The sequence below is a fragment of the Mangifera indica genome, unplaced genomic scaffold (assembly GCF_011075055.1).
Source record: "Mangifera indica cultivar Alphonso unplaced genomic scaffold, CATAS_Mindica_2.1 Un_0007, whole genome shotgun sequence".
Lineage (NCBI taxonomy): Eukaryota > Viridiplantae > Streptophyta > Magnoliopsida > Sapindales > Anacardiaceae > Mangifera > Mangifera indica.
The window spans coordinates 446,856-518,944 of NW_025401099.1; the positions used below are offsets into that span (position 1 = coordinate 446,856).

A 72,089-nucleotide genomic window follows, 5' to 3' on the forward strand; every position below is an offset into this window, starting at 1 on the left:
TCAAGAACAATACCTTGAACATTTTATTTATATTTTTTTATTTGTGGCGAAGAAATATTGTGGTTACATGATAAAAAATATTATAAGTTTATAATATAATATAAATTAATTAATTTACATATTGTATAAATTACAAACATAAATTAAATATATATACTATCTCATTTATCTACTCATTTTTAACATCCAAATCTTTGAATTTTTTTGACATTGGATCCATTTATAATATTTTGTAATAATAAAATTGAAATGAAAATGAAATTATAAACATAAAGAATTATTTTTTGTAAATTCAAATTATTTTCAAAAAAAAGTTGCTGAGAGAAAATGAGATTGAAAATATAATGAAAGAATTGAGATTGAGAGAAATTGATATCAATGAAGAGTTGGATTGGTTTATATGGAGAAAAACAAATAAATTAAAAAATTAATAAAAAAAAAGAGTTAAAGGCTTCTACCACAAAGGCAGAAGTCTTGGCTACTGCTTTGGCAGAAAAGGTTCTACCTTTCTGCCATTTGATTTTTTTTTAATTTTTAATTTTTAAAATAATAATAGGCCAAGTCAGGCTAGCCCATGGACTTAATATTAAAACTTATGACCCGGTTTGAAAGGCCCATAGACTAAGCCTAACACGTTATAATATCAGGTCAAGCCTTATTAGGCTAGGCTTTAAATTCGTGCCTCAAATCGAGCCTCTATTCGGCCTAACCCAATTGACGTGTCTACCAATGAGTCCATCGCTTGTACATTGTTCCATTATTGATTCATCATCTCACCATCGTTACCTACAAAATGAAAAGGAATGAAATGAGTATAACATACTCAGTAAGCAAAATCAACAAATGGTAAAGCTCACAAGATGTATGTAATTCAATAATCCATCAATTGCAAAACTGGGGCAATAATTCACAAGATGAATGTAATTCAACAATCAAAAAATTAAATCAAAATAGCAAAGCTCAATAACTTAACAATCTAATATACGTTCTAGGCTTCAAACAAATATACACCAATATATTTTACCAACCATTATACAAATCAAATCAATTTGATCTCAAAATCATAACAATTCATTCGAATATAAGAATTTTGTGAACCATTGGCTCAAGGGTGGCTTTGATACAACTGTTAGGTTTTACAACTTCTAAAACAGTAAAATTGATATTTAAATTTTTAAAAATACAAACAACACTATAAAACCTCCCTAGGATCCCACTCATAGTCTTATTGATTTACAAACAAACAAAAACATCCATTGAGTGTTTATAGAGATTAAACATGCATTTAAAGGCTCATTCTTCTTTCATGATAGCTAAAATGTGTCAAAGAGCGCTCTCAATTCAAGGATAAGACTATAATAAATGTCTAAAAAGCACTCTCAATTCAAGGATAGGACTGCACCTTTGTATTTACACTAAAGCATGAATGGAAGGAGGTTGGAATCACACATTACAATTTGCTAAACCATGTACACCTATGCATGGTCCACACACAATCATACATAGGCCAAAAGTAATCCACTCAAGTCTACCCTTATCCAATTAGATAATGTCAAACCTCCACAATTTCTAATACATACAAACACTTCAGGATTAGTGTACTTTGGTCTGTAAATGCATTAAATTACACTTCAAGCCAAAAGAACTCCAAAGACTTGAAATCTTTCATCCAGGTTCCAAACTAGATTCAACTTGGATAATCCTATGCCTTCAGAGTTTGATTAACTTATTATATGTGTGACTCATATGCTCTTTGTTAGGTTGATAGTGGATGAATTCATGTGAGCTCTCGACTTGATAACAATCTAAACACAAACCAAGTTTAGCCTTTAACAAGGCATCATGGCTACTTGACTAATGAAATGTCAGTGATTGACTTTTTAACCTATCAATAATTCAGTTACTAGTACATTCGATCATGTTTTTATGCGAAATCTCTTCGAAGCTAAAATATAGATTAAGTGCCTCCCTTAAAGAACCCTTGATACACATGGATTGACTTCTATCAATAATTGAATGATACTAGATCAAACACCAATTCTATAGATATTTTGTGGCCTTGGGCAGTGAAATAATAATTTAAAAGTTTTATTAGACAGTACAAACCCACCTCGAAACCCATTCTAGACTGCTCTTATAGCAATATTAATTCACATTATACATGACAAACATACGTAGAGTGTTTATTCAGTATACTTGCATAGGCGGTTCCTTCGTCTTTCTTTGATGGCGAGAAGTCATGCTTTCAGAACCAAGTGTAGATCTACTCTTTGGTATCCACATAAAATAGCAACAACGGAGGCTTGACTGTGCTTAAGGCTTGCTAGAACCCAAAGATAGTTTGTTTGTGTGTGAGAGGGATGGAAAATGTTTCTCACAACGGCTAGGTATATGTATATTACTATGTATAAACAAAACGAGAAGGCATACATATATACACAAAAGAGAGGCCCACTCAGGCTTTGTGCATGGCCTAGGTGGATTTCACCATGTACACTCGGGTCACACAAGTGGCCTAAGTGTACATTCTATAAGTGAGATAATTTTTACCCATACATGTAATCATGTACACCCTTACATATAACCTTGTACGTCTGTACATATAACCATGTACACCCATACATCACCTAATCAATTCCCCTTAATTTTTAGTAGTCAACCTAAAGTCATGGGATAATGACAATAATTAAGATAGGATAAAATCCTATATTGCAATTTCTTACTTGCACCCTAACTTCTCAAGATAATTACCTAAGGTCTCAAAGAATAAGAAAGTATACTTTTAAGTCCATAGACCTTTTTAAGGCTCTAAATCCTCTATCTAAAGTTTGAACCAAATCCAACTCAGACAATCTTACGCCTTCAGAGTTCATTAACTGTTTTTGTGTGTGCCCTATAAGTTTTTTACTAAGTCAATAATGTTTGGATTCATGTCAAACTTTTGACCCGGTAACCCTTGAACACAAATCAAGATTGGCCTCTAGCAAGGTATAATGACCATTTGATTAATAGAGCGTAAGCATATGACTTTTTAACTTGTTAGTGATATAGTTACTTGTACAATTTGATTCTTTTGTCATACGATATCTCTTCGAGATTGACGTATAGGTAAAATGTCTCCTTAAGGTTCATTGAATTACATAAATTGACTTCTATCAATGATTGAATAATATAAAATTGAAAATCAACTCAATCCTATTGTGATCATAGATTTAATTAGTCATTAGCATCCATTAATTGGCTTTGACTGAGATATTTGCTCTCATACTTAGAAGTGACAAATCATTTATTAATATACCATAGCTTTCATACAAATCACAATATAGTAAATCATTACATTTCTAGAAATCAATTAACTAGACTACGTTGGGTTAATGTCAAACCATACTGATCTATGTACAATACAGTCTAATGACGTTAAGTATAAAGATCACATGTATCTTCGTTCACTAAGAGGATATTTTTCATAGACACTAGAACAATCATCCATATAGAATCCTCTTGGCAGATTAGTTTAGTGAACATGTCTACAACGTATATTGATATGTTATACCAAATTGTTGACAAAAAACTTGGAAACATAAGAACTGTCATCATTTCAATGTGGTTGTTTAATACTATAATAACTCTATCACTATTATCCATGCCATTTAGTCATGGTAATATCAAAGTTACAGAAGGTTTTAATAATAGCTATCTAATGTGAATATAAGGTTCTCACGATTGGGTGTTAAATACTAAAACCCTTGTCACAGTTCAAGTACCCTTTAGGACCATTATCTATTTTGAATAAAATATTGATAATATAAATGTCATATTTATCAATTGAAGCTCAAAGATTACATAAATTAGTTGTGACGATTGGTTTTAAGGCATAACCCTAACAAACTTAATCCCACTATACTCATAAATTTAAGTGGTTGTTGTCATTAGTTAATGGGTCTATATGAGATATCAACTCTAGTGCTCAACATGGACAAATCTTTTATTGATCTATCATAGTCTTCATACATTTCTAGATATAGTCAATCACTACTTTTCTAGTAACCTTTTACAAGGATTATGTTAGCTATTGTCAAACCATGCCAATATTGTACAAGACAGTTCGATGACCTTAAGTTTAAGGATCATATATACCTTCGTTCATTAAAAGAATATATTTCATAAAAACTGGAGCAATCATTTATATAGAATCCTCTCAGTAGGATTATCTGATGGATAGGTCTATAACACACACCCATATCTTACACCAAATTATTAATAAACAGTTTTGACACATAAAATATGTTATTTTCAGTGGGATCATTCAACACTATGATAGCTTTATCATTATTACTCATGCCCTTAGTCATGTTAATATTAGAACTACAAACACTTTAAGAACAACCACTTAACGTGAACATAAAACCCTCATGATCAGTTGTCATGCACTGAGCCCCTTATCACGGTTTAACCATTCTAAGGACAATTATCTAATTGCATAAATAATAAAATATAATGAAATGTCATAGATTATTAATTATATATAATGATTACAAATTACATAAAAGTATATCGATGATGATTAGCTTTAAAGTATTACCCTAATAATGTGAGAGACTTAAGCCAATCACTCTCATTTTATTGTCAAATTAGAGGCAAAACAAAGACTAATCATAATCATTCAACACAATTCCTTGCATATTTCGACCAATGAGTGATGCAAACATGGCACATCCAACTAAGTTCCATAGAAAAGTAGAATGACATAACCAATGTACAATGTGAAGTATACAAAACAAAGATTTTGCCAACTAAGAAGTTCTTATCACAAAGATCTTGCAATCTTCGTATGGCACTCATCCAAACCAATAGCCAAAATTTTCAAAAGTTCTTCTCTTTGAAAACTAAGGGACAATTGTTATATGATAGATTCAAGTCTTAAAAGTATCTTTGTATTCAAGTAAGCCTAAGCAATCATGACTACAACAACAACAACCAAGCATACCTCTTGTTCATAATCATCCAAGAGTATAGATAGATAATCCACTCTATTGTAACGAGAAGAGCTCTACAAAACAGTAAATCTCATTAGCTTCTATAAGATGATTTCCTATTCTTTCCCTCTATCCCAGTAGGGGAAAACTATCACTATCTTTCTAATTATAATATTGTTGTTATTATAAATATTCTATATTAGTTTGATTAGAATAAGAATAAATCATCAAAATCATATTTAAATTATAAATATTCATATATTACTATTTAAATGTAACTTCTCCTCTCAATCCTATAAATATAAAGGAAGTAAGGAACCATATTGGGGATAGGGAAGGAAGATATAGAAGAAGACAAACAAACTGATGCAAAAACACTATACTATCTTGATATTCACATCATTTTCATAATATTTTATATCATAACATCAATTAATAACATACTGTAGACAGATTTTTTGACTAATGAGTTGAACAATTTTAAAAATTCATTGTGCCTTTATTTTCCCAATAAAACTACGTGTACCCATTTTGGGTACATAAATATATACATATTTATATATGTCATCATATGATTGGATGATTTTGAATTAAGAATAAAACAATAACCAATCATATGATGACACATATGAGTGTGTATATATTTGTGTACCCAAAGTGGATACACATAGTATTGTTCTTATTTTCCATTAACCTTACTCTTCTTATATCATTGTGGATATTAGGATTCATAATCAGATCCTCAACGACACAATCATAACTAGCTTTCAGCAATTTTATGAATAGTATACACTAGTTAGTGGCAATAAATCTCATCAATAGTATTTCCAATCAAAGTATAAGGATTTGAATTTCTTACCTTTTAAGTATTAATAAATGCCATAATACCACTTGACCTAAAAGCTTGAACTAATAGATATAGACTTTAACATTGGTATTTAATCCAGTAACCCTTCTCAACTCCATCAAAGAATCCATAATAGGTTAGGAAAGTCTTTTTGTACCCGTGTTAATAAGTCGATTACAATATTCACTGAATCAAAAGTTGCCATTAAAGGCTTGAAAGCATAGGAAAGATGATTTTTTATTTTACAACTTAATTATAAGATTATGGGTAAGTGAATTAGTTTGACATCTATAAAAAGAGTATTTAACAAATTCAAAGCATGGCAACAGACCAGACAACTACAGAAATGGAATTTAGCTAATTTGGTCTAATTTTAAGTTGGGAGATAGTGATTTTAGTTTAAACCCCTGTCTCCCCTCAAAAATAAATTATTTAGGTTAATTTAATTACAATAATATTATATGAAAACTGCTTAATTATAACATACTTTGTCAACTTAGCTAGCTCACAAGATTGGATACAAAACGATTTCTCTTTAGTAATAGTTTTCATGCTGAACGTTTAGCATGAAAACTCAACAGAGAGCACGCTAAAATTGGTGGGTAGGAAACTAAATTGAATTAATTTGAGGAAAGAATTACAGTATTAGTTAGTTTACATGTAGGCAATAAAAGTTAGAAATTATTGACCCGTTAAAGCAGTCAGCTGCTTCTTAAGATTGAGAACTTCAATTCCTTTGGAAGCCAATAGCTCCTTCAGCTTTGCCGAAGCCTCCTCAAATTGCTTGTTCATATTATCAGATTCCACCACTGCTTGCCTGTATCTTCGCCGCAAGGCATCTAAATGCACTTGTGTCCATCTCAGCCTCATTCTGAGCTTTGCCCATTCAATGTTATCCTGTAAGGCATTCAGATGCACTTGTATTGTAGTAACACTAGACAACTTCATAAAATTTGGGTTTGTAATGTTTAATCAGCACATGGAATGTCATTGATTGGAGTTACTCCAAGGAAGAAACACATTCAAATGCATCATTTGATTAGCCCATGAATGTAACATCCAAACTAAATCCAGCGACAAAATTAATTAACAACTTCTAAGAGGATTGTCCCATAAACACAAAGCACAGACTTACATTGTGTCCCTTATTTACTTTCTCCTGAGCCTGCTGAAAATCCGAAGTGAGCTTCTCCAACTTTGACTTCAACATCTGAAGAGGAAATGAAAATAACAATACATGACATCTATTTTGAAATTTTGCTGAGCTACTAAATTTAAGAATACTTAAATCCCAATATAACATACTTCGTCAACTTGGTTACTCTTGTGTTCCACTGATTCTAGGTCATTTCTCAGTTTATCTATCTCTAAAGATTTCTGCAAACTGTGATAGAAGACAATTTACATTAGAGTAGATTGTGAATATAACATCCAAACTAAAATTCCAAATTAAATCCAGCAACAAAAAAAAAGATTGTGATTTTTTTGATAAGGTGCTGAGCACAAATATGAATGTGCATAACTACTAAAGTTTTCTTACTTCATCAGGGCTAGGGCTTGGGCTTGGGTAATGAATAGTAAACAAACCTGCATTTCTTCTCCAATTTTATATCTTGCTCTAAACACATCAATCTTTCCCTGAGGACCTCACATTCTTCTCTAGAAGATTGTAGTTCATTTTCCACCTGAAATTTCAATATAATTTACCATCAAATTATTAGTCAATAATTGGAAGATTTTCAACACTTTAAACCCTTCACTGTGAAAATGTAGAGAGAGAAAAAGTGTATTCAAACTGTTTAGAACCTGACCTACACAAGTTAAAAGACATAGTTTAACCTTAAAGTCAAACCTAACATTTTTTTTTTTGAAAACTAAAAAATTATAACTATTAGAGAAAATCAAAATCAACCATCATCAATAGCACCTTAAATATTCTTCCATTATTCTCAAACAAAACAACCGAAAACACAGAATAAGTAACCAAAGCTTTGTTATCCCAACCAAAAGCAAGATGATCCTCAATCAATGATTAAAAGCAAGTTCCTAAAATAATCAAGCAAATTCTTGCTAATTTGAATGGTTTAAATTACAAACTCAAAGCCACAGGACAACTAAAAAACAGACATCAATTAGGGGGCATAGAGCCTTTGGCAAATTGTGTTTGTGTTTGTACAATATCATGATTACTAATCCTCACAGGAGCTGAAAATCAATAAAGAATTTGAGCCTTGAATGGAAGTTTCATCTCACAATCACTAAAGCTTGAGAAGAAAGAAAATGGAAAATTATCAGTATACCAATTGAAAAAAAAAAAAAAAAACCTTAAGGAACTAGAAAAATCAAAGCCTTCAAACTGTAATCAATCTTTAGAATGCAAAAATTCACAAGCAATACAAGCAGAGAAGACAAAACTCCAATCGTTCAAAGATTCAAAGTCCTACAATATTAATATTTAACCCAATAACATAATTGTCAAAGGCAAAAAGTGTCAAAAGGCAATAAGTGGTCCTATTGCCTAGGGGAAAAAGGTTAAATGAAGGCGTTACTTTTTTACCTAAGACGATTAAAAAATTCAATTAAAAAAATTTTCATTTCAATTAAATATATATTTTTTTTTTTACTACACCGACAACTAAAAATTGATCAACAACTTCATTAGCAATCTCAAATCAGACCAACAATTAGTTATCATGTCTAAACCTTTCTAACAGCTATATAAGGGATTTATAACAAATAGTCTATCCAATGACTTTAAATCTCTCCCGCAACTTATTCAACAACATTAGAACTCGTTGACAACCTCTTTCGTGACCTTGAACTGATTGTTGATGTTGATCTTTTGACAACCTTATAACTCATTGGCAAACTCTCCGACGACTTCAAACCTCAATGGAGACCTCATAAATTGCTAATAACCCTCATATCTGATTAAAAATTGCTCAAAACTAATCGAAAAGCCTAATACTTTGCCAAAAATTGTCGTTAGCCCCCAAATCTAGTTGAAGATACCCTAGGTGATAATAAAGCGTGCTTTTTTAATGCCTAAATCTTTTCCAAAGACGTCAAAAAAGTGCATGCTTGAGGTGCACCTTTGATAACTATGAATAGAAGATGAAAAATGTACTTTACATTTCATAAAAGTGCAATGAGAGGCTTATAAGTGTGAGGAAATAACTTATAAGTAGTGTTTTTTCATAAAAGAAAACTTTTCCAATTATGTAGTGTCTCACAATTGTGGACAACACCAATTTCCAAATCCTATATATACGAACAGAGAGGATTGTCCTACAAACAACATTGTTGACACTAAGATTGCTGACATCATCAACAATGACTAGAATGACATTCAAATGCCTAATTACGTAATGTCTAGTAGTTGCATCACATGCTCAATTATGTAAATGAGGGCTAGTTTCTAGGATATCAAAAGCTTGTTTATACAGCTTACAGTTGAATCATGTGCAGATAATGGACAAAAATGTAGACAGTGGTACCTAACAAAATGGAACTTCTAGTTCACTAATGTCGCTTTTGAAAAAGTACATCAAATTTATACACAATGATGGCACAAACCTAAGCAAAATTACAGAAAAATATTTCAAAAAATTTGATGGAAATATTTCTAAGAAAAAATGAAGCCTATTAGAAGCATAAGCAATATTCTATCCCTTAAAGCCCTATCGTTTTCATCTCGGTTCATGCCCAAAGTACAGTTATTTCTTTCTTACCATACAACCCAAAGATGAGCTACAACAAAATGTCCAAAGAGATTTACCTATCATTCCTTCACAAAAAGCAAAAGCATTCTCCATAGATGAGAAATAGTGAGAACTTGGAAAGGTCCATGATATCTTAGATTCTTTACAAACTCTAGTCCATAAGTTTGAAGTCATAGAGCAATATTAGGAAGAGCTATTCACAGTCTACCCCATTTTTACCCATGACACAAGAAGATGGAGGACACTTCGAAGAATACTTTTAGTTAAATTAATTTTTTACTGAAAATAGGACTTTGGCTTAGTGTTCTATATCATCTTGACATAATGAAAGTCATCAATGGGAACCCTTTGAAGAATTTATAATAACAAGTGTCAAAAGCTTCCAAATTCCATCATCTTTTATCCAAATATAAAGGGCCAATAACATGAAATGAATTAAAGTTAGTCTCCTACCTTATGGAAGAAATCCTTTTATCCACCCCACTAATCTTCCTTTAATTTGTTTCTTTACCGAATTCGTAAAGCAAGAAGATCAAGCATTATCTCGCAAAGAAAGGCCTAAGTATTTAATGGCTAATGGCACAAGGATTTTAGTCCAAGGTTAAACGATAGAAACAATGACCTTTAGAAGATTATAAATCTTTTGTTAGATTGTCATTGGATTTCTAGAAACAGTCAAATAAACTTAATTAACCTTGACTCCAAGTGGTAGCTTGAATGGTAATGGAGGGGATTAACATAAGAAAGCAAGGGTTTAAATCTCCTTTGATGATATTTTAAGATTAAACTCTTGACTTATTTGATATATTAATTGTGAGGCCGGTCATTGCATTCAGAGTTTCACCTGCTTGTGGTGTGGCCAGGTCTACTCAAGTAAGGTTTCCTTGTTACCAAAAAAAAAAAAAAAAAACACCTTACAAGAAAATACATTAACTAAGCTTTACTCATATTTATTATTTAATTGTGAATTTGAACCAACTCTCTCCCCAGACGATGTCATCTAGCAACGATCAAGAAGGGTGCAAAAACACACTATTTCATTATGTTGAGTTGTATATGAGTTGTATCTCTACATTAGGAAGAAAATAATTAGGATGATTGTATCTTTGTAAACTAGGAAAGTACATATACTCTTTCCTTAAGTAGGATTTAGAAATTCATATAAATATTGATGTAAATTCACTCTTTTGACATAGAATATTTTTCTCAAGGTTTTTCACATGGTATCAGAGCCGATATTAGGGTTCTAAAATTTGCCTTTGATTGCACATGTCTTGATAAACTATTCCTCCACGTGCCCTTTATACACTATTCCTCCACGTGTCTTTGGTTGCACATGTTTTGTACATAACCTTTCCCCAGGTCTTGATAAATTATCTGGTCAGTCTATCAAATGTATATTTCTTGGTTACTCTCGTCTCTAGAAAGGTTACAAATGCTACTCTCCTACGACACGTTGTTACTTTATATCCACTAATGTTACTTTCTTCGAGTCCTCTCCTTCTCTTCATCTAAAACGCAATCTCCTGTCACTGAGTCTTCTATTACCTACTTTTATTCCTACTTTCGATGTACGTCCTACAGTCGTCCCACAATCCACACTCACACAAGATTTAGAACCTATTTCCCCAATTGTTGACTTTCTTACAGGTACTGATATCACTTCTATTGCTCCAACAATTCCTGTTGACTCACTTCCTGTTGCTGCATCTAGCCCGGCTGAGGTCCTACATCCTGATGACCAATTTCCTATTGCCATCCGTAAAGCTATAAGATCCTCGCCTAATCCTAATCCTATTTATACCTTTCTTAGTTATCACCGTTTATCCTCACCATATTATGCTTTTGTGTCCTCTTTATCCTCCATTTCATTTCCTAAATCTGTTAGTGAGGCTCTTTCTAATCCAGGTTGGAGGCAAGCAATGGTGGATGAAATGACTGCGTTACATCATAATGGGACTTGGGAATTGGTTAAATTACCTCCGGGTCATCCCACTATCGACTGTCGTTGGATTTACACAATCAAGACTGGTCCTAATGGTACTGTTGATCGTCTCAAGGCCCGGTTGGTTGCTAAAGGTTATACTCAGGTCTATGGTTTGGATTATGGTGACACATTCTCTCCAGTGGCCAAGATGTCCTCCGTTCGGTTATTCTTATCTATGGCTGCCATTCGTCATTGGCCCTTATTTCAGTTAGACATCAAAAATGCATTTCTTCATGGTGAGCTTCAGGAAGAGATATATATGGAGCAACCGCCTGGTTTTGTTGCTCAAGGGGAGTCTGATTTGATTTGTAAACTTCGACGCTCACTATATGGTCTAAAACAATCTCCACGTGCCTGGTTTGAACGCTTCAGTACAGTTATTCAAGAATTTGGTATGACTCGATGTGAGTCGGATCATTCTGTATTTTACAGACACACGTCACAAGGAAAGTGCATTTATCTAGTTGTTTATGTCGACGATATTGTTATCACTAGTGATGATTATGAGGGTATCGATCAATTAAAACAACATCTATTTAATCATTTCCAGACTAAGGACTTGGGAACACTTAAATACTTCCTTGGGATAGAAGTTGCTCAGTCTAAGACAGGTATTATTATCTCTCAGAGAAAGTATGCCTTGGATATTTTGGAGGAGACAGGGATATTGGATTGTAAACCTATTAATTCTCCTATGGACCCTAATACTAGACTTGTGTCAGGACAGGGGGAGCCACTTGCAGACCTTGGGAAATATCGGAGGTTAGTAGGTAAACTCAACTATTTGACTATCACAAGATCAGATATCTCTTTTTCAGTTAGTGTTGTCAATCAATTTCTCCAATCTCCGTGCGATTCTCATTGAGATGCAGTTATTCGGATCCTGAGGTATATTAAGAGAGCACCAGAATATCGGGATGCAGCTATTCGGATCTTGTTAGTGGTAACTTGGTTTCATGGAAAAGTAAAAAGCAAAATGTTGTGGCTAGATCAAGTGCAGAGGCAGAATATCGTGCTATGACATTGACTACCTGTGAGCTTGTATGGTTGAAACAATTGGTTCAAGAGTTAAAATTTGCAGATATATCACAGATGAAGCTACTTTGTGATAACCAGACAGAACTTCATATTGATTCTAATCCAGTATTCCATGAAAGAACGAAACATATAGAAATGAACTGTCATTTCATTCGAGAAAAGATTTTATCAGAGTGTATAACTACCAACCATGTCAGCTCCAATGATCAACTTGCAGATATCCTTACTAAGTCTCTTAGGAGTCCTCGTATTGAATTCATTTGTAACAAGCTTGATGCATATGATTTGTATGCACCAGCTTGAGGGGGAGTGTTGAGTTGTATATGAGTTGTATCTCTAAATTAAGAAGAAAATAATTAGGGTAATTGTATCTTTGTAAACTAGAAAAGTACATATACTCTTTCCTAAAGTAGGATTTAGAAATTCATATAAATATCGATGTAAATTCACTCTTTTGATATAGAATATTTTTCTCAAGGTTTTTCACACATTAAAGCATGAAATGACATAGGTAAGGCAAAGCGCTTTCTTTTAAGAAAGCATTGTTGACGTTTTATCTTCATTTTTATTTTACATTTTGATTTCAATTGTAATTTGGTAATGTTGTCATTTTGGACAATATTTTGCCGTTTTAGAATTTGAGATTAAGAGTTGATGTGACGTTAGTTATGCCAAGTCAACAAGAATCGATTTAAAATGAGTTGACGTTGCAACGAAATTATGCATGAGAATTTATTGTTTTTCTTCTACCTCTCTACGTTTCTATGTTTCTTCCCTTCACCATTTGCATATTTGTTCTCTGTTTGTGTGATTTTAATTCAAGGGCTTAACAATTAGTATCAGAGCCTTCAATCTTAACCATGGAAAAAGGCACCAGAGATCAAGAACTCAAATGAAAATTGATTCAAATGATCTAGCAATTCAAGCTCTGTTAAAAGAAAATGTTCAATGAATTCATAGAGGTGATTAAAAGCTTGACCGGTCGGTTAAGCGTGCAACAGTCTGAAATTCTTACTAAGCAAAAAATGGTGGACTTGATAGAAGACGAGAATGCTTTAGGATTGATCTAGAGATTTTCGTAGGGAAGGTCGACCAAATCAAAATTTCCACGGTTCAATGGCAACAACTTGGACAATTGGGTACTTAAGGTTAAATATTATTTTGAGCTAGATGGAACAACACCAAAGAATTAGGTGAAAGTAATTGCTCTGCACTTGGATTAAAAGGCCATACAATGGCATCCGAGGTTACTTAAGGTGTAAGGGAATTAAACAATAGCATGGAAGGAGTGTGTACCTACTAAACTCTCGTTTTGGATCCCAGTTGTATGGATGATCCCCTAACTGACCTCTATAACTTATGCCAAGTTGGTTCCCTTCAACAATAGCTCAATGCTTTTGATGATTTGTACTCGAGAGTAGGAATTAGGGAGGACTAGACTCTTGATTTCTTTTTGTCCAAACTAGTTGATGTCTTGCAAATGCTAACCCACATGTTTAAACCAAAAAGCCTCGTTGAGGCATACTTCCTTGCCAAATTACAAGAGATCATCGTCGTTGTGATGCGCAATCAACCCAAACCTGTAACCAAGGCACCCTAATAGACCTCAACCTCAGCTTATAGGAACCTTGTTAATCCCAAATGCCCAAATGTTACACCAAATTCTATTGCCAATACAAAAACCAACCCACAAACAAGTTTACTACCCACACCAACCATAACCAGATTACCAAATACTTTAACTACCCAAAACACCAAAACTCTAACTAGTAAGGAGTTGAATGAAAAAGGTCAAAGGCTTCAAACAACCAGAAAATGGAAGGCTCTAGATTCCTTGAACTGTCCAATTTATGTATGTAATCCTTCCTAAAAATGAAATAGTTTTTATTTTCTATTTTATTTTGTGTTATGTTGAATAAAGAGTTGGATTCTTAACAAATGGTATTAAGAGCAATAGATCTAGCTAGAGAGATTGATCAAAGTCCAATGGATCGTCGGTAGTAGGTTGTCGGAAAGTTGAAAAGTTATGGTTGGAGATGGATTAGTGCAATCAAAGGTAAGACCATGACTGAAAATGAGAATGGAAGAGAAAACGACAACTAGAGAAAAGCCACTAGAGTAGACATTGGAAAAGTGGCCAAAAAAAAAAAAAGAAAGAAGAAAAACAGGGTGACGGAAAAGAAAAGAGAGCCACAGAAAAAGTCAAAATTTGAACAAGATCGGTGACGTGACAACAGATTCTTGATAAAAGTCCAACCGATCGGGGTAGAAAGTTCAACAAAAACATGAAGGAAGAAAAAAAAATGAGAAAAGACAAAGAGAAGGCAACAAGAGAGAAAAAAAATTAAAAAAGGGGACAATTGTGGGGAAGACGAAAAAAAGAAAGTAGAAGGGAGAAAATAAAATTAGAAGAAAAATGAGACAACCGATAAAAGGTGGGAAAAAGTGGTGCAAGAAAGTTGAAAAAAAAGTGTAATAGGTGGACAAGTGATGGAGACAACTAGGAAATTGGAAAAAAAAAAAAAGGCAATATGTGTTGGGAAATGAGAAGAAAAGTGGAGGAAGTTGAAAAGAAAATGGGTAGCAGAGGTGTGAAAAAAAAGTAAGTTGGAAAATGTGTTGGAAGAGTGAAAAGAAAAAAGCGGGTAACGTAAGAAGAAAAAAGCTATGTATGAAAAAAAAAACAAAAAAAAGAAATTAAAAAAATCCAAAAAATATATGTACGAAAAAAATACTTACCTTAAGGATATGATGGTCTTTCAAGGAGAGAGAAATGTTAGGATATGGGGGACAATTGTCCTTCAATTATAGGTTAGTGTTTATTATATAAAAATGGTTTAGGTTTCAAATGGAGGAGGGAGAAAATTATTAGAGTTTCTATTATTTGGGCAGTTACCTTTGACTAATTGTGAGAGATCTTCAACGCCTCAAACGGTTAAAAAATGAGAGGCCTCGGACTCCTCAAACTATCCGATTTATATATGTAATCTTTCCTATCAATAAAATAGTTTTTATTTCATCTTATTTTCTGTTTTATTTTGTATTGTGTTAAATAAATAGTTGGATTTCTAACAAAGGATTACTAAAATCTCAAGGCAAGACAATTATATCGGTGGTGGTGGATTGGTTGACAAAAAATGGTCATTTTACTCAGCATAATCACAAGCGACAAAGGATCCACTTTTATCAGTCATTTTTTGCAGGAGTTATTCTGGCTTTAAGGAGTGGGAATACAATTGCCCATCACCTACAATCCGCAAACCAATGGTCAGACGGAGGTTGTTTACAGAAGGTTGGGTTGCAATGTTATCTATGTTGCATAGCAAGAGACTTACCACACACATGGATTCATTGGCTAGAATTGGCTAAGTTATGCTCTCACCAATCCAACATCCATATGACTCCATCTAAGGCATTGTATGACACCCCACCACCAATACATGTTCCTTATTTTCCACATGATTCAAAGGTAAAGGTTGTAAACACTTTCCTGCACACTAGGGAAGATACAATTCATATACTAAAGCACCATGTGGAGAGAACACAATAGAAGATGAAGTTATTGGCTGATAGGCAACACTACACTCAGACAAAAAATTTCTAATTAGAGATTGAGTCTACCTCAAGCTTCAACCATATAAACAACAATCAATGCACCAAGGAATCAAAAACTTCAAGTCTGATACTTTGGTCCTTTTCAGGTATAGACATGGTCGGCGAGCTTGCTTATCTCCTTTGATTGCCTACAGATGTTAATATCCACAACATATTTCATGTTTCCCAATTGAAACCCATATTTGCTCCAATACAAGCATCCTTTGCTCTACCACGTTTAGGTCCTCTTTCCAACCAAACCCCAAAAGTTATTTTTGATCAGAGAACGGTTAAATGTCACAATGCTCTGGCTACTCAAGTGTTGGTTCAATAGGAAGGAATGTCGTTAGTTGCCACCAGCTTGGAATATATAGATGGCATGAGGAGGCATTTTCCTTGATTTTCCCTTGAGTTCAAGGAAGTATACTTTGGTCCTTTTCAAGTATAGACATGGTCGGCGAGCTTGCTTATCTCCTATGATTGCCTACAGATATTAATATCCACAACATATTTCATGTTTCCCAATTGAAACCCATATTTGCTCCAATACAAGCATCCTTTGCTCTACCGCGTTTAGGTCCTCTTTCCAACCAAACCCCAAAAGTCATTTTTGATCAGAGAACAGTTAAATGTCACAATGCTCTGGCTACTCAAGTGTTGGTTCAATAGGAAGGAATGTCGTTAGTTGCCACCAGCCTGGAATATGCAAATGGCATGAGGAGGCATTTTCCTTGATTTTCCCTTGAGGTCAAGGAAGTCGAAGAGGGAGGCATTGTTATGAATTTGAACAGCCAACTCTCCTTAGGCTATGTCATCTAGCAATGGTCAACAAGGGTGCGAAAATGTATTATTTCATTAAAGCACGAAATGACATAGGAAATTGGTGTTTTCCCTTCCTTTTCATTTCACATTTTGATTTCAATAGTAATCTAGTAGTGTTTCCGTTTTGGAAAATATTGTCATTTTAAAATATTAGATTAAGAGCTAATGTGGTGTTAGCTATGCCAAGTCAACAGGAATCGATTTAAAATAAGGAGTTGACGTTGTAATGAAATTATGCATGAGAATTTATTATTCTTCTACTACCTCTTTCTCTGTGTTTCTCTCCTTCACCATTTGAATATTCATTTTGTGTTTGTATGATTTCAGTTCAAGAGCTTAACAGAATTCTAATATCATCTTCACCAATTTTGTCATTTATTACATTTTGCATAAATGAATATAGGAGATTAATGTGCAACATAAAATTTACAATATTCACATGTTGGATTGGGTCAAAGGTTGGATCAAAATGGAAAGTTTGAAATGCAAATATATAATTATATTGGATTAGATTTAACAAAAGTTGATGATTTGGACTGACCAGTATCCTCATCTTGGAAAGTCCTGTTAACAATGTCACTTTCATTCTTGTTCTTAACACAGATTTAATGCAAGGAATACTAATCTATGATTGTACATCATGAAGTAGTGGACATTGTTGGGATTTACTCATTTATTCACTTAGATATAATTATATTTCTTCATTAATAGGCTAAATTTAGTATATCAGATAATTGGTCTTTGCTTCCTGACAAGTTCCTTTTACAGCTAAAGTTGACTACTATTTAGAGTAGTTTCCATGTAATTAGTCTATGACTGATTTGTAATTAATATTTTTCCCAGATTAGATTAGTAGCTGCATATATGTACAGACATTTTCATCTCAATATCAATAGAAAAAACTGATTCTTTCTCACCAAGCCACATCATTGATGATACATTTTATTAACTACATATATAGACAAAGTTGGATAATTTGCGTGTTTGAGTTACTAATTGGCTGTTGAAAGTGTTGGATTAAGAGCTAATGGAAATCTCTAACAGTGAGACATCCCTTAGTAGCAAAAGAAGAATGACATAAATAATATTATTTGCATTTCTCTTTGGTTCATAGTACTTTTAAACTCAAATTAAGGAAAAGATATAATCTAACAAGTCTTAGCAAATGTCAACTTTTGGAGGAACACTATACTGAAAAACACAGTGGCTCAACAAAGAAAAGATATAATCTAAGAAGTCTTAGCAAATTTGAATCATTCCAACATATGCATATAGAAGCAGAAGATCTTTTAAGAACAGAAGTTTTGATCTTACCTCTAACATTCTTTTGGATAATGACTTGGTCTCTGTGTGGTATAATTTTACTTTTTCATCTATGGTTTCAATAGAAGCTTTCTCCTTAGCAGACCATATTGCCTTTTCCTCCTCCATTTCCAAAAGGGAATTCATCAGTTGCTACAAAATCCAAAGTAAAATCAAATAAACAATGCTACACCATTAAATTACAGAAGAGGAAAAAAAATAAATAATAAATACTAAATACTAAAAGATGTAGAAAGAAATGCAAATAGACTACCACAGCCAATTCTTCCTTTTCCTTAAGCAACATTTGAACAGAGCTTTGCATTTTCTGCTCGTTGGACTTAGATTCCTCTAAGCTAAGCTTCTGGATATAGAGAAAGATAAGCCATGATAAGAATTTAGAAGGGAAAATAAGGGATCAGAGTAAGACAGCAACCAAATTTAGTAAGACCACTGCAACAAAAGAAGAGAACGAACGGAAAAGCTTACAAGGCCTGAAACCTCTTCTTGCAACATATTCAGTTCAATATGTGATCTTTTGAACTTATCAGACAAGATTTCCAGTTCCAAAGCCAATGTTTCATTTCTCAATATAGCCTCCTCTCCTTCCCTACACTTACCTGCTAATTCTGCCTCTAGAGAAGCAATAGTTGTCTCCATTTCAAATGCAAGCACTTCCAAGTTTTTGTAATCTTCCTGAAAAACAAAACAAGACAATCTCAAAGTAATTAAAATATCAGAATTGAAAATACCCTACACCTAAACATTGCTGTCCAATGCATACCAAAACAATTATCAAAATACAAAAACAAAACATTTTGAGTTTGATTTTGCCATAGTGATAAACTGTAACAATCATTTTCTCAATCTTGACGTAATAATTAACTAAAATTTGCAACAATATGTTACATTCAAACTGATATATGAAACTATAAATCCCATAAACATCACCTGCATTTGTTCATAGGGCACACTAAAACTCTTTCCCCTTTTTATATCAGATACCTTTGAGCTTCGGTCAACAATTGAATCACGCTTCTTACTAGCAAGGGAGTCACGTTTGCTTATATCACGCTCAAGAAGAGTCTTCTGACCATGCAGTCGTTTAATTTCTCGTTCAGCAATTGCTTTCTCACCCTTGAATAAGTGACATTCAACCATCAATAATTGTTTTAATTAAACTAATGTAAATTCAACAAACATATTAAAAGCAAGGGTTAAACCTCTAATTTGGTTTTCTCCTGAATCACATTCTTAAGTTTGAACTCAGTCTCTTTCAATTTTGTTTTCATTTTCTCAAGATCTTTTCTCAAACTTTCCTTTTCCTTGACCAATGAAGAAGATGACAGACACAATAGTTCCTTTTCAAGAGTTTGAATATGAGAAAGAAATTTAGATTTTTCCAAATTTTGTTGCTCCAACAGTGCCTGCAACAATACTATGCGTATATGTAAGAGTATTTTACCAATAAATATAATTTTGACACAAGATAATAAATTAAAATTCTTATCATCAAGGGCACTTCAGACTTTGTGCATTTACTCTTACTTCATGCATCTGCCTCTGCAAATCAACAGATTGGTTATCCAGAAGAACCTGAAAACGATAGTATATGCGTAAGCTTTTTTAAGTATAGAAAAATGATCAAAAATTTAAAAATCACCAGATTTTCTTTCCCATGGAAATGTGTAACTTGGTGTAATTTCTCATGCTCAAACCTTCTCACTCTCTAATTCAGAAATGTTGTGTCTCATGCAAAAGTGTAACTTCTCATGGCCACTAATAACTGAATTTTGCTGAACAGTAATCAGGTGCATCAATGCCTTCAATTCCTGCAATGCATTGCATAAAAACTAAATATTGAGGTGCTCTTAGCAATTTTCATAAAATAGATCAACATATATTTTACAAGAAAATTAATGCCTTTAGCATTTCAAGCAATTGAATTCAAGAGAACGTACACTGTACTCCTTGTATATGGCAGACAAACTCTGGAAAACATCATCGACAACAGATGAGACAGCATCCACCACTTCTTTCATGTTTTGAAGTTCACACATTATTTCTTGGATCTCCATCGAGAACTTTATCACAGAAAAGATTCCCCCCCAAAAATGAAGAGAGGCCCAAAATCAGTTTTATAGGCTAGGACGGAGGAAATATTTATACAGAATATATATACGGGTTATAAAATCATTGTATGCAATTAAATCAAAAGGCAAACAACATGACACATTAGAGAATAAACACAAACATCAATACAAAGGAGTTACATAAGTCAGCTTTTTCCCCTGGAACACTTGAAGCAAGCTGTACATGAGCCAACCTTGCCTCTTCCTGCCCATTAAGAAGCTGCTGATGAAGCTATAATAATTACATAATGGCGTTTAAAAAATCATTAATGGGATGAGACAGATAGTATGATGAGGGGCAAAGGCTTCCAACTCGTAGAAGAAAAGTAAGATTAAGACATGTAAATAAACGAGGTCAAAAAAAGATCTGAGGTAAGAGAACGGTTGGGTGAAAAGGCGAATGAAGAAAAGAATAATAGAGAATCATGTAAAGAGGGTGGTACGATGGAAAAACATAAAAAACATTGAAGAAATGATCCAAAGGAAGGAGAATGACATGGTACATGATGTGGTAACCAAGGATGACATGACAGCTTATTTGGCCACATGACATGATCATATGGGCGTGCATGATGATGTGGAGTCATGCAGGATGCCTTACACATGCTGAATAAAAATTCATAGTCGAGCAGGATTTGATTTAAATCAAGTTTCTTGTAGAATTTGATTTAAAACAAATTTTCTAGTCCAATTTAGTCTTTTATTAATTGAAAACACTAAAATTAAGGGTTTATTTTCCTTGATTAATTTACTGTTACAGAGATATATTTATATACACATTAGGTAATCTGTATTAGGAAAATGAATATTTGATTTCTATATTTGATTCCTATAATCAAGCTCTATATTCCAATAATTAAGCCATATTTACTAATTTACAGATTCTGCAACATTAATAATAGTTTTAAGAGTCCTATTTTAAAAAAAGAGCTTTTAGGAGTCTATATTTTAGGAAAATTTTATTTAATATTATTTACTTAAAGTCTAAAGTTTCCTAGAATTTGAAATTCTAGTCAAGCTAGCGTTCTAATTTGATAAGATTTCTATTTTAATTAGCAGAGTCACTAATCTATATAAAAAGCTTAAGTATTTATAATCAATTCAATCAATCAATTTAATTTATCAATAAAATTCATATTTGAATTTCTTTTTTAAGAATTGTTTTGCAAACATTGCATTGAATTCTTGTTTATCTTTTCGTCAGTTGAACGATATCAACTTTTAATAGTCTTTATGAACGATATCCCAATCCCATTCACATTTGTTCTGCATCAGGTGGTATTAGAGCATAAGCGCACTACATTTGTCATACATCATAGTATGTTTTAATCTATAGCATAAATAAATAGAAAAGATTTTATTTTCATGAAAGAGAAGAGTGATCACACCTACTAAGAAGAGTTAAGAAGAAGAAACATAGAAAGGGGAGGAAATTAAAACAAATTTAAGGGAGTTATTACTTAAATACGGAAATCACTAGGATATAAAACTGTGAGGATTAGATAATAATAATATTAATAATAATAATAAAGAAAATTTAAGATTTGAATAAAATATTTGATATAATGATCAAATATTTGAAATTAAAATAAAATATATGATTATAGAATAAGATAATTTATTCTAATGAAATATATTTTTAATCAATTAATAATATTATAATTATTATTATTAATGTTAATATTTGTAAACAACTATGCAATTTTTTTTATTCATCGATTATTTGAATCAGTTCCTGACATCTTTATAAATTCCATTAAAAATTTGTCAACATCCATTCAGCAGTCTCTATTGCATTAATTATTTAAATTGGTAAAAATAGTAGTAAAAGCCTAATTCATCCCCCTTCTTAGGTCATTTGATCCTTCACTTATAAAGTGTCAGAACAAATCGGTAAGATCACCTATAAATTGGCTTTACCTACAAAGGCCCAAATCCATCATATTGTTCATGTTTCACAGTTAAAAAAAGGTTGTTGAACGTAGATTTTGCAATCAGACCCCACCTAAGTGTTTATCGGAAGACTTGGAATTGAAACTACAACTAACAACTGTAAAAGATGTGTGTCAATTGGATGACGATACAGTCCAAGTATTAATGACATGGCAAGGACTACCTGATACAAAAGACTTGGAATTGAAACTCATTGTGGAAGGTATTGATAAACCCTTCAAAGCATATATGTGCAAAAAAGAAAAGGGAAGAAAGGGGCAACCTCACATGACAATATCGCAATGATGGAGTCTCTAACAGTTTTGGGAGAGAATCATGGGAGAATTAAGAATGACTCTTGGCAACAGAAGATTGAATGAGAAGACAACGAATTAGAGAGAGGAAGTTTAAAAAGAGAAGGGAATTAAAAAAAAAAATGTGGGAGAAAAGTTTGCAAAAGGAAAAAGGGGAGGTTCTAACATGTCGAATGATTGGTTTTTTTGTATTGGCGGGTTAAGTGTTTTTCTGATAATCCTAAGATAATAGTGTAATAGTAGACTATTATTTGATTAACATAGAGTAAAGGACAATTTCCCACCCAAGTTTTAACTTAATTTCAAAAGGATACCTACGACAGTTCATACATTAACTACTATTAAAATTTTATGTTAAAGACAAAGGTAAAATCGTCATTTTACTATTAAACCCTAAAAAATTATGCATTTTACCCCTATAATTTGAAGAACTAACTTTTTCCCCTTAGAATAAAGTTCTAAAACTTCTATTTATCCCCCTAAGGTTTGAAAATTTTTCCCAACCAACAAATCCGGTGAGTCGTCGGTGAATGCAAGAAGAACAGCGTCAGGACGACAAAGCGTTGTCCGTCATCTTGACATCAAAAGACAATGCTTCGTGGTCCAAACGAAGCGTCATCCCTAGATCAATGACACTTAGATGGAAGAAGCATTGTTCATATCGACAACACTTCTCAACAAGGCATTGTCCAAATCAACGACGCTTTGTCACCCAAAAGCGTCATCGATCTGGTGACAACGCTTCGTCTAAACGACAAAGCGTTGTCCTTTGGTGTCTGGATGACGAACGATGCTTCGCCATCCAAACGTCGTCCTCCTGGCGTTTCAACCACCGATGACTCGCAAGATTTGTTGGTTGGAAAAAATTTTCAAACCTTAGGAAGTAAATGTAAGTTTTTAAAACTTAATTCTAAGAGAGAAAGTTAGTTTTTCAAATTATAAAGGTAAAATGATATAATTTTTTAGGGTTTAATAGTAAAATGACGATTTTAACCTTGTCTTTAACAGAAGTTAGTCCATGAGTGGGTATTTAGGTTTTTGAATTATCGTAGGTATCCTTTTAAGATTGAGCTAGGACTTAGGTGAGAAATAATCCTTTACCCCTTAACCATAAATAAAATCAATTTATCTTACTTTAATTCATTGACCATTGGAAGTTTTCTATTGTGTTGGTGAGTGAGTTTTCTAAAGGTGAGTCGGCTAAGGAAAAATCGATGAAGTGTTAAGGGTGTGCAGTTTTGTTGAGGGCAAATCGAATTTCATCTACTAAAACGTACGTATTAGATATCAACAAATTGGTTTTAATTATACGATGTTTTTTATATCAGATATCAACAAATTGGTGTTAATCATACAATTTTTTTAAACATGTTAATGATCGAGTTATAATAGTAATCACTTATGTGGATGATATAGTAGTGAAAAGAAATCACTTTGATCTCCAAACTAAAATCCTACCTAGTCAAGGAATTAAAAATTAAGGATTTAGGGAAGCTAAGATACTTTCTTAGAATCGAAGTCGCACAATCAGATATGGGAATTTTCATCTCTCAAAGGAAGTACATGTTAGATGTACTTAAAGAAATTGGAATGCTAACGTGCAGACCAGCTAAAATGCCTATGGAAGCTTATCACCAGCTTAAAGAGATGATGGGGAAGAAATTGATGTGGGAAGACATTAGAGGCTTGTGGGAAAAATGATCCACATCTCTCACAGTCAACCAGACATTGCCTATGCAATTGTGATAGTAAGTTGCTACATGCAAAAGCAAAGATCAACACACCTAGAAGCAATTCATCGAATTTTAAGGCATTTGAAATCATCTCCTGGTAAAGGACTACTTTTAAAAAGAACAGTCACATTAGAATAAAAGGTTATTCAAATGTAATTAGGCAAGTTCACAAGCCAATATAAGATCAACCTATGGGAATTATAGGTTTGTTGGTGGAAATCTAGTCACTCAGTGAAGTAAGAAGCAATCAGTGGTTTTAAAGTCAAGTGCAAAGATTGAATACAGAGCTTTGGTCTTAGGTTCATGATTTGGCTTGAATGGTTTATGAAGGAACTAAAAATTATAAAACAGTTAGTCTATGTCCTTATATTGTGACAACAAGGCAGCTATAAGTATGGCTCATAATCCATCCAACACAACATGACAAGAAAGCATATTGAGGTTGATCCAAATTTCACCAAAGAGAAATTATGAAGCATGCCAATGTGCATTCCCTTTGTCAATAAGGGACTTGGCCAAAAAGGGATTTATTTTATTGTATGCAAGATAAGCATGGAAATATACATGCTCCATCTTGAGATGGAGTGTTGGTGTTGGCATGATCTTGGGTTAAAAATTAGAGATAGATATCTCTTGTAAATCATTGACCCAAACTAAGTAAATTAGAATCATTGACCCTAACTAAGGAAATCAAAATCATTGACCATAATAATTAATGAATCTATTCCTAAGATCAAGGGATCGGTTCCTATGTTTGTAAATTTTGTTGTACATAATACAATAGGGAATAGCAAGCAACTAATCTAGATTCAATCCATTCTCTTATATCTTCTACCTATCTTTTCCTTCACAAGATTTTCCCTTAACAATAAAACAGGGATAATAGCTCGTTAGAGTTTCTATCGTTAGCCGGTAGATAAAGTAAAAATGTTTTATTGCTTCATGGACTGTTAGATCATCTCATCAATAAACTTTGTGTTTCATATGAAATTGGAAGGAAACTCTCTTCGTCGGCTTAGACAGCATAAAAAGGTACAAGATTGTATTCAGTTATGAGTACCTCATTAAACTTCTCCCTAGCGCAAACATTCTGCTCCATGGCTGGTTCCGCAAGATTGTCCAGATTTTGCTGGCTTGAGGACTTCTCCATTTCCAGCAACTTAATCTATGTCATAAAGACACATACAGATGAAAGTTAACACCAAAAAAAAAGAGACATTGAAATTACTCCTACATTATCATCTATGGATAACACAAATTGAGGAGAAAAGAACTAAAGAACCCAGAGAAATAAGAAATTGAAAGAATGATAAAGACCTTCTCTTGAAGTTGCTTAACAACAAGAATAGCCTCCGACTCCTTTGTATTCACACTTTCGTCCCCAGAAGGGGTACTTTTATCAACACTATATATGGAACAGTCATTAAATTTCATGTTGTAGGATAAATCAGCCTCACCCAGATTTCTTGTTAGGCAGTCAATTTGTATCTCGCTCATAGTTCTCTGAACAAAGAAAGTGTCAGCATACAGATGGAGACTCCACAATGTATCATCCTCTAATCAAACCAAAAGCAAAAATAAAATAACAACCTGAGACTCAAATTTCAAAAGCAAATCTTCATACTCTGCTTGCAGTTCCTCTAGTTCACTGTCCTGAAAGTTTAACAATGTTAGGCCAGAAAATTTCAATAGAACAGCATCCAAGAACAGGTATTGTACAAACCAGAGTGCTTTGCTTCCTCAGTGGTACTTTTCTTCTGTTTGTTACATGCAATAAAGTATGTGGACCTGGAAGATTACAATTTTGTGATGAATCGTCATTGCAATCTTCATCTTGTTTGCTTGACTCGTCAACCACTTCAGTCTCATTCAACAACTGTTCAAAAGGAAGAACTGGTCCCAGATCACACTCAGTTCTCATCGATTTTACATCAGGTACCTGCACTTCGACATTTGCATACACCTAACAGCAGCTCCAGAATAATGTTAGCTTAAATTTAAAGAAGATTAAATCATCATATATTCTGAATAAAATTAGAATTCTTATGGCACACATGATGAGAATAATCTTGATCATTTAAGTAACAAAACTAAGCAAGTTCACATTAAGAAATTCTTAAAGTGATACACAAAACAATAGTGTGGATGTTACTCTCTGAATTATCTACATAATTCTTTTGTGTACATCATATGTACTTATTTATTATTTATTTGTAAAGAGGATGGCCTCAGATGTTATGTTGTGCATCATTTAGATGTATGGGCACTTTAATGTTTCAATACTAATACCCAATTGCCCAACGACAACCCCACCCAAGATCCTTTAATGATTTACTATCTCCCCAATCACTGTTTCCAAATCAACTAGCTCAGTTGATTTTCATGGATCAACTCATATAAAGGAAGGAATATACTCAGTCTTCATTTTACTTACTTTTAGTAATCAACAAGTAAAATCCTTTCATGGTTAATATCTTGATGAATTGGATAATTGTTACTATGGGTTCAAGTATATTCTTGATATAGAATCCATGAGCTCTCATTAGAGAATGTTATATTATGTTGGCTATTTCATTTTAGTTGGATCATTGCAACTAAATGCTTAGTATTTGGGATTTTTTTCTTTTTTTTCTTTTGTATTTTGGTAAGAAATAAAGATTGGCTCTAAAAAGGTATACTAGTATACAAGAATGGACAAGTTATCCACACAAAAAGGACAAGCTGTCCCTAAAACTGAAAGGGTTTACAGAACCAAAAATAAAAAACCTTCCTAGGCCAAATTCTTCAACACTAGAATTAAAAATCCCTAATCATATGTGCACAAATTTTTTCTAGCTAAGTAATTGAAGCTTCCAAAATCTATTGAATAAAGAAAAAAAAAACATTTTTGGAATTTTGAAGTAATAGGCGCAGAGAGAAGCCCAAAATTTAAACTTTATACCGCATAGACCAAATCTTTCCCCTAACTATTTCTATCTAACCAACTAACCCAAAAAACTGCCATAAGTGCAAAAGTTCACAACACAAAAGCTTTTCTTCTGCCTCCCAAGGCAACATTTCTCTCTATAAGGCCAAAGAACAAGAACATGGAACTGCCCAAATCAAATTAAACTCATTAAGCAGTTTATTCCACAATAATCTGGAAAAAGTGTGAATTTGGAATGAAAATTGCACAAATAAAAATAATTTTATTGTTCATATTCTTATCAAGAAAACAATTAGTTAATTAAATATTAGCAATGCTATGCATACCCAGTTTTGAATACCAAATTGGGTACTCAAATGATGTATCATTATGTGATTGGGTATTACTTTATCCTAAATTCAAAATCACTAATTACGTGATGACATGTTATCTAAAAACCCACTTGGGTACACAAAACTAGGTGCATATAGTTTTATTGATTAAATATACACCAACCTCTTAGGACAAAATACAACATATTCAACCACATGATCTTCTGACCATGTCTCCATATCTAGATTATTGGGGCTTAGTTATTAACTTTTTCTTAATTGATAGAACTTTTGTAGAGGCAAAACATAACACTATCCAGTCCACTGATTATAAATGAATGGTAGTGCAACTTATAATTCATTATAACCTATTCAAGCTACTGCCAAATAATTTAAAGTTAGTTTTTTCAGCTTCATGCACTTAACATCTACAATATAATGATCACTTATAATGCATGTGAAAACATAAATGGGTACAATGTAATCTCAATTCATTTTGAATACACATTAACTAAAATAATTAGCATCCCTTGAAGCACAAAAGAGAAAGGATACCTCTCGAAAAGTCCCCCGTGAAAGATTACTAGGGCACCAAGTATCTCGTCTCTTCTCCTATAAATACAAACAAAAACTTAATCAACAATGAGGAAGATGATTTAATGAGTCCAACCCCAAAAAAAGGGTAATAGCAGAAATGTAAAGAAGCCTAGTTAATGTGGTTACTCCAAGTTTAATCGCTTCCTTAAATAAAAATAAGTATGCTTCCATGAAAGGAAATAAAAAAAGCTACAACCATTGGCAGTGTACAATGTTTGCAATCTTGTGGTGACGGGGCAAGTAAGAAACAACCAGGTATTAAAGGCAAAAGAGATAAAGAAGTCAATGATTTGTGGAACAGGATTTAATTTTTACCTTCTCTATGGACCTCATTCTTTCATGACATAATTTCTGTACAAATTCTTTTTAATTAAGCTAGATCATCAGGTGATTTTGTTAGCATAGGGGCTCATCTCAGGAGGGTTTATCTCATTTTCTGTCCATAATATACAATTTCTACTGGATCCTTTAGATAAGCTTTCTGCCCCTATTCTCAGCCAGTGGCTGTTAAACTAGGAGACACACTAGTCCAGTTTGTGACCTCTATTTTCTCTAATATTGATACACTTATCAGTTCCCACCAAAATTTAAAAAAAAAAATCATACAGTATATAAACAGCATCCATTAGATGCACATTAGGATGAGATGGACTTTAATTTTCAGATATATGGCAATCCCCTGAAATAAACTCACACCACTGAAAATATCATCAAAAAAAGTATAATTTTAGCACCTAGTGTAAATTAAATTACTTCCAAATTGTAATTGCAAATTCAGAAGCAACAAGAAAAATAAACAAAATAAAAATCAATGGACAAGGCAGTGATACTTAAAAGTAAATTCATCAGGCAAGAATTTTTTTTAGTAACTGTTATTGTCAAATTCATGTTTGTAATTTATGTTTGCTCTATGGCTATTCCACAAACAATATAATATTGTTTCAAAATTTTATAACCTTTGCAAGTCTAAAGTTGTCCACCTAAACTCTAACAGCATTACCTTTTCCATATGTTGTGTGTTGAAACTATTGAAACCTTATCCTAGAAAAAAAAAATCAAAACTAAACTTTAAATCCATCCTTATAAAGTAAAAAGAAGCGTAATATGTTAGCTAACACATGATTGAGCGAGCTGATGAGCAAATAGATTTTTACAACACAAGCAAACAAATAGTAAAAGAATTGAATTTATTGTATGATAAAGATAAAAAAGGACATACATCTACAATGATACAAACCTTTTTCAAATGATCACGGTTCTCGTCCCTATTTGAATACAACACCATTGAGCTCAAGTTTTTTATTTTCTTAGCTTGCTCTTGCAACACTCTCTCACGCTCTGCTTGGACTTTTTTTTCCTCCTCCAACTCCAATGCTATACGTTCCCTCTCCAATTCAGACTGCAAAATAAGTTTTGCAACTTCCAATCAACCATCACATTCTTTAAAAGGCAATTATCTAAAGACTAAAGATTTTCGTACCTGTAATAAAGTATTTCTTAAATTAAGGATCTCTTCCTCCAAGTGTTCTGAATGAGATGCCTAAAACACATAAAAAATGGTTAACAAAGATATACCTCTAAGAAAAAAGAATAACCATAAAATTACGTTAAGTAAAAAAAAACTAAATTCACAATAGTTGTCCCTACCTGCAATTTGGCTCGAAGCTCCTCAATTTCCTTCTTTTGACGCTTTAACAAAGCAGCATCTGTCAGTATCTGGAAGGATGACCAAGCATGTTAATGTTTCAAGTAATTGAAACAAAAATGAAATAACATCACTCCAAGACACAATCTATTAGGAATTCAACTCTTATTCAACAAAAACAAAGGATAAAAACACAAAATACACAATAAAATAAAACTATTTCATCAATAAAAATGTTACAAGAATTAATCGAACAATTCGAGGAGTTCGAAGCCTCCCATTCGGGATAGCTTGAGGAGTCCAGGATCTCCCATTTTCCGGTCATTTGAGGAGCTGAAGAACTCCCTGAATCAACCAAGGTTGGCTGCCCAAATAACAAAACCCTAGAATATTTTTCTCTCCCTCTTTTGAAACCTAAACACCTCTTTTATAATAAAACTATCTTAAACTACCTATGGATTGAGGATAAGTGTCCCAATCCTAACATAATCAAATGCTAGATATAGATGGGTAAGAAACATCTAATCCAGAATCATTAGAATTGCCCATGAAAGAAGCACAAGAAAACATATGGAAAAGGTATGAATGAGAAATAAGAGATAAACCTCATTAACGCGAGCACAATTGGTGACACATAATGCTCTACTAGCAAACTGGAGACTACTTTTTGTTTCATCTGTATGAATCTGTGATCAAATCAGAATAACAATATTAGGATAGAAGTAAATCAAACGGGCAAACTCATGGTTTGGAGCAAGCATGTAAAAGAGGTTTTAGAAGCAAAATACACTCACAAAAAATCTCCTATCACATAAATTTTAGGTAAATGAGTAATCATAGGATTTATTCCTATAGAAAAAAATTAAAGCCTTATAATGTATGCATTTAGAGATGTTCATTACGCATAGAGTTGTGACTTGACAGAATGCTACCTGTGCAAGGGTGATATTGCATATTATAGCTGTATTTGCATTCCCACCTAGAGCAGGTTGTAAAATGCGTGTAAGTTTGCTATCTCGATATGGAACATGACCCCTGCAACAATTGTTGAATAATGTCAATAATGTCCTGGCAAAGAAAACTTAACCTATGCTCAAAAAAAAAAAAATTTAGAGCTTACCCTTGGCTTTCAGCCCCTTCACTCAATTTTTTAATCACAGTTCCAAGTGTCATCAGGCTTTTATTAATGTGGGAACCCTCTTTGAGCCGAACACCTTCTGCACCAGTTTTTGCAGCACGTTCTGATCCGGCAAGATCAACTAAATTCTAGAAACAAACAAAAGGGAAAAAAAAATTATATATGGGTGATCAATGGCATGTCAAATAAATATTTATAAAGCCAAAATTACTCGCTATAAAGGTGTACAAAAGAAGCAAAATATTAATAGATTCTATTAACACTTACTAAAACTGATACACGAACAGCATCACAAGAATTGCTAAGGTGTACAAAAGAAGCAAAATATTGATAGATTCCATTAACACTTACTAAAACTGATACACGAACAGCATCACAAGAATTGCTAATATTGCTATCTTCTGTCTTGTCCCGACTCTCAATTATCTACAAAACTAAAGCAGTAAGACAGAAGGAACATACATAAACATATAGCATACAACATTATAGAAAAAGTAAATATATTACCATGCGGAAAATGGTGTGCGATCGACTACTGTATACATTCATATTTGTCTCTCCAATATGCCTATGAGCTGAAATTTAAAAAAAAAAAAAATTATAGGCTGATATATTTAGTAGTATTTAAATAAAAGCATTAAAGAGGAAGAAATGTTTATGGTGCATGGGAGAAATTTTAACCTCTTAACTACGGTTAACTATTCAAACATAGCACCATCTCTATTTGGCACCATTAAAAACATTACACCATTTCTCTATGGCACCTACATATTATTAGACACACACACACACACACACATATATGTGCAGAGAAACAGAAAATACACATGGTGAACATACAGACACGTGAATAACATGATTCTCAGGAATATTAATTAAAACAGGCAAAAAAAGAAAAAGACAAATGTAGAAAATACATTCTCCAAACTCCATAAGACCAAGAACTTGCTGAGGAGAAGCAACAATTTCTTCTCGCAAACCAGCAACATAAATCCCCCTCTACATATAAGAAAGAAAATTGAAAGTCAGTAAAGTGTCGACAAAATCATGCATAGGTACTGCTAATAAGAACTTTCTGTACCTCCAAACTTTCATGGATCTGCAGTTTTCGGTGCTCAGGTGCTAATAAATCATTTATGTCCTCATTATAGATTTCCATATAAGACATTCGCAAAAGGAACTCCCGATCCACATTCTGAAATTAAAAAAAAAAAAAATCAAACACATCAGTGGACACAAAGTCCAACAATTTTAAGCAAAAAATGTTCTCCGAAACAATATTTTTTACAAGAATTATGAGAGATGTATTAATGGAAAAGGGAATTTACAATAAGTGAACAAGCTGCCCACAAAACCAGGAACTACTTGGAACATACAAGCATAATTAAACAGCTCCAAAACATAACTGCTCTATCTGATCTCTATACTCTATATGAATTGAGTTAGTCAGGAAACACAGTGGCTTAAAGCCCCTTGAGACTAGATAATTAATGCTTCATAACTATCAAAAAGAAATATGAATTCTGTGCTCGAGCTGAAGAAATCAAGTTCACTGGCATCCTCCCAAGAGATGGTAACTGCATATCGAGTGGAACTGGCTTAACCAGAGCTACAAATGATCACAGGTTCATTCAGTGCTTGTCAAATAGTAAAATTTCTAAAAGCTTCCAATAAAAGATGATACCTACAACAATGAGTGTAGTTGGATTGAACCCTAAGTTCCCTTCTTTGGACACCAAAAGAACCATTTATAAACAGGACTGGAAAACACCCTTGCACTTAGTAGCATTCAAGTTTAACTTGAACATCTAACTGAAAGTATAACCTTTTAAGTTGAAATTGGTATTAAGATAGATGTGATATTTATTATTTCAACTTTGTTACAAATGCTTCCTGACACAATTTACAACCAAGAGAAATTTCTTATTCTGTCAGCAACTCACACCCAAAGTAGACAAAGATTCATACCATAATACAAACGTAACAAACAAGAAAATTAAAACTAAAAAAGAAGAAAGTCACTGCTAAAGAAAGTGTAGCATTTACTACCTCTTGTATGATGTCAAACAAATCATGCACAGCAAGAGGGATGACCCCAGGTTCATTGAGTGAGCCTCGCATTGTATATGTTTTTCCACTGTTGGTTTGTCCATACGCAAAAACCGTGCCTAATAGAAAGCAGGCAACAAAAGCTCCATATTACAATTTAAAAAAAAAAAAAAAGTAAGAGCTAAATAGGAAATGGCTTTAAGAAAGGAAAACGGTGATGGCAAAAATGGGTTATTCGCTAGTCTTTATTTTTTTTATAAAGCAGGGTAACAAAGTCTATTTTTACCTCTAATTCATATATTTCCAAACATCAAAGTGGAAAACATAAATAAATAAACTACCGAAGTGAAGCGTACCATTGAAGCCATGAACGGCGGCAGCAACAATATCTTTGGTACGAGCTTGATAAACATCTAATGTTTTACAATCTTCTCCAAAAACCCGGTCTACGACCCAAAGTCGAAACAAAAATAAATTTAGAAAAAAAAAAAACATTGTAGAAAAACTTTTAATCCAAAGGCATAAGAGTGTTAGAAGTACCGAATTCAAACTTTGAGGGATTGTTAGGAATAAAAATGGAATTTCCGGAGATTCTCCATGGACTTGCCTTTGCGTCCTCAGTAGACAGTGGCCTTGCCCTAACCGTCACATATATTCTCTCCATTTTTTGCTTGCAAGAGCTGAGACGTTATTCACAAAGCCGGAAGCAATAAAAGATTTGAGTATCTCAGGATTAAGTTGGAAATAGCGCCATCAATGGCTGCGAAAACTCATAACGGTAACTCCTAAACACAAACACACAGACTATTTCCCACTCCAAATCAACGAGAAATGGAGATTAAAACGACAAGGCGAGTACCTCGAAAGCTTCGTTGACGATGAAGGAATTTCTGAAACTGAGTTTTGGAGGAAGCTGCTCTGGTTTAGGGGCTCGTTTTTCTTTCCCGCCTAGATGTGTAAAATCACGGAATTGGGTATCACTGAAATGGGTTAATTACACAACCACCCAGAGATTTCGAAAATTGAATAATGGAAACAACTACTTCCCACCCCTTTTTTTTTTTGTATGAAAAACTTATATGATTCCAAAGTGGAATAAAGGTAGCAGTCGGCTTGTACTTCAGCACAGCCCACTGTCCCCATGAGACATGCTAGTTTAAGCCCATTACAATAAAGAGTCTTGTGGATTGGGTCAACTCACAAAAATACTAATGCTTGCAGCATGGGCATCACTTCAGAGCATCATGTTATATCGAACCATTAACAAGTTGGCTTGTAGTCCTTTACCGGGTCAGCTAATTAACTAAATAATAAAATATTTTTTATTTTAATAAATATATAAAATTAAATAAAAATCATTTTCTAATTACTAAAACCGATGAGTATATCTTGAAAATTTTATTGATAATCTCTCACTTATGACAAAAGAATATCGTAGTTACATATTAAAAAAATTTAAAGACAATACAAAAAATTCATTTATATAATGTATAAATATAAGCTCGATATATATATCATCTACTCATCCTTAACGTCTAGATTTTTAAATTATTCAAATATACTTTTTGCAGCTTAATTTTGTAATTTGAAGTTAATTGTTACTTAATCTTTCATATACATGATCGTCTCAACCATGTTAGAGTAAAAGTTCGATCAAATATTGTCTAACATGCATTCACCTACACTAAAAGCAAACTTTGATACTACATTTGACACCAGAGGCCTTAATAGAGTATGTTTCATGACAAAAAGCATAAGAAAAATTTCTTCATGTATTTTTCATCATGCTTAAACATCCAATATGTCATCATATTATTTCATAATTTCAAGATAACAATAAATATTAATGTAGTTATAAAATTCACTATAATTTAAACTTTGACTTACATATTGTTTATCTTTATGTAAAATCGACCATATACGCAACTTTTGGCTACCTAACCCACCTAAACTTACCTCCCATTCAAGAGTATGCAACGTCTTTTCATATTTATGTTCATAAATAGCATACATTTTAAGTAAAAAATCTTGAACATTTTCTATTTTATTAGTGCATGGTTCTAAGAAAGTTTTATTTATAGCATCTAAACAAGTTTGCACCTTTAATAACTTGGCTCTAAGATTTAAAACTGTAGCCACAACAAAAAGTAAAGATACTTGTATCCAATATTTTTAAATTTTTTTCCTCTATATGTCTAGACATAACTTGAAAAACATTATGATACTTATATTCTTTAAAAGTATCAATTATTTATAGCTTATTATATAAAATTATACAAGTAATAAAATAATACACATCTAAACATTGATTAGTGTCAGTTGTACTATAACTGTATTACAGCTTATTTAGGCTATAATATAGCTTTGATTATAGCATATCAATAATCCCTACAATCATGTAACTTTCCTAATTTTTTTGTTTTACTTTTTATGTATAGTTTCTTGTTGTATATATTTAAAGGGTACAATGTATACAAGAGGTACACAGATTCAGATCAATATTTTTTATATCCCAAAATAGTTGTCTTTCTTATAATTATCATGGTATCAGAGCCGTGATAATTCAAATTTCTCTTCTGCTTTGAAAATTATTTTGTTTTGGTCTTTCAACTATCACAAACAATTCCTTGCCTGTACTGCCCTACTGTTCAGTATAAACAAACCTTGTCTTCAGCATTCAACAATTTCCAGGTGCAATCTATATCTCTTGTAACTCCATGGATTATCTGTTAAGTTTAATGGGAAAAATTATCCTCTTTGGGAATTTCAATTTCGAATCTTTATAGAAGGAAAAGAATTATCTGGAATTGTAGATGGGTCATTGCATGAACCAACTGATGATAAAGAAAAGGCTAAATGGAAAGCAAATAATGCTAAAATCATTACTTGGATTTTGAATTCTGTTGAGAAAGAAATTGCTTTGGGTTTGAGATCTTTTAGTACTGCTAGTAAGATTTGGGCTCACCTTAAGAAAGTGTATTCTTAAACAAACCAAGCTAGACAGTTTGAAATTGAATATATGATAGCTAAACTCAATCAAGATGATAGGGATGTAAAAACTTTTACTCTGAATTGTTGGGATTATGGACTGAGTTAGATATGATATCCTTAAGTATTGTTGAGGATTCTGCTTTTCAAGAGCTAAAGAAAGAAAGAGATAGGAGTAAAGTGCTTCAATTTCTTATGAAACTCAGACCTGAATTTGAAAATGCTAGAGCCAATATAATTAATCGAGGATTAACTAATATTGATTCAGTTTTGGGAGAACTTTTTTGAGAGGAAACTCGACTACGAACTCAGGCTAATTTGGATGCTAAAACTAATTATGTTGATGCTGTTTTTTTAGCTTCTCGTGGCAGACCCCAAATGAAACAATCCAATGGAGATTACAGTAAAACCCAATGTCGATTTTGCAATGGTATTGAACATATACAGTCTCATTGCAAGAAGAGGAATGAATGCAATTATTGTAAAAAGAAGGGGCATGTGATCGTTGAATGCCGACTATTGTAAAGAAATAAACAAAACCAACCTGCATTTCTTGCTTCTGGTTTCAGTCAAGAACAAAATACGGGTGGCTCAAACAGTATGACCTCCACTCTTAAGCAAGAGACCATACAACAGATGATTCAAACTACCATACAAACTGTCCTACAAGGTGCCATTTCATCTACTTTCTTTGCTGCTGGTTTATCAGGTAAAACAAACCAATTAGCTCCTTGGTTCCTTGACTTTGCAGCCTTTAATCACATGTCCAACCATACATGCCATTTTTCAAAACTTCAACCATATCCACCAAATAATTTTGTTATTGCTGCTAATGGAGAAAAACTACCTATCAAAGGGATTGGAACACTTTCTTTAAACAAATCTCTTCCTCTTTCTCACTCTTTTTATGTCCCAAATTTAGCTGCGAATTTAATTTATGTTGGTCAATTGGTTGATCAAAATTGTTCAGTTAATTTTTCATCTTTTGGTTGTTCTATATAGGACCTTCAAATTGGGAAGATGATCGGGAAAGGGCATAAGCAAGGATGATTGTTTCACTTGAACCTGAATGATCCAACCTCTCACAATCATAAGGATAATCAGTTTTCTCTTCCATTTTGTTGTTCTGTTTCTTCTCCAAATAATGTTTTGATTGCTAATAAAAAGTGGTGTCTTTGGCATCGACGCTTTGGACACCCTCATGCGAGTAAACTCAAAAACATGTTTCAATCAAAGTTCTTCATGTTTATTTAAATGTTAATTTTGATCTTTTAAAATTAGATTGTGAAAGTTGTTCTCTTGGTAAGGTTGCAAAGTTACCCTTTGCTCCTAGTTCTTCTAATGTAAAAGTTTCTTTCGATTTAATACATGCTAATTTATAGGGTCCATCACCATCTTTGTCTAGGTTAGGATTTAGATATTTTGTATTGTTCATAGATCATTACACACGGTTTACTTGGGTATTCTTTTTGCGCGCTAAATCTGATCTTACCAATATTGCAAAAGTCTTTATCAATATGGTTGAGACACAATTTGGCGAAACCATTGAGATTTTTCACTCCGATTTTGGCAAAGAATTTTGTTCTTCTCAACTTACCAATTTTTTTCAAGAAAAAGGAATTTTGCATCAATTCTCTTGTCCTTATACCTCAGAACAGAATGGTGTTGTTGAAAGGAAGAATCGTCATATCGTTGAAATTGCTTGTACTCTCCTTCTTGAATCTCATGTTCCACATAGTTTTTGGGTAGAAGCTATTCATACAGCTGTTTTTCTTATCAATCAACAACCTACCCGTGTGCTTAAACATAACATACCTTGGTTTTATCTGTTTAAGAAACCCCCTAGGTACTCTTATCTTAGAGTCTTTGGTTGTGTTTGCTTTGTCCTTCTACCTCCAAATGAACGCACAAAATTATCTCATAAAGCAGCGAAATGTGTATTTCTTGGTTATAGTGACAAACATAAAGGATATCTTTGTTATGATTTTCAAGCAAAAAGAATGCACATTTCTTGCCATGTCCTTTTTTTTTAGAATTTGTATTATTTTTCCTCTTCTGTTGTGACTCCTAACTTATCTCCTCATAACTTCATTTCTTTTCTGCCTTCATTTTCTAATAATAATTCTACGAATGGTTTAGAAACTGATTTTTCAGGTTCATCAATCAATATACCGCAAATGCCTCAACTTGATCACAATTCCGAAGGTCCACAATCTTTGCAATCATCAGCCATACCATCTTATTCCTCCAACCAACCACGTCGCTTAACCCGTTCTAAATTTGGACAGCCTTCAGACTGGTATGGTTACTCTTAGAACGGTATGGTTCTTCTATTGCTTATCTTAGTACCTTTGAATCCATTTCCATACCATCTACCTATGAGCAAGCAGTAGATAATGCATGTTGGAAAAGTGCCATGGAAGACGAATTTTAGCTCTTGAGACAAACCATACTTGGGATTTAGTTCCTGCACCACTTGATGTCTCTTTAATTGGTAGTAAATGGAGCTATACTGTTAAACTCAAACTTGATGGTTCTCTTGATAGGTATAAAGCTAGATTAATGGCTCAAGGTTACACACAGAAGTACAGTATTGATTATGAAGAGACGTTTTCTCCAGTTGTGAAGATGACCACAGTTAGAACTCTATTAGCTATTGCATCCGCCAAAAGATGACCTTTGCATCAGATGGATGTCAAAAATGCTTTCTTGCATGGTGATTTACATGAAACTGTGTACATGAAGCCTCCACCAGGATACCTATTCTCTAATCCAAATTTGGTGTGTAAACTTCGCAAGTTTCTTTATGGACTCAAACAAGCCCCTCGTGCATGGTTTGAGAAATTTTCATCTATAATTAAACAAGCTGACTTTCAACAAAGCTCTAATGATCACTCATTATTCATTTCTCATTCCTCTAATGGTATCATTGCATTGCTAGTATATGTCGATGATATGGTTATTACAGGTGATGATCAAAAAGGTATCAATAAGCTCAAACATTTTCTTCAATCCTCCTTCCATATGAAAGATCTTGGGAAATTGACTTATTTTTTGGGTTTGGAAGTCTCTCAATCAGAAGATGAGGTATATCTCAGTCAACAAAAGTATACTGCAGATTTAATCAAATTGGCCAATCTTCCTGATAACCAATCTTGTGCTACCCCATTGAAATTCAATTTGAAATTAACCAAGGATTCTTGTCCACCATTGCCTAATCCTACTCTATACAGACGTCTTGTTGGCAGCCTCATATATCTTACAATCACTCGACCCAACATTTCATATGTTGTCCAAGTGGTGGTCAGTTTGTTTCTGAACCTCGTAGGTTACATCTCTCAGCCCTTCATCGAATCATTCGGTACCTTAAAGATACTTTGGGACGAAGTCTATTTTTTCCTTCCACTTCTTCTCTTAAACTAATGGCATTTGCTGATGCTGATTATGTTGGGTGTCTTGATACATGTTGTTCTATTATTGGTTGGTGTGTCTTCTTGGGGTCAACACCTATTTCGTGGAAGTGCAAAAAGCAAGACCCAGTTGCTAAATTTTCCACTGAAGTAGAATATCGCTCCATGTCATCAGTTAGTTCAAAAATTGTTTGGCTTCGTCGACTTCTTTTGAATTTTGGTGTTTCATCTAATCAACCTACTTCTTTTTATGCTGATAACATCAGTGCTATTCGCATAGCCACTAATCTTGTTCACCATGAACGTACGAAACATATTGAGGTTGATTGCCATTACATCCGTGAACTTATGCAAGACCAAACTCTTCAACTTCATCACGTGCCTTCTTAAGATCAAATTGTCGATTTGTTAACCAAATCTATGACATCTGCTCGACACAAGTATCTCTTTGACAAATTACTGCTTGTTGACACCTAGCATCAATTTGAGGGGAGGTGTAAGTTGGACTACAACTGTATTACAACTTATTTAGGCTATAATATAGCCTTGATTATAGCATATCAATAATCCCCACAATCTTGTAACTTTCCTAATTTTTCTGTTTTACTTTCTATGTATAGTTTCTTGTTGTATATATTTAAAGGGTACAATGTATACAAGAGGTACACAGATTCAGATCAATATTTTTTATATGCCAAAATAGTTGTCTTTCTTATAATTATCAATTAGTAGTTGTCATCAGGGGCTTTAACATGTTCATTAAAGTATTAACAATCTCTCAATCATATTCATTAAACAAGTGTGTTATCAAAATCTTTTGGTTTGGTATTGAAAAAGCATATTATACTTACTTCATACCCTTCATATGTTTTCAATATAAAATATGTTGAATTTCACCTAATTCTAACATCAACTTTTAAATTGGTTCTCATGCTCTTTGTTCCACATGAATCATCAATAATATCATCAACGTTGTAATATTCAAACGAATTGAACTCATTTGAGTTTGGATCCATTTGTAAAATATTTTGATAAATAAAATTATGAAAAATAATAATTGAATGACAAAATTGAAAAGGAAACTAAATTATTAATATAAATAAATATTGTTTGCGAATTCAAAGAGTTTGAAAATAAGAGATTGATAAGAGAATAGGAGATTGAGAAGAATGAATTTAATAGGCACAACTATAGTGTCGTATCAGGTCGGGCTAACTTGTGGCATGACCTAGCAAGCCCACAGGTCGGGTATTATCTACTACAGTAGCGGATCGTGCTTTTTAATAGGGTATCAAGCCGACTTAACCTATTTACCATGTCTAGCCATCAATAATATCATCGCCTCCAAAGTATTTGAACGGATTAAACTTGCTTGAGCTTGAATCCATTTTTAATATTCTATTGAATAAAAAATAATTATTGACAAAATTGTAACACAAATGGAAACTAAATTGATATACGCAAATAAATATTGATTGAGAATTGAGAGAGTTTAAAAATAAAAGATTGATGAATGAAATTATTGAGAGAATGTAAGATTGAAAAAAATTGAGAATGAGAATTGAGTTCAAATTGCATGACTTTTGGAGGGGAGAAAGAGGTTTATATAGGAAAATAATAAAAATAAAAAAAATTTAAGTTTGGTTAGGCTAATGGCTTCTATGGGTGCAAAAATCATTCTACACCCATATAACCTTTTTAAAAAATTTGAAATTATTTTATTTTTGTTAAACAACCCACTACAGTAACAATTATGTTAGACCAGCCCACAAGTTTGAAGTCCAGGCCTATGACATGACCTAAATAACCTGTGGGCCTAACATGGCCCACTATAGTAGTGGATAATAGTTCTACAAGTTAGGCTAAATTGGAATGAACCTATACCATGTGTAAATTGGAATGCAATTAATTCAAATTAAGTTGTAGATTTATCCATGTGAGGGTAATCCAAGACATAGAGAAAAACCACTATCAAGAATAAAAATCACCATCAATCTTGGTCGAAAGAGAAAGGGTCAAAGAAATAATTAAGTTTTCAATGAAAATGTCACACATAATATCATTCATCAAGTCTAAAGTGTCATGATCAAAATTTGACCCTTTCAATCTCAATAAGTAATAAAATACTACACATTTGAATTTAAAATATGGATAAGACATGTTTTAGGATTATAAAACTTTTCCAAAATAGTAAGAGACAAGGAGTCATCTAAAAGTTAACTTGAGTCACCTTTTTGTCTACTCCATTAATACTTTTGAGTCGTCTTTTTAGTCTCTTTTATTAATGTTTGTTTTTTTTTTTTGCTTGTTTGACTTTATTTTCCACTCCTTAAAAAAAGATAATCAACATTCAACATTAAACTATACAAAATGCAAATAGACTTAAAAAAATAAAATTACAAAAATTACTATTGCATTTGGTTTTTTGCTTAATTTGGGTTATCTATGACCCATGTGAGGATGCTACACACTAAGGATAAATGTTGGATCGATTGGAAAAAGGATGGGGTATGGGTTATTAGACCCTAGCTGTTTTGATGATGATTAAAAAAAAAAAAACATAAATTAGACTATCTAACAAGTCCATAGAATGTTTTAGAACATTACAAAGATGGACACATTGTGAAAAATGCAAGACGTAAAGGATGAACGATCAGTAGTCATCTATCAATGATTGGTACAAGGCTAAATTCTTCTCGGTAGCCAACTCGTGCACTGCTCATTCATAAGGTCGTTTATGCCTTTGGAATTTTTGAAGAATTCTATTTGGCATGTACAAACCGCCACAGAAATAATGTAGACTGTTTTATGCAAATTTTAGGTATATAACAAGTTGTTTGCTCAGTACAATGATTACTCTCTCCAAAGTCAACAAAGTCAAAGTCAAAGAAAAGAGAAATCAAAGTAAATGAAAGTGTCCAAATCGTTCATGCAGACGTCTAAATCATCCATAATGCAAGATTTGGCTAGGATATTGGTCACTTATCAACTTGCTTGCTTCTTCCTTCACACTTCTACAATTTTGAAGAATTAGCATCACGACCATGAACGACTAGTACATTCAAATGTAGCAATCGATACTTGGTGGTGGAAGCATTTATTGTCGATCGTTGAGAACTTTGATCGAGATTGACCATATGCCGAAATTATTGGTACCTATTGTTCCCTAGAGGAGTCCAACCAATTCATGCATAGTTTTTTCAAAGAAAAACCTCTTTTTTTCACTTCTAGCGGGAAATTTTTTAAAGATAATGGTTCTATTCCATTTCAAGCAATATTTTTTCTATAAAAAGAGCAAGAAACAAATGAAGAATGGTTAGAAAAAACATATTGAACATTCTTACATACTAATTCTTCTCTGTATCACTCTTTTAAAGTATTCATTGAATTTCTTTAGAGACCAAGTATACTAAATTTGTATTCTCAACCTTAGAAAGGCAATTTGATACTCAAACTTTATTATAATTGAACTCTTGAGGGCGCAATCCCAAAGAACTAGTGTATTAAGCCTAACTCTGGACAAACTGCATGTAAAGATTATTCAATAGATAGTGAAACTTCAAGACAGTTGACTTGGAAAAGTAAATGTAAGAGGCTTACAAGAGAAAGCTCCAAGCTACTATAAATTAAGCCCTTCTTAACTTTTTTCTTTATACTTGCTTTTATTGATTGCTTATCATTTATTGCATAATATTAATTCCTAAGTTTGCATTAATTATGTACTTGCATTAAATTAGTTGTGTTCATTTATTTTAGCCTTAGTTGTCTTTATTTCAAATCAATTTGAAGTGCTTACAAAAAGTAGAATTTTTAAAGGACCTATTCACCCCCTCTTTTGGGTTCCTTTTAACCATTCACAAAGGTTTTACAATTGTTATTACAGCTTAGAATCTAGTTTTATTAAAATCTAACAATTTTTAGAGTCAAACAATCTTTTCAAAATGGTTAGCAATTCTACACCCGTTTTTGTCGAATGGCAATGTCCTGCTAGACCTCATTTGTTTTGTGGAATAAACTGTACCTAATGAAAAATTAGAATGAGGCTTCATGTTAGTTCCATTGATCTTAAATTGTGGAAAATCATTGAGCATGAGGACTTAGTACCAATAGACCTTAGGACTAATGAACCCAAAAAGGAAATAAATTTTAATAATGAGGATGATGAACTTAAATGCTAAAGCTATCAAATATCTTGTTTTTTGCTCTTGATGATATATAATTTAATAAGGTATTGAGTTGTGATTTTTGAACCATATTTCAAACCATACATGAAAGGACAAACCATTTCAATAAGTCAAAGATTAAACTTCTCTTCTGGGAATATAAGTTATTCGAAATGAAATTCGAAGAGAACATCACTAACATGTATAAGAGATTTTCCAACCTAGTAATAACCTCAAACAACTTAGAAAAAGGTTTGAGATGATTGAGGTAGTAAAGAAAATCCTAAGATCTCTATCAGACTCTTGGACCATAAAGGTGACGACAATTAAGAAGTCTAAAGACCTTAACAAGATAGGAATGGATGAACTCATATGAAGTCTTTTCATCTATGAGATGAGAAGAAAACCAAAGAAAGAAGAAATCAAGGGAAAAAGAGACATTGCCTTAAAACTAGTTGATGAGAAAGAAAATGAAGAAAACTCTTTTATGGATGAAGACGATGTGAGTCTTCTAGTTAGGAAGTTTAGCAAATTCCTATCTAGATAAAAAAGGAACAAGGGGAAGGGATTTGTTAGACAAAGAGAAGGAAAACAAGATGGTGAAAAAAACCATTACAAAATCATTTGCTATGAATGCAAGAAATTAGGTCACATTCACCAACAGTGTTATTTGAGAGAGAAAAAGAATGACAAAAAGGAACATAGATTCAAGAAAAAGGTGTTTGTCATTACTTGGAGTGGAAACGGCGACTCAAGTGATAAAAGTGAGTTAGAGGAAGAAAAGCCAACATATACTTCATGGCTAAGAGTAATGTGAAGGATGAGGTAAACTATTTAAACTCATACTCTTTACATGAATTACAATATGCATTTGAATCTTTGATAGATAAGTATGGAGACATGCAAGTAAAACATAAGTTATTAAAAAAACAATTAACTTGCTTTAAGAAGAAACATAACATACTTTTGCATGATTATGATGAGTTGACTAGGAAATATGAGATTGTCACAAATGAAAAGGAATCATGTCGAAAAAAATAAACATGTATAAAAAAGGAACATGAGGAATTGAAGAAGAAGGTGTCTAGTTCAAATGAATTATTTGAAAATTTCAAAATAGATATTAAAAGCCTAGAAAAGATGTTTGTATCTTGAATAAGTAGTCTAAATAAAGAAGGATTAGGTTATAATAGAAATAATTCTTTTACAAACTCATATAGGCCTTTAAAGAAACCACATGCATTACATATGAAATACAAACTTTGCTCCTTTGTTAGGAATACCATTAGATCATGTTCGATTAGGAATGGTAAACCTTTTAAGATTAAAAAGGTTTGGGTGGGTTCCTAAGAGGATGATAATAACTAACATTGTTAGACTCCAAACCATTTGGGTACTAAAGAGTAAATGAATTAATTTGTGTTATAGGTGTGCTACCAATCTTTTTTGAGGTCCTTTAGCAATGGTATTTGGATAGTCAATGCTCAAGACACATGACAAGAGATAGAATTCTATTCTCTTCATTAAAGGCCAAAAATGGAGGAAATGCTAACTTTAGAGACAACTTAAAGGGAAACGTGGTCGACATCAGAACCATAGGTAATTTTTCTTTCTTTATAAATGATGTTTTGCTCATTAAAAGTCCTAAAGATATTTGTTTAGTATAAATCAATTATGTGAAAAGGGGTTCAAAATTAGTTTTTAATCTCTATGTTGTGAAATTGTCAATGCTAGCACAAATGCAATTGCATTCATTAGTCATAGGCATTCTAATGTTTACATTATAGATTTGCATGATATTGCATCTAGAAACTTTTGTCTCATGTCAACCAAGGATAAAAACATGTGGCTATAACGTAGAAGATTAAGACATGTAAACATTGATATTTTATAAAAGCTTTTAAAAAAAGATTTAGTAAAAGGTTTGCTAAAACTAGTTTTCAAAAAGGACCATGTGTGTGATGCTTACATGAAAGGAAAATAAATAAGAATTTGCTTTAAACCAAAAAATTGTATTTCAACCTCAAGGCCCTTTCAACTTTTACATATAGATTTGTATGGACTATCTAAAAGTACAAGTCTAGGTGGAAGACATTATTGTTTTATAGTTGTTGATGATTTTTCAAGATTTACTTGGGTCTTATTTCTTGCTAATAAAAGTGATGCATTTCATGCATTTGTTCCTTTTGTTAAAAAATTGCAAAACCAAGTAGGTTATGCAATTACAAACATTAGAAGTGATCATGGTAAAAAGTTTGAAATTTTGGATTTTGAAACCTTTTGCAATGAAAATGACATTGATCACAACATTTTGACATCTAGAACACCTCAACAAAATAAAGTTATTGAGAGGAGAAATAAGACGCTTGTAGAAAAGGCTAGGACTATGTTTTGTGAAAATGACTTGCTTAAGTATTTTTAGGGTGAAACCATTAATACTTCATGTTACATTATAAATATGGTCATGATTAGGTCAATCATTGAGAAAACTCCTTATGAGTTATTCAAAGGGAAAAAAATTAATATTGCATATTTTTATTCCTTTGGATGTAAGAGCTTTGTGCTAAATAATAATAAAAATAACTTAAGAAAATTTGATGCCAAATCGAATGAAACAATTTTCCTAAGTTACTCTACGCTCCAAAACGTATAGAGTCTTTAACAAGACAACTTTCTTGGTTGAAGAATCTATACATGTGGTATTTGATGAATCTTCTAGGTATTTAAAAAAGAAAATTAAAGATGAAGTGATTGAGCTTATGAAGGACCTACAAATAAGGATCCATCTTATTTAATAGAAAAAAAAAAAAGATCATCAAGTTAAGGTTAAAGATCAAGAAGATGAACTCATGCAACTTTAAGAACCTAAAAAAGAAACCACAAATCCAAGGGTGGAAGATGAAGTAAAAGATGGAAAGGTCATTGGAGATCCTACCTAAAGAATGAGGACAAGAGCTTCAATAAGGAATACATACCAGTTTGTGGCATTTTTGTCATAAATGGAACCCAAAAGGGTAAAAGAAGCTCTTAAAGATAAGAATTGGGAACTAGTTCCATAGCCAACAAATCATCCCACTATCGACACAAAATGGATATACCAAAACAAGGTGGATGAGTTTGATGTTGTTGTTTTAAACAAGACAATACTAGTTACCCAAGGATACTCTCAAAAGAAAGGTATTGATTTTGATGAAACTTATGCATTTGTAGCTAGATTAGAAGCAATTAAGATGTTGTTTGCATATGCATGTCATTTTGATTTTAAATTATTTCAAATGGATGTTAAAAGTGCATTTTTAAATAGTTTTATTCAAAAGAGGAGGTTTATGTTGAACAACCTTTCGGTTTCAAAAATCATGAATTTTCAAATCATGTTTTTAAACTAACAAAAACTTTGTATGGTTTAAAAGAAGCTCCTAGAGTTTGGTATGAGAAATAAAATCTTTTCTTCATTGAAAATGGTTTTTCAAAAAGAAAGGTGGATACCATCTTATTTATAAAAAGAAATATGCAAAACATTTTAATTATTCAAATTTATGTTGATGATATCATCTTCAATGTTATTAATAAATCTCTTTATAGATATTTTTCTAAGATGATGTAGGGTGGGTTTGAAATGAGCATGATGAAAGAACTTAACTATTTCCTGGGACTTCAAATCAAACAAAAAAATAAAGAAATTTTTCTCAACCAAGCCAAGTATGTCAAAACCTTCTCAAACGGTTCAATATGCAAGATATCGAGCAACAACCCACTCTCATGAGTATTTTACTCAAATTGGATGCAAATGAGGGAGGTAAAAGTATCGAAATGAAAACATATAGAAGTATGATATGTGCATTATTGTATTTAAAGCTATCTAAGCCTGATATCATATTTAGTGTATGCATGTGTGCACGTTTTTAAGCGAATCCTAAGGAATCGCATTTAAATGTCGTGAAATGAATATTGAGATACCTTAAGGGAACCTTAAACATCAGCTTATGGTACCCTAAGGGATCCTTGTTCAAATTACAGGTATTTTCAAATGTCGATTTTGGAGGATGTCAAATAGATAAGAAGAGCAGAAGTGGTAATTGCCAATTTTTAGGAAATATGTTTGTCTCATACTTTTTAATAGGGCTAGATTCGAGCTGAGTCAAACTCAAGCTCAGCTCGATTTGCATAGAATTGAGTTCGGGCTCATCAAGCTCACTTCAAATAAGCTCGAGCTCAATTTGTTTCAAAGTAGTCAAGCTTGAGTTCGATTTGAGCTCGAGTTTGATTCGAGCTCGAATCAAGTTTTTAACTAGCTTATTATTAAAATGATGTCATTTTAATTTATATTGGTCAAAACGATATCATTTTGTATTAAACTTTTTAACTTGTGAGCTTGATGAGCTAAACACTTCAAAGCTTAAACTTGAGCTCATTTTAGACTCGTTTGAGTCGAGCTCGATTTGAATCCAACTCTAGTTTTTGAATAAATAAAATTCAATGGCTATATCTACTATAAACTCGAATACATTTCCATGACTAATTGTTGTGCATAACTTTTATGGAGGAGACAACAACTTTTAGATTTTTGTTTTGAGATAAAAAACATTCCAATCTTTTGTGACAATACAAGTGTCATTCAACTTTCCAAAACTTTTATCTTGCATTCTAGAAAAAAACATATAGATGTTAGATATCATTTTTTGTATGATCATGTTAGCAAGTGTGATATTTGAATTGAATTTATTGATACTAACCATTAACTTGATGATATTTTTACTAAGCCTCTTGATAAGGGTTGTTTTTGCTTCATTTAAAGAGAGTTTGGTATGATCAATGCAAGTCAAGTAAATGCGTAATACTCTCATTGATATAAGTTTTGATTGTGTTGAATTTATACGTTATTTTGATTGATTGTATGATATATGTGCATATCTTGATGAATATGAATGAAAATGATTGAGTGAAAGTGCATCTACATTCATGTAGACATAAACTCACTTTGCGGATTCAAGTGGAATCAATTTGAATTTGTGTTCATAACTGATTTTACAATGAATCATATTGAATGCCTTCAAATAGGTCTAAATTTCAAAGATTCATACCTTAAGGCATTTTGATCCTTACAAAATTGCATAATTTATTTTTGAAAAATCTGAATTTTGGGTTATGAACAAGCGTTCATGAATTGTACAACCCATTCATTTTTTCGGTCAAGCGAAGTTTCAAATTCTACAATTGTTTTGAGTTTTGCAATGATTATTACATTTAGCGATATTTTCTTATTTTAGAAATTCTACATTAGAAATGATCAGTACTTATAATTAGTATCGACCGTTCATGTGATTTTAAAAATTCTAAAAGGGATGCAAATTGTCAATTTCCTTCGTTCCAAAATATTTCTAAACCTTAGTCATCGCACTCTATCACTTTGCTACCATTTTTCCACCCAAAATCACCGTTGTTTCTTCAACTTTAGCACATATATGCTTATCATACTATATGCACATCTATCTCTATCCATTTTTGGCTTCACTCCTGGAGGTTAGACAAGTGCTCCTCAGTGACAACATCGCTACTGGATTGAAAATGGCTTCGTGAACCAAAAAAAAGCCTTTTCTAACTGCCGTCGAGCAACTATTATGATATTCGAGTCTAGAATGATGATTAAGTGCAAGCATTAGAAACCCTTCATTAGCATTCAATCAATATTAATAAGTGTCTTTTCCTACCTATTTTTATTGAGTTGGGTATTACTGATGAATTAATGGAAATCATTAGATGTATGCATTGGGAAAAAATTGTTTTTCATGCAAATAGATGCATATGTCAATTTGGTATATGAATTTTATAACTTATTACAGATGACTATAAATGCTCGAAAAAATTTATTAAACTATGTTATGGAATTCCAATTGTATGGTAGAAAGTGTCAAGTGACACTAGAGATGCTCGCAGAGTGGTTAAAATATGATCATGAGGGTATTCTGAATACACCATCCACTTTTAGATCATTTGGAGCTTGGATTGACTTGAAAGATAGAGGGACTTATGATCCACACAGCTCAAAATCGTCTAAGATAGGAAGTAAAACTTTAAGAATGCTCTACAAAATCATCTTCTATACATTGAATGACCGAAATAAGTCGAATGGACAAGTTACAGTCCAAGATATGATCCTTATGTATAGTTGGATGAAGAGCATTCATGTTGATACTACGAGATAACCGATTGCTCGAATCCACTTTATTCACCATAAGGAGTACCGGATATATTTTCGGTTGTTGATATCTTTCATCATTTAGAAGTTAGGGTTTGATTTGGATATTAAGAATTGTGGTCAAAAATGAAATTCAAGGACAATTTTCCTTTTACAGCCTAATCACTAATACGAATAAAGATGATCAAACCAAATAGGCATAAGGGTTATCAATTCATTGAAAATGACGAGGAATAGACTTTGCCTCCGAAACAAGAACCTATAAAAGAGTCATATAAGATGTTCCTCCTCTAGAGCAAGAAAATATAGATCAGTTTAAGCTACCTCACTTCTTGTCTAGTGACATTCTTGAATCCAGTTTGAGAGTTGAAAAAAGGCATCAAGTTAAGGATGAATCAGAGGCAACTATTTAGGGTTAACTTGTGAACATAATGAGCTTTATTAGATAGGGTTTCCAGTCTCTTTATCTTAGCATGGAAGAAATGCATGCTCAAACCAATAAGAAGAAAAAATAAATGGTATGAGCACAATGATCACTATTATAAATGCACATCATTCGGACTTTCTTCAGTATTAGGATGAGCTTTATTAGAGACATGAGTAAATCAGCCAAACTCAGGCTTAGATTATGCAGAGACATGATAAAATTATTAAGGATCAAGCTTGCCATGTCTTTACATGCATTAATCATATCTCATGTCTTTTTGCATCTTTTAGGGCATATTGTCATTTTCTTTAAATGACTCATGGTTTGTTTTTATTATGCTTATTTTGACCTTGCTAAGCTATGATGATGATTATGACTTATAATTTTCCATGATGACTTTGTTCTATGAATTATTGTTGGTTGCGATGTTTACTATGTTGATTAATATTATTGAAAGATTGATATTATGGATTGAAAGACATTTTTTATTGTTAATAAAAAAAAGGGAGAGATTGGTATGAGATACTAACAAAGGACACCTTATCAATTTTTTTTTTTGGTAAATTAGAGTAAAAATAAGGGGGAGCCTTAAGCTTTTCTATAGAGAGAGTTCTAGTTGTGCATTTTTCAAAATCTAACTTATGTTTAGAAATATTATTTTAATTTCAACTTAGTTTTTGTCATCAATAAAAATGGGGAGATTATTGGACCTCTAGGTTTTTTATGGTGATTAAAAAAAAAGTTAGAACATCTAACAAGTCTCTGAAATGTGTTAGAATATTAAAAAGATGGACAAATTGTGAAAAATGTAGGAATGGAAAGATGATCTACTCAAATAAGGCTAAATTCTTCTCAATAGCCAATTCATGCACTGCTTGTTCATAAGGTTATTCATGCCTCTAGAATTATAGAAAAATTCCATTTGACATGTACCAACCATTGCAAAGAGAGTGCAGACCATTCCATACAAATTTTAGGTACAAAATAAGTTGTTTGCTCGATACAATGATCGCTCTCTCTAAAGTTAACAAATTCAAAGTAAAAAAAAAAAACATAAATCAAAGCAAAAGAAAAGTATCTAAATCGTTCATGCAGACGTCCAAATCGTTCACAATGCAAAATTTGCTTGGGATGCTAGTCACTCATCAACTCACTTGCTCATTCATTCACGATTCTGGAATTTTGAAGAATCAGACATTAAAGCCATGAACAATCGGTAAATTCAAATGTATCGATTGGTACTTAGAGGTGGGAGCATTTATTGTCGACCATTCAAAACTTTGACCTAGATTGATCATATGTCAAAATTGTCGATATTAACTGTTACCCAGAGGAGTCCAATCCCGTTCATGCACTATTTGTTTCAGAGAAAAACTTCTTTCTTCATTTCCAATGGGAAAATTCTTAAAGATAACGATTTTATTTTGTTTCAAACAATATTTTCTCTATAAAATGAGTAAGAAACAAATGAAGAATGGTTAGAAAAACATATTGAACATTCTTACATACTAATTCTTCTCTCTATCACTCTGATAAAACATTCATTGAAATTCCTTGAGAGACCAAGTGTACCAAATTTGTATTCTTAACCTTGAAGAGGTAAGTTGATACTTAAACTCTATTGTAATCGAACTCTTAAGGGTGCAATCCTAAAAAATTAATGTATTGGGTGCAACCCAAACAAACTATATGTAAAGATTATTCAAGAGATAATGAAACTCCAAGACAGTTGACTTGGAAAAGTGGATGTGGGAAGCTTGCAAGAGAAAACTCTGAACTACTATAAATTAAGCCTTGCTTAACTATTTTCTTTATACTTGCCTTTATTGATTGTTTATCATTGATTGCAATATTGATTGCTAAGTTTGCATTAATTGGGCACTTACATTATATTAGTTGTGTTCATTTATTTTGGCCTTAATTTTCTTTATCTCAAATCAATTTGCAGTGCTTCAAAAGAATATAAATTTTAAAGAATCTATTCACCTCTTTCCCCTCTTTGGGTTCTTTTTAACCATTTACAAAGGTTTTATAGGTTTGGGCCAAATAGGTTGGGCTTGAGTTGTTATTTGAATTATCCATGTTATAACACTTATATGTACATCTCAAGGGTAAAATAGTCAATTCACTTGTATAACTATGTTTAGTAATGTTTATGGTTGAGTTAATGTGAAGATAAATTGATTTTATGATTTTGAGATGATGAATGGACATGCATGTTGAGTAGTGGAATTAAAAACTTATAAAAATCAAACAATCTTAAAACCTTGACTAAGACACCCGTTTTAAAACATATTTTACATGAACATAGAAAACAACCATAGGATGTTTTAGGATTTATACCAACATTGATGACTCCTCCAAGTCTTCATATGGCAAAGAAACGAATGCTATCCAACCCTCATGAGACAATGCCTTGGTATCCATACGGAGCATAAACACGGAAGGTTGTCCAGGAAAAAGGCTACTAGGGATTCTGTGTGCTGGACAGGAATGTGTTCATGAGAAAAGAGAAAATCAAAGAAAACCTAGGTGATAAGTAAGGTTATTTTCTTTTTCTTTTCTGTATGTGGCATTCTATATTTGATTGTATTAATTAATTCACACTTATATTTGTTTATTATATAGGTATCCAAGTCTCAATGGAATTTCATCCAAACCCATTTCCATCAACACTTGTGTGCCACCTAACACACTTTAAACCATGCATAGGTAGACACAAAAATGTGCCACTTGGCATGTCACATGCATTACATGGTTAAATAAGGCTTGTCCTACTGTGCCATGTATTTTTATTTTGCATAATGCCAAATGGCACTTTACACCGAAGTCAAACTTGGTCAAAGTTTGTTCAACTAAAATCTCTCTCTCTCTCTCTCCCTAAACATTAAAATTGTTACTAAATGATCTTTACCTCTAGGTTTGTATCAAACCTTTTATGCATGTGACCCCTAAGCTCTTTATTAAACCAATAGTTTCTAAATTCAGATCAAATTTAGATACAAATAAGCGTTGTGGTCACCTAGATAATAGAGTGTCAATGGATATCTCTTAAGCTTTTATAATATCACAGTTACGTACAATTCAATCTCTTCATCAACCAATATCTCTCGAGCGTGAGACATAAAAACGTGTCTATCTTAATAATTTCTTTGTATGAACTTATACACATTAACAACCTATGTAGATTAGGCTATAACCTTATCCCACTATGGCCACATATTTAAGTAATCATGCATGTTATTCAATATTTTCATGTGAGATATATTCTCTTGTGCTTAAGAGTGATGAATCTTTTATTGACCAACCATAGGTTTTATATGTCTCACAATATGGTCATACACTACATTTATGATACCCCAATTACGACAGTATGTTAGATAAAGTCAAACCATACTGATTCTTACAAAAGATGGTTGGGTAACCTCAAGTCATAAGGTCAAATGCACCCATGGTGTTCAAAAGATTTATTCCATAGATATTGGAACAACCATCCATATGGATATCCTTTGATAGGTGTGTCAATTCCATAGACATTTCTAGAATGACCACTTAACGTGTGCGTAGAGTTCTCATAATCAGTCATCTAATCCTCTCATCACAGTTCTACCATTCTAAAGACATGTTGTTTGCACAATCATATAAAAGAACAAATATAAATGAAATAATAATTAATCATTTATTAATTAATGAATGTAAAATTAAAATTACAAGTGTTAAATCAATTGACTCTATGAATCCTACCCTAACAGTACATAGGGTAAGGATGCTCATGCATTATTTGTCATATCAGTTGATGTGGATAATTGCCACGTCAGAAAAATTTAAATGATGAATGGCCATCCATGCGAAACATGAACACCTGTTCGTGGTGTTACATATTGACAGTTTAAATAAGACATGTTAGGTACATGTTAGGTACATTTTAGGGATTTTTATCCCTATCCATACATGCATGAAATTGAGAGAGATAAAGAGAAAGTTTAAGCCTGACGGTTGGTAATTATTGCAAAGACTCTGACAAAGTTTTTGGGTGAGGCTATTGATGGCACAAGTAGAAGAGATATTCAACACCAAATTGACAAGCTAAAGAAACCAATAAGTATGATTCTTCAAATTTATGTGTTATGTGATTAATGGTGGACTAAACATTTATCCTTCTATCAACAAGAGTATATGCGTGATTATGTGTTGAGATGATCTTGTTGGGTTATGATGATTTGATAGGATAAAGATAGAAATATCCCTAAGAAGTGCGTAGGTTGAAAATCAGTTAAGTGTAAAGGGATTAAATTCCAAACCAGGATGAATGCCTATTCATCCGACAACTAAACACTAGTTCATGACCATTGAAATACACAATGAGTAATGAACAAAGATGACAACTTTTCATAATTGTGGAAATGGGAACACCTGTTCATATGGACTAGGACGCTTGTTCATGATGAACAAAAGATGAACGTTTGTAAGGAACTAATCGTTCACCAAAGGAAAGACATGAATGTCAGTGCACCCAATAAGGGATGCCCGTTCAAAGTAAAGAAAGTTAACAAGGTTAAGAAGAACCATACTAGATGTTTTATAAGGTTGTCTCGAGTGAAATACCTAGTAGTGGCCAATGTGCCCAAAGGATAAGATAATATTAAGGCATGAGTTCTGGATATGGTGAAAGTTAATATGAGCCAAAGGTGATCCAAGGCTCAAAATGCATGTATGTTATACATACTTAGGATCGTTACAAGGTGGCACCATGAATATACTTCATGTACCGCCCTTAGTAAAACATATTCATAGTAAGATATTATACCCACAGTAGAGTACTTACTCGTAGAGAGATCGATTATGATTATGTCTTGACAATTTAATAATAGTGAAGGTGAGTGGACTACACAACGAATACTGATATGGCTAAGGTGTTAAATCCCTGTATTGGTCTAGTCTGATGGCTTATAAGGATTTTGTGGTCTTCGAGCAATAGAATAACAATTAAATTTTTCATTAATCATACAAACATACTGCAAAACCAATTTTGGATTATCCTCATAGTAAGATTAATTTACAAATATGTGAATGACATGCATAAGGTGTTTTCGATAAACTTGTGTTGGTGGTTCCTTCGTTTTTTTTTTATAGTGAGAAGTTATGAAGTTGTGTTTTCAGAACTAAGTGTAGGTCTACTCATTAGTATCCACACGAAACAACAACTTGAAAGGAGACTTGACTACACTCAAAACCTACAAGAGCTTGAGAATAATTTATGGTGAAATGGGTGAATATTGGCTTTCAGTGGCTAAGACATAAAATTATATTATGTTATGTATTATTTTCACAAGAATTTCATATGTATGTGTGTTTGTGTGTATGAGTGTGTGTGTGTGTGTGTTTGTATAATAATTTCCACCTATACATATACATGTACAACTCACACGAGTTGTCTTTTGGTCAATGTGTACATCCCCTAATCAATTCCCTATGATTTTTGGTTTTCAATCCAAAATCATAAGATTTCAACATCAATCAAGATAAGATAAAATCTTATAATCCATTTATTTTGAATATTAAATCAGGTAATGCAGGATTGAGTCAATCCAACTCAATCTTGCTTATTCTCGTAAACACCTTAAGCCTTTAGGATTATTATGCTAAGGTCCGAAAATACAATAAAATATATTTCAAGTCTATAGATATTTCAAAACTCTTGATTCTCCATTTGGAATCAAAATCGAATCTAACTTGGGCAATTCGCATGCCTTAAGAGTTTATCAACTCTTTTTATGTGTAATCAATAGGTTTTCCACTAAGTTAGTAGTTTTCAAATTCGTGTCCAGTGTAACACCCACAAGTATGCCCAATGGTTTTTTGTCTTTTGACTATATGTGTATTATTGCTTAAATAATTGCATATGTATGAAATTCATGACACACACCCATGTAGAGAGGCCATACACTTGTATGTGTTGTGAAAGAGGGCAAAATCATCTTTTTCCATTTGTTGTTCTATATTTGGTCAAGTATGAGAGATATGCATATCTGTGCATTGTTAGTATATTTGAATTTTTGGATAAGAACATGTTCCATGGGGATTTCAAAACTTAGCTTTAATTGCACAATGACATGCACACCCATGTGTCTTTAATACATGCTTATGTATCACTGTCTGGAGTGAAAATAAAAAAAATTGCAAACGCATTTGGTTTAGAATTTGTTAAGCAAAACTTTGAGAGTTAGGGAGACTTTGGACCTAATGAGGGATTTTTGGAAGCCATTTAGGCATGTAAAGACAAGGGAACTGTCGAAACAAAGGTTAGTACTGTGATTTCTTATTTATTTTATATTAACCGATTCTGTTGATCTCTAGATCATATGTATAATGATGAGAAATTGATCATGACTACTCTTTTTTTTTGGAGTGGATATGATGAATTGACATTTAGTTATTCTATTATTGAAGTTTATAAATAATAAAGTAAATTTTTAGTTAATTATATAAAACCTTAGTCTTGAATGTGTCAATTTCTATGCACTTGGATGACTACATGCTTAAAGATGAAATATGGTGACTTGAGTAGTTTTTCTTTTAAAGGTTGATAAGTGAATAAATTTAGGTCTACTTGGTTGCACTTAGGTATTAAGAATGTGAGTTTGAATATATGTGTTTGGCCATTAAATGTTGATATTATGATGTTGTGGCTTGGTATGTTGTGAAGTAGAACTATATGATGGGATTTTGGCTTTAGGATATGGTTTTCGAAGTATAGCGGTGAAGTTTGATGGTTTGGAAATCATAAAAACGAAGTTTAAAATTTTGGAAAATTTACGCTACATACTCATGCGTCATATGACATACGGTCATGTATATTTGGGGAAAATTCTCCCCATGTTAGGATGTTACCATAGGAGTATAGATTTAAGAATGGACACACATCTTGCCCCAAAGATACATACTTGTGTGCTAGGGTTTTTCTTGTGTGGATTATTCAACACACCCTCGTGCATGAGGGATATACACCTGTGTATTTTTGGGGAAACTTGAGGACAAAGACATGAGAAGTTAAAAAAGAAAATATAAAGTTCAAATATGATTGTGAGAGTTTAGAAATGACTACTTTACCCCTATAAAGGAAATTTATGAAGGAAACTAATGACAAGGCCCTAATAAAGGTTATTGGTGATGAGAATTATTATGGTGTTTCCAACCGTGCTTACCACGAGAGTATCGCGATTGGACTAATTCTGAGTCAAAAAGTGGAAACAATGTATCATACTAGTTTGAACCATTTAGTTGTGTGTAATGTGGTAGTGGAAGTAATATGGCTAGTTTGTGTGACCTTGATACCCTTGAATAATTTTGCATCAACGATAAACATCATAGTATCTAAGATACATGTGTGATGACAAGAAAGGCTCGAGGTCTCACTACTTTTTTGATATGGTATCCTTAGCCTAAGCTTGGTCAACATGTGTACAAGGTATACTTTATTAATGACATTCGAGATATCACTTGTTTTCACTATATGTCTAAGACGTCAACATTTATCATTCAGTATTAGTCATTCGGGATAATATTGTCATTGAGAAAAAGAGCACTGGGTATCGAGATAATTCAAGTAGGCATATGGGATGCTAGGAAAACATCCATAATACCACAAATTGATTAGTAAAGAACACAAAAAATTATTGTATACAAATATGTGGATATGATTTGAGATATGTGGATTACCAACTTACTGAGTGTATTTCACTCACATGTTCTATTTGTGTAGTTTTGCGAGTAGAGTTATGAATCAACAGGGCAGTAGTGGGGGAACTGTGTGTCAGCTTGTGGAGGAGCATAAGGGCAAGGACATTATTGTGATTTTTCAAATTGGAGTCTTAATTTATTTTGAGTTGTATTGATTTATTATAGATATTGGTTTTTATGATCTAATTTTTCAAACTGTTATTTACTAATTAATAAATACATTTTTGGGGTTGTGGGATTTTTTTTTATTGCACGTTATTTTAAATATTTATGTATGTAAGTTTAATAGGGCACGTCTATTTGAATGCATATTCTGTGTAGGGGTATATATCTAGATAAGGGTGTTACATCGAGCTTTCGACCTGACATTTATTTGAACACAAATCAAGATTGAACTATAACAGGACATTATGACCACCCGATTAGTAAAGGTTAGTATATAAGTTCTTTTAACCTGTTAGTGATATGATTACTTGCATAATTTGATCTTTTCATCATACAATGTCTCTTCAAAGATGAGGAACATATTAAGTGTCTCTCTTAATACTCCCCAAATAACATAGGTTGACTTCCATTAATGATTAGATAATATTGAATTGAGCATTAACTCAATCTAATAGGAAACTGAGATATAAACTCTTGTACTCTAAAGTGACGAATCCTTTATTGATTCACAATAACCTTTAAACAAATCTTGATATATCCAATCACTAGTTTTCTAACAATCTTTTGATTGGACTCAATTGAACTAGTGTCAAACCATATAGATCCTTGCATAAGACGGTTCGATAATCTCAACTCTAAGGATCAAATGTACCTCCGTTTACTAAGAAAATATTTTCTATAGTCATTAGAGTAACTATGCATATAAAATCCTTTTAATAGGTTAGTTTGGTGAACACATTTATAGCATGCACCTATGTGTTGCACTGAGTTGTCAACAAGTCAACAAACAATTTTGACGTATGAGAACTATTATCATCCTTCGATGAAGTTGTTTAACACTATGATAACTTTATCACTACTACCCATGCCTTTTATCATGGTAGTATCAAAGTTATGAAAATTTTAAGAATAGTTACATTTTGTACACATAAGGTTCTTATGATCAGGTGTCAAACACTAATCCTTTCGTCATGGTTTAACTATTCATATGGCATTTGTTTGAGCATATATTAATATGCTTTATGGACAAAGAAATACCATAGGAAATTACAAATATGACATTTGTTAATAATCTTGTATTGTCATATGGATTGACTTTAGAGCACTAAATCTAACAATTCTCTACTTGCATTATAACCAATCATCTTATGCAAACAACACCGAATTATCATATGTGCCCATCATAGCCTTTGTTGCAATAAAGCATTTGTTGATACAATGTGTTCATTGTGTTTTCAAAGGTTAACTAACCTTTCTTCTTGTCAATAATTATTGACAAGGTGGAATTGTTAGAGTATGCAGTTAGACCATTTGGTGAGATCATGACTTTATGAAATGTCTGTTTGGTATTAATAGTGCCAAATCAATGATGTGAAAAGCTAAAGTTTATGATCCAATGAATTGGTAAGGTCTTGCATTTTAAACCCCTCATACTTGACTTTCAATGTAGAATTTATTTAACACACACACACACGCACACACACACACACTTACATATATATATATATATATATAACTTATCTTCTGAATTGATATTTATTATTTTCAACCTAATTTATTTTATGTTACTGTTTCTCACTCAATGACTTCATCCTTCAAGATCTTAGGAATTATCCATATTCCTTTTCATGAATTCAAGTATATTTTCTAATATGCCATTTAATAATGCTTATTTGGATGCAAATGATATTTCTAAAAATTGAAATATCAATTGTGTATATCATGATATTCATGATCATTCTAAAAGTTGGCGTTAATAGAAATTTAATCATTTTTGTCTCTCAATTTATGTGTTTAATGACACATAATCAAGATAGGCAAGCATCATCATGACAGAAGAGAATCCTTTCATATTCTTATTTACTAAATCCCTTTAGTCTTCGTCTTTCATAAACACTCTAACGTAAACTCATTAGTCTATATGATATACAAAATAGATTATGTGAGGATATGGACTATTTTGTTTAAGTTCTTTTACGAAGGATTATTGGGTATCTAATTCTTATGTCAGCTGCAAATATGACATTTAATTTTGATACGTACACTGTCATATAGATATACAATGTCCAAATTGTCATTGCACTTTTACCTACTTTCGCATACAAATATTATATTTATCTAAGTAAAACTAAAAGATTTTATAGTTTTATTTGTGTGAATATTTTAGAATTCAACATTCACATGAGTTTTTAAATTAAACTCTTCAACTTGCATACCTAACTAACTTCTATTCGAGGTTAATACCATTAGTTAACAATTCTAAGTCTTATTTACTAGAGCTGCTTTTAACAATGAATTGTCAAACTTTTAATGGACGTATCAACTGTAAGCACATCTAGATTTAATGTCACTCATAGGTCTCAGATTAATTTTAACATCATAAATGATCAGTGCATTTATTAAAAGTTATGAGAATTAATTCTTATAAACTCATAACGCACCTTATCATTCCTGCATTATTTTATATACATAAACTGATTACCACGTTTCCTTTTAGAAATAAGTAACCTCTGTTGCGAAGCTTAACCATTTTTCGATGGTACATCATATATTTTATGCCTATTTTTTATGTGAGCTAGGACTCAATTAAGTTCTATTATCCTCCCACTTGATCTTTTAGAGAGTGACATCTATAAGAATCTTCCAAGATAGATTTTAAAATCTATTTAGTCTTAGAAAGGTAATATTCTTAAGTTTCCATTAGAATATCAGACAAGTTAGTCTATTTAACGTATGTTCAACTAACTCAAGTTAATTGTTTAACATTAGTGTCACTACCATTGTTAAATAAGTCATTAGACCTCAATCCAATGTGTCTAAAACATATGGTGTGTTGCTTTTAAACATAAATTACATATTTGTGGGTTACAATTTCTAAGGTATTACCTCAGTGTAGGGTTTTCAAGGCACTAGTAACTTGTAGCACAGTTGAATTAAAAATTTAAAAATCAAAGAATCTTAAAACCCTGGCCAGGATACTCGTTTTAGAACATATAATCATAAACATAGGTTTAAACCTGCATTGGTGGCTCCTCCAAATCTTCACGTGGCTTGAGATTAAACGTTATCTAACCCTCGATAGGTGGTGTTTTGGTATCCTTGCAAAGCATGAACACGTAAAAGGCAATCCAGGGAGAATATTGCTAGAGCTTCTTTATTGGATAATTTATGTTTACAGGAAAAAAAAAAGAAAAACAAAAACCTGTAGCTAAGGTTTCTTTTAAGTATGTGTTATATATTAGCTAAAGTTTTGACACACACTTTCTTATGTGTAGGTGTCTGAGTGTGGCAAGGATTTCATCCAAGCTCAACATCTTTAACACACTTACACGACTGACATGTAAACATGGAAAACCGACATGTTTTAAACTATGCATAGGTGGCACATAAATTGTGCCAGTTGATATGATTTTATACATTGCACGACTGGATAATATTTTGTCCAGTTGTGCCATGCATTATATATACTACATGGTGCCACCTGGCACCATACACGCCAAGTTTGACTTGGTTAAAACATGGTCAACTGGTTTTTTTTGCCCTAAACATTGAGATTATCACTAAATAATCCTCATTTTTTGGTTTAAATTGATCATTATATGTGTGTGACCCATAAACTCTCTATCAAACTGATAATGTTGGAATTCATATTGAATTCAGACATAAACCGAAATTAGCCTTTAACAAAGCATTATGGCTACCCAAATAATAAAGTTTTAGTAGACATTTCTTAAGCTTTTATAATATCACAGTTACGTGCAATTCAATTATTTCGTCAACTAATATCACTCGAGGTTGAGAAAGAATTATGTCATCTTAGTGATTCCTTAGTATAAACTGATACACATCAATGACTAACATGGACTAGGCAATAACTTCATCCCATTGTGGCGACATATTCAAACTATCATGGATGTCATTCATTACTCTCATGCGAGATATCTTCTTTTGTGCTTAAGAGTGATGAATCTTTTATTGATCAATTATAGCTTCTATATATCTCACGTTATGGCTTATTACTACTTTTATAGTTACCTCTATTATGAAAACACTTTGGATAACATTAAACTATATTGATCCTTACACTAGACGGTCTGACGACCTCAAGTCAAGAATCACATGCCTCTGTGGTGTTCAGAGGATTTATTCCATAGACATTGGAGTAACCATCTATACAGATATCCTTTGGTTGAGTCAGTTTGATAAACAAGTTTACAATGTGTTACACCAAACTGTCTACAATAGCTTCAACATATGAGAACTGTCGCCATTTTTGATAGGGTCGCTCAACACTATGATAATTTCATCATCATTACACATGTGTTTATTATAATGTTGAGATTATATACGTTTCTAGAATGACCACTAAAAGTATACATAAAGTTCCCATAATCAGTCATTTGATCCTTTTGTCATAGTTTTATCATTCTAAGGGCATGTTATTCGCACAATCATATAAATAGATAACATATGAATTAAATAACAATAAATTCTTTATTAATTATTAATATAAAATTACATTCAAAATTGCTAAATTTGATTAGTTCTAGGTCACCTACTGTAACAATCTCTCACTTGCACTATAGCTAATTAATTATATATCTGATTCCGAGCTCAGCTACATGTTTATCATGCTTCTGTTGCGACAGAGGCTTTCTTAGTGAGTCAACCACATTATTATTTATATCAATTCTTGCTATCTATATGCCACCTCATTATATAATCTTTCAATCAAATGATATCATCTAAGTATGTATTTGGGCCTCTGATCAGACCATGACTCTTTCGCCTAAACAATTACACCATTATTGTCGTAATAGAGCTCAATTGGCTCAACTATACTCAGAACCATTCCAAGTTCAGTTATGAACCTTTTGATCCATAGAACCACTTTTGTCGCTTTTGAAAGGGCAATGTATTCATATTTTGTTGTAGAATCAGTCACTGTACTTTTTTTGGAGCTTTTCTAACTAACTACACCACCAATCAAATAAAACACAAACCTTGATTGGGATTTGTAATCATCTCAATTAGTTACTATACTTTTCTTGGAGCTTTTCTAACTAATTATGCTACCATTCAAATAAAACACAAACCTTGATTGGGATTTGTAACCATCTCAATTAGTTTGGAAACTAATGTAATTATGGCCTTTAATAGTGACGTCCATAAACCAAGAATGCATCCATAGCATGATGTTCTTGACAACCATTTACTGTTTATCACCTAGATAAGATTAATATATACTACAAACGCTTAAGGCATATAAGACATCAATCCTTGTATATAACATGATGTACATGATTGATCTTATAATTGAAGCTTATAGGATCCTACTCATCTTAACTCTTTCAAATTGTGTGCTAAGACATATACCTTTTGAAAGATATACACTATAAGACATAGGTAGAAAAGAATGATAATCCTATTGTGTGCATTAACACACAATAAGAATAATTTCATGTAACTACATGAAACTAGACATCAACCAAAATATATATATTAAAACATTGCAACTTTAATCAACATAAATTAAGAAAATAAACATTAGCAATATAACAGACAATTTACGCTCAGTTGACATCAACTAAAATTGCTACAACTAGGAAATCGAAATATTATTTAGAGATGCTTATAGACTATTTGGTATAGTTTAAAGACTTTAAGTTGTGATTGTTTGGCTGAAAAATGTAGAAACCAATAGGGTGCAAGTTTTAGATTGCGATACATAATTGTATGAGGTAGCATACATGCCCATGTGTCCCTTTGCAAACAAAGATTTTACATGTAGTAGCATGTTTGTTCTAAAAAGAAATTTCACATAATCATGTGGTATGAGACACATGCTCGTGCGTGGTTTGCCCAAAACTAGACGACCATGTTAAAGAAGAAATGCTCATGTATAGAGATTGTTAATAATGTTAGTCAACACAAGGTTGATCGTTAGTTAACAGGTAGAAGGGAACCCGTCTTTATTAAGAAGATACTCATGTAAGAACTATATGATGAACACAGAAAATAAGGGCTAAGGGACGAATGTGTGACTTAAGTAAAAAGACTATTTTACCCTTGGACTACAAACAAAAAAGGAAGAGAGAAAAAAAGAATAAAAAAGCTTTAACAAGGTGATTTAAGATAGTAAACTATAGTAGAGGTGTCTGACTATGTGAAAGTAATAGAGATGTATGAGAGATAGATAACCATGAGATATATCATACACTCAATTTCAAGGTGCATTAGCCACTTATATTTAGTTTAGGTGTGCATGGTAACAGATAATGACATTTCAATTAGTTTTTCATGTAGTTGACGGGATGTATAACATACGCACTCGTGGTTAGGGTCGTCCAAGGATGGTGATTTAATTAACAATCCTATAGTTATGCATATGTGAAAAAAAAAAAAACTATGACTAGTTTTCTCATATGCCTAAGGTATCATAGCTAGTTAGCCTCAAAGTCTGACTAGTATATAGGTAAGACACAATAGTTAGTAGACATCTGGGATGTCAATTACTTTTACGAGGGCATTAGACATACTAAGATCAGCTTAGGCCTTAGTAGTCTATGTGACATGACCAATGTATTTAGGACATGATAGTGCTAAAAGTAAACAAATGAGTATATGAAAGTGTCAAAAAACAATTGCTTTAACCCTACAGAGAATTGGTGATGGAACGTTAGGTTTTCGAGAAGTCACACATTTATTGAGTGTTTTTTATTCATGTGTTCCTTTTTGTGGTTTTGTAGGTAAAAGTCACTAAAGGGGCATGTGGGGGAGTCGACGGTCCAACTTAGTTCGTTGCATAAGGCTAAGGGGCATTTTCATCATTTCAAGTTTCATGATTTTTATTTATTTTCTTGTGTGGTTGTTTATGCACTAATGATTATTGAGTGTGGATTTTCAGACAGTATTATTTGAGATGATGGATTTATAATTATGAATTTTAATTATTTTAATTACACCTTTTTGCACGTATATTTAAGATCAAGTAATTAATATCATGCTATAATTTTGTTGTACATGAGAAGAACTCACGTTATGAATATTTTCTTAGGTCATATTTCAAGTAGAAGTATATATCCGAAGAGAGATGTTATAATCATGGTATTAAAGCATGGTACAAAGTAAAGCATACTTAATTTTAAATCACACAATTATAGAGGAAAAGACTAAAATATCCTTATACATATCTATAGGTGTTACAAAAGAATTCATCATTTTCGGGTATGAAGGTAGATCAGTTTATTATGACAACAAACTAAAACCTGTTGCTTAGTAGGAATGGGTTAATAGAGGTGTTCAAAATAATCTGGTAACTGAATTGAACTGACTTTTGAATAGAAAAATAGGTTATTCGAATACCGATTCAAGAATATAGAAAAATCGATTTTTTGATTTGATTATCAATTTGTCTAATTTTTTAAACCAGTTAACAAAAAAAAAAAAAAAACTAGTTTTTAAAAAATTGAATAAAAAATTAATAAATATTGAATATATTTTCAAAAAAATTAAAAAATAAAATAGGATAATTCTTTGAAATTTGATTTAAAATTGGTTAATCGAAAATTCGATTTGGTTAATTAGTATTTTTGATTTGGTTCAAAATTGATTAATCTTTAACTTAGTTGATTTTGGTTCATGATTTTTTCTAAACTAAAAATTTGGTTCAGTCCAAAAATTTGATAAACCAGTTCAGTAAATTAGTTTTGAACACCTTTATAGGTTGGAGCACTCTTGGGTACGAAGGTAAATCAATTTGGTTATTACATGGTCATCACTTGACTACCAAATAGTTATATTAAGGATGAATTGAGGTAGATGTTACATTTGTACCTTAGTCTTAATAAAATATCAGTTGATTAAACAATTCGAATGCATGATAACAATTTATTCTTTATTGATCAGGTAGCCATATTGTCTTGCTAAAGGACACTCATAGTTTGTGAATAAATAAATGATTAATTATAGGGGTGTGCACGGTCTAGTTTGGTACAGTTTGAGAATTTTTTCAAACCAAACTGAAAAAAATGGTTTCAAAAATTTTTAAACCAAACCATTTTAAGTTTCAAACCCAATTAAAAAAATACGGTTTGGTCAAATTTGGATAATAGTTTGAACTATAGTTATCAATATCTTATGATACATGATACGTATTTTATGATATGATATGATATAAATAAAAAATCATACATATTATAAGGTGTATTGAATTATTATGGTATAGTAAAAGTATTCAACAAAATGATACATATTACCAATACAAATTAGTACACTTTTTTTTTGAGAAAATGATGGTGCAGTATAAGTATTTATGAAAAAATTTCAAATGTTAAGAGTGTTTGTGATATTTTCCAAAATAATGACATGTTAATTGTAATTTTTTATTATTTCATTTTTTAAAAGCTGCATTATATGATTGGATATACTATTTGACTACTATAGTTTGAACATTTTAAAATTATATATATTATTTAATAAAACTAGTTAAATTATAACTTTCTTAAATATAATAGAAACATATAAAATAAATATGAAATATATATAATATATATTTATAAAAAATGACAAAATAAATATAAAAAACAAGTTTAACATCTAATTGTTTATTGAAAATTTTTGTTAAACAATACACACACACACACACACACACACACACACACACACACACACACACACACATATATATATATATATATATATATATATATATATATATATATATATATATATATATATAATTTACAGTTTGATTCAGTTTGAAAATCACTCAAACTGTAATCCAAACTATAAAAAACAGTTCGAAAATTTTTTTAATATAAACAAAACCAAACCAAACTATAATTTTTAAGTGATTCAATTTGGTTTTATGGTTTGAACTGAATTATACATACCCCTAATTAATTGTAAATTAATCATAAAATTTATTCACTGTTAACATGATAGAGAACTTATGAGTCACACACATAAGAGACAAATAGCTATGATTGAAAGGTTAAGGATTTATTAAGCATAGAGTAAATCATAACGTGATTTGGACCTTTATTGATAAATAAATATAAATCCAATCATATCATGATGAATACCTTACTCATTATTGAATCTAAGTGTATAAATTAATACATCAGAGTCAAACATAATAATCCAGTTGTTTAAAAACTAAAGTATAATTTGTGGAAGTTGGATTTAGGTTTAATTACATATAGAGTGAATCACCTTGGGATATATGTGATATATCAAATATGACAAATTTAGATATCTAAAAATGTGTTGTAATATTAGGGATAACTATTAAGAAAATTTAAAGCTCAATTAATATTTATTAAAGGATTGGACCAAAGGTGCAATTATGTTAGCTCATTGGCTCAACTATATAAAGAGTTGGATTAAAGTTATGATTTGTCTCATATAAATAGAGACATTCATCATAATCCACAAAAAAATAACACAACTTTAGAGGGTTTGCGAAACCTTAGTCACCCACCCTAGAAAGAAAGAGTTCTCTCAAAGCTTTCACTTCTCATTCATCAATCCTTGGTGGTTTAACAATCACCTATGCCTCAAACAAGCCTTCATATTTTTGTATGTTGTCGTTTCCTTCATGTGGATGAGTAAAGGCCCTACTACATTGTAAGGAGTAATGGAAGTGTTTTAGACAAATTAAGTGCCAATTCCAATTTGAAGGATTTGTCAAATGCAGGTTTATAATCCAAAACTCTTTCCCTCTTTTTTTTTTTTTTTTGTATATAACAACCCCAAGATCTAAGAGATAGAGTTTAGTGGTCCAAAAATTTTATTTTTCACTTTATTCTAATGCTACTATTAATTTCAAATTGGAACACAAAACCTTTACCTTGCATGTACATCTGTTTGTTAAGAGAAAATGTTCTATAGACACTAGAGCAAATATCCATATAGAATCCTATTAGTGGGTTAATCTGGTGGACACGTCTATGACATGCACCCATATATTACACCAAATTGTCTACAAGCAGCTTTGACATGTGAGATCTGTTACTATGTTTTGATGAAGTTGTTCAACACTATAAGAAATCTTATTATATTACTTGTACTCTTGGTCTTGTTAATATCAGAACTATACATGTTTCTAGAACAGTCACCTTATGAGAATATAGCGTTTTTATAATTAGTTGACACACATTGATCCCTTCATCACGATTCAACCATTCAAAAGACATTTATCATTTTTATACTCAAAATATAAGATAAAGAACGTCATTTTATAAATTAAAAAATATTATTACAATTGATTTCACAATAATGATGATTAGTTCTAGGATCCTACCCTAACAGGTTCAAACTATTTTGTCATTTGAAAGATTTAGCCCTAATCTTAGGAGACATATTTCAGAGTACTTAGATTGTATACCCATGTTTTAAAAATGCAAGGTGGCAGTAAATGATTGTGTAGGGCCTTTTGAGCATTTGAAAAAAAGTTGAAAAAGGACATGCGTCATTTCTTCATAGGTAAGAGTAGTCATATATGGTTGTTTAGTGGAATAGAATGGATGGTCAAGAACTTTAACTTCAATTTTCTTTACAATAGGCTATTAGGGATGACAATGAGGTGGTCCCAAGATTTCACCCTATAGTAGTAATGATGTACCAAAACTTTCTTGGTAAAAATGGTTGGAGTACTAAGGGATACCATCTCTTCTAAAGCTATGAAAGTTATTTGAGGATGATATAAAGGTAAATTTTACACTACTTCTTAGTTATGTCTTATGAGGTCTATTGTCCTTAACATGTTGCCATTCCTTTTTAATGAGGTGTGTTCAACATTGTTGCGTGGGGGCGACAACCTCTAGAACCTAGACTATCTTAGAGATTAAATGTTTATCTTGAGAAAAGAAGTGGTAGAAATGGATAAGTCACTAAAGGCATTCATGGGGTGTCTCACGACAAGGGAAACAACGCTGATAGAAGATTTGACCTCTTGTTAGGAGCACTTGAGAAAGCGAAAGGAGAAGCTAAATAACCTTTAGACTTACATGCACAAGTTGTATAAATTCCTTCTTTCAGAAAGGGAGAGTATCGAAAAACTTAGGGAATGACTTAGTTGCTTGGAAGGTAACCTTTTAGAGGTTCTCTAGCATGATTACAATCTAAAGAGGAGGTCAGTCATTTTATTTGGTTACAATTTCTCTTTTCTAGGTAGGAGTTACAAGGAATAGGCGTAAGATCGAAGGTAGCACTACAAAAAAAATGGCTTTTAACAAGTGGAAAACTAATTTTTAAAAGCCAATTTTTCGTCGTCAAAGATTTTTAGCAAAGAAAAAAATCTTGTCATCGACTATCGTTATAGTCTTTGCCATTAAAAGTATTAACGATTGGAGGAAAGGTCTCATCATTAATATAAATAACGAGAGATGAAATTCCTATCATTAAAAATAGTAGTAACGATGAAAATATTTGTCACTAAAACAATGTATTTGGTCATTAAAAATAATAACAATGATGAATATTTTTATTGTTATAACAATATTTACTAAAAACTAAATATAATATTAACGATGAATATTCTTGTTATTTTAATAATATTTACTGGTTACTAAATATAATATTAATGATAAATATTTTTATCGTTATACCTATATTAAATAGTCACTAAACATACTATCAATAATAAATATTATTGCTTACTAAAGATAAAATCAATAATGAATATTTTTATCGTAATACCTGCATATATCAAGCGATAAAAAAACAATAAAAGTCATGAATAAATTATGTCGAACCAACTATAATGTCAATATAACAATTAAATGAAAATATAGATTATATAATAGAAAAAGAATTCATAAGAACTCTTTCATTTATCTAATATCGATAATCATTCCATAAGTTACGAAAGAATCATGAGCAAATATATCAACAATAAAAATAATTTAAGAAACAAAATAGACTTCATAAAAATAAAAGATCATCAATCGTAAGATTATCATGTAGGAGGTTTAAAAATATAATACCTATTTAGCAAAAAGTTGTCAAAATGCTTTCATCTTGTCTAGCTTTAAACATCGTTTTGAAAAAAAATTGAATCATTTTATAAAAAGAAAAAAATACATTTTAAGATTAGATGTCTCATCTTGGTTTGCCTAGTCTTGACCCACTCTTCTTTCTCTATCCGAATGGTGAGATCATTTCTTTCACTCTTAAACCCATATTAGAGAATGATAAATCAGACAAAATATTGCTTATTGATGCATGCAATGTGAATTCAGCAAAGAGATACTCACCGCATGAATAATTTGAAGGAGTTCCCATTATCATGTATGACAAGTCACTCATTCTATCTTTGCTTGGAATTGTGACCTATGAGAAGTACATTGACTCTTGAAACATAAATATTGGCCTAAAGTAATGAATAGATCAAAAATAAAAGAAAAAAACATTGTTTATTGAGATGTTGGATGAAGTTGTGTGCCCTGATGTCTTGACATTTAGCATGCTTTTAATTTAACTTTGCAAGAAGAGGAAGTCAATGGCTTGAAAGGAGTTGTTTGATACAATGATGAGCAAGGAATGCATGCCTAATGAATATAGCTATACGTATTACTTTGATGAATTAGTATTGCAAGAATCCAGAAGTTATACAAGCTATAAGTCTTTATTCAAAAGGTGTCAGGTGAGGCCACAGGTTGTTAATACACCATGCAGAGAGCCTTCCAATAATTGTTTAAACATGTATCTGTTAACATAATATAAGAATAGCGTCATGAGTGTAACAAAAATTCCAGTAATGTTCCAAATAATGAAAATCATATAAAAGACTATGAAAAGCAGCAAGTCATAATACGTGTACACCTTATTACCGATCTGAATGTAATACAATGACATTGTTAAATGAGATTCACGAACTTCACTTTCTCCCAAATTCTCTTCAGCATCAGCAATCCTATAAAAAACAAACAAAAGAATAATTACTCAGATAGAAGTTCTACCACATCATTGTCAGAATCCTATAATCCAAAACTTACGCAAAATTTGATATTTTTTACGTTTTTATTCTAAAAAGAGATACTACTCGGGATAAAGCAATGCAAATAGAAAGAAAAAGCATGTCTATTCATACCGTTTTACTAGCAGGTACCCTCAAGAGATCTGAATGCCCAAAAATGGACAAGACAACGACAATGTGGCATTTACTAATATAATTTGCATCATCTTCTGGTAAGTCAAATCCACTACCCAGAGAACCTTCAGGACCTTTAACAAGAGCAATTTATTTTTTGGCCATGGGCTAAAAATGATTTTTCCCGGTCTTGTCAACTCTGATGCCTAGCAAATCTAGGCTCCCACTCAGTGACTCTGTCAAGCTTCTCCTCCACTTCAATATACTGCAAGAAAAATTCTTGCAAAATTTCAACTTTCTAAAGGCTTCACAAGCTATGCAGTAGAATTTAAAATCTTTATCTCATACGTCTTTGAAAATTCTAAATCAGGCTTGGAAGTGCGTTTCTGTGCTTCTGAAATGTTTCGGTTTCCGAAACGGCCGAAACTGATACAACGTTTCAGGCACATTTCCGAAATTATTAAAAAGTTGGAAACGCGATTCATGTTTTGAAACACAGTTCAAATGCAATTTCCTGTTTGAGTGTAAACAAAGAACACAAATTTTTATATTCAGGCTCCTAAGATTAAACTCTCAAAGCCTACTGAATCTCAGACCTTTGATGTTTGGAATCAATCCAAGCCCATGATGATGCCATTAACTCCATCGTTGTAGGCTTTGATTGTTGTCTTTTCACAAGATCAGCTGACGAAACAGTTAAAGTATGGGGTCGAGACCTTCAATAGAAATGTACAAAGCATTTTCTGGTCCCAGTTTTGTTAAAACAAGAGAACGCAGTAAATTGGTCAATGAGAAATCGACCAAAAGTAAATTCATGCTTGATAAAACGAGAGAATATA

The 72,089-nt window shown here is 32.2% G+C and overlaps 1 protein-coding gene across 4 annotated transcripts; it reads right to left on the bottom strand.

Moving 5' to 3' along the window:
• Window positions 1-6,162: 6,162 nt before the first annotated feature.
• On the bottom strand, window positions 6,163-34,070 carry LOC123205464 (kinesin-like protein KIN-7O). Of its 4 annotated transcripts, XM_044622409.1 has the most exons (31): window positions 33,925-34,067; window positions 33,606-33,745; window positions 33,422-33,511; window positions 33,066-33,184; window positions 32,098-32,211; window positions 31,934-32,015; window positions 31,524-31,591; window positions 31,368-31,442; window positions 30,999-31,144; window positions 30,811-30,913; window positions 30,484-30,564; window positions 29,881-29,949; window positions 29,714-29,773; window positions 29,471-29,632; window positions 28,192-28,248; window positions 26,123-26,362; window positions 25,990-26,052; window positions 25,717-25,902; window positions 25,460-25,564; window positions 20,250-20,372; window positions 20,007-20,120; window positions 19,837-19,884; window positions 19,512-19,715; window positions 19,240-19,425; window positions 18,778-18,984; window positions 18,563-18,652; window positions 18,301-18,441; window positions 7,411-7,508; window positions 7,129-7,207; window positions 6,959-7,033; window positions 6,163-6,720 (listed from the first exon to the last, which is right to left on the bottom strand). In XM_044622409.1, exons 2-31 carry the CDS (start codon window positions 33,727-33,729, stop codon window positions 6,505-6,507), a joined length of 3,525 nt encoding a protein of 1,174 aa, XP_044478344.1. In that variant the 5' UTR covers window positions 33,730-33,745; window positions 33,925-34,067; the 3' UTR covers window positions 6,163-6,504. The 4 variants fall into 4 exon arrangements, with proteins under 4 accessions (XP_044478344.1, XP_044478346.1, XP_044478345.1 ...); XM_044622411.1 differs by having other exon boundaries at window positions 19,294-19,425; window positions 33,606-34,070; XM_044622410.1 differs by having other exon boundaries at window positions 26,123-26,338; window positions 33,606-34,067.
• Between the last annotated feature and the right edge of the window lie 38,019 nt (window positions 34,071-72,089).

Excerpts from the sequence above, each read along its gene's own strand:
- LOC123205464 (XM_044622409.1), bottom strand. The coding sequence starts at position 33,729 with ATGGAGAGAATATATGTGACGGTTAGGGCAAGGCCACTGTCTACTGAG. Across the intron at positions 31,443-31,523 it reads CGCACACCATTTTCCGCATG|ATAATTGAGAGTCGGGACAA; the intron begins GTAATATATTTA and ends TTAGTTTTGTAG. Across the intron at positions 7,034-7,128 it reads AGAGTAACCAAGTTGACGAA|ATGTTGAAGTCAAAGTTGGA; the intron begins GTATGTTATATT and ends TTTCCTCTTCAG.